The following is a 72,089-nucleotide window of genomic DNA, read 5'->3' on the forward strand; positions in this document are numbered from 1 at the left end:
AATGATACAGCTAGGCCTTAGTTATATTTTGGGCCATTGTATATCGTGATAACTTTGCAGTATACCGTGGTACATGGCAATGATAAGCCAGTATATAATTGGGTAATTAAATGTATATATATTTTTATATAGCCACGTACCTCGATATTTTCACAAAACTTTGCAAAATTCTACGAAAGTATCACAGTGACAGATATAATGAAGTTTAAATGCCTTATAACTTAAAACATACTTACCCTACTTAACTTCAGTACCCAAAAACTATCATCAATGTACAATAATGTATAATCTTGCCAAGTTCCATGTAAAGTCATTGAGCTGTTTTCACGCTAATTTGAATACAATAGGGTATGAAAAATGCATTGGTAAAAACCATGTTTTGTGATCCCCTTTTATCTTTCCACCCCCTTAACGATTCACCACAAATATTGACATTGTCTCAAAATGTAGAAAATGCTATAGGTCTGTAAAATTATGTGGTGATTCATCAAACGGGTGGAAAGTTATTAGGTAGCTAATATCCAGGGAATTTCTATCTTTGGGAATACTAAGTATAACTACGGAGTGGCAATCAGATTTAACGTGATTTCTTTCTTTTTATCTATTGTATGTGTTATGTATTTGTTTATTGGTTGACATAATCCTGTGACCATAAATGTGTCTTTTAGTTTTTTCATGTAGTAATTCAGAAACTTTACATATGCAATCTAGTTTATGTTTTGGGCTTCATTGCTACTTTTAGAAGCATTGTGCTACATATGAAGCACAAAGCAAAGTAAAGCCAATCACTGTTATAAAAATTACGATTTTGTTTTCCTATTGGCCAATTATCATGTCCTCCATATAGTAGTTTTTGTGCTTCACTGCTAGGTCACTTTTCCATTTGGTATGCGACGTTTACAACGCAAGCGTTACAACGCCGTACCATTACGACGCGGTCATAACAACGAAAGTTGTTACAACGAATTGCGCTGGGTGGCGCTCAAGGATAGCAAATCAGTTAATTTACTATCCCAACACCTTCCCTACTATCCACGGGGACTGGTGTTGGAATAGTAAATTACATTTTTTTAATTTGCGCCCCCCCCAACGCAAGTCGTTGTAACGACTTGCGTTGTTCAAACCGCGTTGTAATGGAACGCGTTGTAAAAGTGTGCGTGGTAATGACGTACATCCTTTCCATTTTGTTGCTCAGAAATAAATAAGCAAGATGGATTTTTTTGACTTGTTAGTCACAGTTTTATTCTGTGAGCCAGAGAGCATGCAAAGAAAACGTATATATATTAGGGTGTATTGTATTCGTTATGCATTTGTTTGTTTTTAGTTTTCCATTAGCATGTGACCATGAATTGGTCTTCCTGTTGTTCATGTAGTAAATCTGAAACTTTACATATACAGTCTAATGTATTTTTTGGCCTTCCTTGCTACTTTTAGTAGGATTGTGCTACGTATAAAGAAGAAAGTGAATGAAAGGCAATTATTGTTATTGTTAAAAAAATTGAGATCATGATTTTTTCCCTAGTGGCCAAATATCATGTCCACCAAATAATAATAGTGTGGCTCACAGCCAGGTAAATTTTTCATTTTGTTGCACAAGGCTGCATTAGAAAGGTGGTTTTTGTTTGAATTGCTTGGCCAATGTTATTTTGTGAGCCAGAGAGCAAGAACTAATGTAGATTAAGATGTATTCTGTTCATCATGGATTTCTTTATCTATTTACGTTAGCATGTGACCATAAATGAGTCTTTCAGTTGCTCGTGTAGTAAATTTGAAACTTTACCTATGCAGTCTAGTCTGTTTTGTGGGCTTCCTTGCTGCTTTTAGTACTATTGTGCTACAATATATCACTTAGTTGAAAAACCTTATGACTTACAAAAATATTTACTCTACTTACCTACAGTACCCAAAAGAATCATCTGCGCACTCTAATATCTAATGCTGCCAAATTTCAACAAAATCCGACTGGCCATTTTTGCAGTACGCAAAATCAAAAGTCTATGAAAAAGAAATTAAATGAAAAAGAAATGTATAAAGCGCAAACATTCACTCGAGGGTGTCAAGGCGCTAGCTCATCAGACCAAAAGATACCAGACAGATTGTTTTCTTCCTTTAGCCTTAAAATGCATTGGATTTCAAGCCCCTTCTTTTTTCTTTTCACCCCCTAAACTAAACGCCACAAAAATTTCAATCCTCTGACTATGAAAGGGGTGCAACAGGTCTGCACAGTTTCGCGGATATTCGTCAAACGGGTGCAAAGTTAGGAAAAAAAAATCAAAAAATCTCTGTCTCTGATAATCCTAACTAAACAGAATTTTTATATATATATATATATATATATATATAGATAGATAGATAGATAGATAGATAGATAGATAGATAGATAGATAGATAGATAGATAGATAGATAGATAGATATATAGATAGATATTTTTGGCACAATATTTTTTTACCTCAATATTGTGTCAGAGATCCCTTGGATATATTTTTTGCATTGTCACATTAGTTGTGGCTACACTTCTGATTGGCATATTTATCTTACCTATCAGTCCCTAGTATATGATACAAAAGTGTATCCAGGGCCTGTTAATCAAATGTCACTAGTGGACTGCAGCACTTATTGTGCCACCAGCAAAGTGACAATGTAAAGCATTATAACCCGTTTGAATGCGTAACTTCAGTTTGGGAATAACTAAAAAATAACTGAATGACTCATGTCAATAGTAATTTAAAATCAAACTTAATGGTCAAGTTGTATTTTATATTACTATTTTGAAAATACAGTCTTATCAAGTTGTAATTTTTCTGCCTAAATGTGGCTTTTTGTGAGTGTTCAGTGTCACCCAACTGTCGATGGCTTCCTTGTGGTGAAATGTGTATTGCTGTGAGACAGTGGACAAAGGGCTTCGATGTGGGCAGATGTTTTCCTTTCCTGAGCAGGGTGACCTGGGGCTTGTGTCAAGCCCCTTCATGAGCTCCAAAGGATGCCTACCCTGTCACTGGAACATGTAGCTCACACCTAGCTTCCTTATCTTCCTAGCTAGCTTGTCTCCAAACCCAGTGGGAAGGCAGCCTTCCCCAAAACGGGTTTGGAGTGACCACAAGGTAGGGTTTGCCCATTATCACAGAGACACTTCAGGGTGGGCACAGGGAGCTCTGCACAGGAGAAGAAAGGTGTGTCAAGTTAGTTTTAGGTACAGAGGGCCACTATAGGATAGTTTACAGTGAATCACACAAGCAGTTCTGCAAAAGGGGTACCCCATTGGCGAGAGAGTGGCCAAGAGTGTTCCCTACCCACAGGCATAAATGTGGCACTCCCAGCACCCTCTACCTTCAAACCTGTGCTAGACAGAAAAATGACTTCATGTGCTGCTGTAACTTGTGAGGAGAACCCCAAGGGCTAGACCTACTTCCACTTGTACCCAGGACTGAAAGTGGACCCCAAAGGTCATTTGTACGACCTCCTGTTTAGCTACAGGCAGTGCTTAATTTGAGCCTGTGATTTTGGGTGCTCAGCACCGGCACTTAATTGTCAACATCAGCACTTATTACAGGCTGCTACATGTTAGCGCTGTTTATCTAATTTAGAGATGAGCACAATAGCAGTTGTTTATCAGTTCAATATTCATTACAAATTCTAATACCTGCCGTCTAAGCCATTCTTATAACTTTAGAGGCCTGGAATAGTGTGAATTGTTTCACTTGTAGGAGTGGGATGGTTAGTAGTTGTGTTTGTGGTATCAATGGTAGTACTAGGAGGTGCAATGGGTAGAGCAAGCTGCAGTGGCCTCCTGACGAGGGCCCTGACACTTATTTTTGTTTTACAAATTGAGCACTGGCTACAGAGACATAAAAGCTGCAAGTACACTTTCTTGAAGAGTCCAGTTCACCAGCTTCAACTGGTACTGCCCTTGACACTACTGGTGGCTTCTACTGGAGCACGTCCTGACCTCTAAGTGGCGTCATTAAGGTCCTGTAGCCCTTAGATGAGTGCCAGACTGTACTCTTTCTGCCTAACAGTAATACCTGGGACTTTGAAACTTTTTCAAGTATTCTGGACAACTGGCAGAAGGCATAGACCAACCTGTCAAGCCCTTCTGCAGAGGGTGGATCGCAGGTGGGGTATGTGGGCTGCTGGGACTTCGCTGCAGCTCCCCTACTTTCTTCACCGCAGCAGCAAATCTGAATCAACAGACCCGGCGTCAAGCAGCATCTGATGATGTTGAGCCCACTCTGGCTACAGGCTGCAGACTTTATCTCCTGAAGGAATCTCACTTTCAGAAAAGAAAAGTCTAAAGGTAAAAATCTTCACCAAAGTCAATGCTTAGCCGTATCTGATCAGAGTCGACGGCTTCCTGGGCATGAACTCGAACTTTCCCCACGTCTGTAGATGGTTTTATAGAGATCTTATCGTTCGTCAACCCGTTGTCGCCGAGCCCATCTCCGGATCCCGTCTGCTTTCTTGCCTCATTGAGAACTCCCTCAGAGGACTCTACCTTTTAAAAAATCTTCTAAGTCAGAAAGTAACTTTTTGACTGCAACCCGCCTGGGCCTTGTATCCAATCTGTGCTTTATCGCGGTTGGCCTCCTACCTTTACTTTGTCCTCCTCTCACGCTACCAGTTGCCCGGGGTTGTAGCTTTGCCCTTTTTAGGTACTAACATTTAAATCAAAATTTAGAAATTCATTTCTCTGTACTCCCTGAAATGGATGTTGTTGTTTTGGTCTTGTTTTATTCATTAAAATATTCTATATTTTTATAAATTGGAGTGAGATTTTTATTTTGTTGTGTTTCTGACTTTTTAACTGTTTGGCACTTCTAAATGCTTTACACAATGTTTTAAGTTAAGTCTATCTGCTTTGTGCCAAAACTACCAGGGTTTGAGATCAAGTTTAAATTACGGAAACTTTCACTGGTCCTATGAAGAATAATTACTTGTGGTGGACAACCATCCATCCCAAACAATATTCCACTTTAACACTGTAACACATAATGGAAAAACTATACTGTATGAGCTATCAGATTACACCAAGATACATACAAATCAACCTTAACTCTGTTCCAGTAGAAGCAGCTCAACCCAACTGCCAAGCTAGGTCCTCTCTGAACCGGAACACAAGCAACCCAAGACCAGTTTGGCTATGATTGGAACTCTTCAGAGGGGCGTAGCTTGGTTCCTGAGGCACCCACATCTGAGCATACCCATCCCATTTAGTACCGAAATGTACAAAAAAGTGATGTGTGGATTGCTTGAATTAATCTCAGCCACTGGAAATTTCTCCATGCCACATCTCAGTCCATCATTGTTTTGCACACCTTTCAACTTGAGTTCCCAGCGTTATGCAAATCAGTCTTGACCTTTTTCCAATAGGGACAGTCCAGCCCGAAATGCCAGGCCAGATCTTCCCTGACCTGAAACACAGGCAACCCAGGACAGGTTTCGCCCTGGTTGCGGTTCTTCAGTTGGGTGGAGCTTGGTTTCAGTGGTATAGTGCACACGGGACACACGTCTGGGCCTACCCATCCTACTTAGGTTGCAGTACTGAAATATACAAAAAAGTGATGGGTGGCATACTTGAATTAATCAAAGCCACTGGTAATTACTCAAGCCACATCCCAGCTCATCGCTATTTTGCACACCATGCCACCTCAGTTTTGACTCAACCATATGCAAATCTTGACCCTGCTCCAATAAGAACTGTTATGCCTAAATTGTGAGGCCAGGTCTTCATTTAACTGGAACACAAGCAACCAATCACTGGTTTTATCCTGATTGGGGTTTAGGGGAAGGTAGTGGTAGAGGTAAAGGAGGTAATGTTTTATTAGGTTGCAGCATAGGGTAGAAGTAAAAGAAGATAAGGGTTTTTAGAGTTGAGAGGCAGGTAGAGGTAAAGGGAGGTAAGACGTTTTTAGGATCCAGAACAACTCTTGCAATGTGGTTCACATTCATGGTGATGTGGTAAGCATTGGATAGCTCCTTAAGTGATGGTGGTGCAGTGAGAAACCACACACCTTGGCAATTATTGGCACATGTAGTACCTTTGGCGATCGACTACAGGTGCACCGGAAATCGAAGAGAATGTTTTTCAGCTTCTATGAATTTATCACAGGTCAACTTCAGATTGATTGTGGTGTGTCCGTGGAGCAAACAGGACATTGAATAAGTATTCACAAACTGGTAAGTGGCCAGAGACCTAGAAATATGGTCTAATATTTTTATATGAGATGTAAATGGACTGACGATTTCTTCTGCGTTTCTGTCTCCAATTATATGCAGGTGCTAAGTCAGATGACTTAAGCCTGAAGAGAACCATTCATTTATTCAGAGTTAAAACGTTGCCATACCTACCCCCTTGGTTCCCAGATTCAGTGTAAGCAATAGGGACTGTGGATTGATCCACAGGATCCTAACATGGATATCTAAAAATCATGTATGGAACCAGGGGCATTGAATAGTGTATTTTGTATATGTTATCTATGGCCATTCTCCTACTTGAACTCTGTGCCGTTTGCACTTTTCTACACTGTTGTACTGACCACTGGATACACACTACTGGATACACACTGTGTAATACATACCAGTAAAGTAAATGTAGGAGGCTGTCTTAGTATATGGTGCACTGCACACTTATTCAAGTGGTGCACCCTGCACTAATCCAGACAATCCTTGTGGTGATTTTAGTAGTGTTTGATAACCATAGAAATCTCACAAAGTAGTAGCTGTGGACTGCAGCCATCAGGCTTATCTTGAAGCAGCAGACCGGCCAGGTTTGTTGCGGTGCCTGCAGATGCAGGGGAGTGACTCCTTCACTCCTAAGTAAATTACTTCAGATGTCCTTGATGCACACAGGTCTTCTGGAGAACCTGGATAATGCAGAGACGAGGCAGAAGACTTGAAGAACAGCAAGACCAGGAGCTGCAGGAGTCTTCCATGATGCTGTATCAGTTCCAGTCAAAGTCCAATGAAGTCCAACTGTCCAGGCGGTCAAAGAGGTTTCAGACGTGGGTCTTGTTCAACAATGAATCTGATGACCAACCCACAGGTGAGCCCTTAAGTTCCCTAGGGAAAGAGTTAGAACGACTGAGGGGTCCCTTCCAGGGGAGAGGCTGCCCAGTTTCATGCCAGATCGAGAACCAAGGGTTACTGAACTGGCTCAAGTTGGAGTATGCAAGGAGGACACCAATTCTGCCCTTCAAAGCATTCTGGTGGCGCTGGCAAGCACCCACACCCCAGCCCAATACACTAAGTCCTGTCTGGGAGGAGAGCACACCTCCATGTGACAGGCAATCTATTTTTCTATATTCCCCTGCTCGAGCTCAGCTCAGCAGCCGGAGGGCAGAATCGTGTCTGTGGTTGGCAGCAGCACCAGCTTGCTGGCAGACCCTGAAAGGCTGTTACTGGGAGTTCAGGGGAATGCCCTTAGTAGCCTCCTGTGATCAAACTTCCAGCACTGGAATCAGTGTTTGGGTATGATTCCAACATGTTTGTTATCAAGCTTGATCAGGTGCAGTGCAGACATTATATAATTAGACATCTCGTAATGACTGATGTCCACTATATATCTTAAAATGGCTGACCGCACTTACAAAGCCTGGAGAATCAACTCCGGGCTTTGTAGGGGTGTCCTGTACATGCAGGGGCACCCTCACACTTTTTACCCTCCCCTCAGAGCCTGCCACAGGGGTGACTTATTGGTTGTAAATTGCAGTGACCTCCGATATAAGGAGACGTATCCGTTGTGAGAGGTGCAAGCACCAACTTACACAGTCTGCAATGGCAGGCTTGTAGACACAGTTTAAGTTGGCTCCCATGGGTGGCACAAGACATGCTGCAGCCCATGGGAGAGCCCTGGTGTACATATGCCCTGGGTACCTCAGTACCATGTAGTAGGGACTTATAAGTATACACCAGTAGCCAATTGTGGAGGTACCAAAGTACTTACTGAAGCCAATTTAGGAGAGAAAGCACAGATTCTGGGGTCCTGATTTGCAGGAACCCAGCAAACTAAGTCAAAAACATACTGACACCAGGCAAAAAGTGGGGGTAAACATGCAAAAAGATCCTACCTTCCTACACTAACCCTTTCAGTCCTGTGTTTTCTTTTTGTATAATTTGAGTAATATGTCATTACTGGGTTGTTATAATAGTGCATTGATTGGTGGACTCTTGGAACTAGTTCAAGACTATATATATAAAAACGAAAGTATGTCTGTTTATCCTTTATGCATTACTACACCATTCATCCGATCGGCATGAAACTTTGGGAAGTAATTGAGTACACTCCTGCGAAGGTTTCTGGCAAAAAAAAAACAACAACAAAAAAAAATACCAAATTTGTTAAATATCGTCCCCCCGGTCCCCCAGGGCCCTCATAATCTTTCCAATACTGAACGTTTACAGTTTCCAGTGCGACGCGCTTTTGCAATAACCATCAACAAAGCACAATGACAATCGCTGCAAGTGTGTGGACTAGATTTGGAGAATCTGTGCTTCTCATATGGACAACTGTATGTGGCCAGCTCACGCGTCGGAAAATCTTTTGATTTATTTGTGTACGCACCAGACGGAAAAACAAAAAATACTGTGTATCCACAAGCACTCGAATAAATAAGCAGAATTAAAACAACACTTTAAAATGTTTTCCATATTAAAATGAATACATTTCAATAAAAATGACACAATGTAAATTAAATGTTATCATAACAAGTTTCCTTTCTTCTGAGATCGCAGCAACGCGCAATGGGTAAGCTAGTTACAGATAAAATGCACTTCGCCTGTTTACACCACGGCGCTCCTTAAAGCAGGTGCAACAAGTGCAATCAAATGAAGTGCACCCTGTTCACGAGAAAAACTGAGCAGCTGTTTAAAAGCTGCAAGGGGATGTCTGGGGGGTCCATGGGACCCAATTTCCCCCCTCCAGGGGGCTGCCTCTAAAAGACACACTGAAAGTACGCCACCATTTTGTGACGCCCTTTCAGTAGATGATTTTAAAGGCATGTTTGCCTCTGCCCCCTCATAGGTAATACACCACCGGCTAAGAGTTAAAGAAATTCCCTCATTTGCATGGGGCCATGCCACTATGTAAATGAGGGGACACACTCTCTTGATATCGTTGGCTCTATATGTACACCAGCACTATCTATGTTGCAGAAGGAGCCGCACAAGCGACTGCGACCCCTTCTGTAATACCAAAGTGCCCCAGGGCGCACCAAGTGGGCGCAAACGCCTATTGCGCCCCAGGGGCACTTCCGTAATATGGGCCTAGGTGTCTCCTTTGATATTTACCCTCCTTCCCTTGTCTGCACAAGGCCTACCACTAAGGGGAAATGAGCAAAGCAGCATCGACTATTCCATGCTCTACGCCCTGACCCTGTTTGTACATGCCTTGGAGTGTGTGATTGTCTTTGCAGGCGCAAATGGTGATAAACAGCCAGCGAAGAAGAGGCTGCAAAACAAGCACATGGGTGCAGTGTGAGGAAAGTAGAGCAGGATTACAGAGCTGCATACTGCTCTACTCCTCCACGGAATGAAGTGTCATAAAGAGTAATATTTGTGCTAGAGGGCTTGCATTGTTGCTCTCTGTGCTTTATCTTGTGCCTGTGTGGGAAACTTGCATTGATTCTGCTGAAATCTACCCAGTACCTATTTTTTTTGTTAGGGAAATTTGCACTGCTGAGGCCATGCTGTACTTGCTCTGTGAGAGAAAGCTACCTGCACTTGTGATGTGCATGTTCTACATATTCTGGAAGGGATGAAGCTTGCACTGAGGATGCCTATGCCACCTCTGTTCTGAGAGCAAGGAAAGATTACTATATTGATGCCCATGTGGTACCCATTTGAGAAAAGAGATAAGCTTGGACTTGTGATGCCCATTCTCCACCTGTTTGGAGAGGGAGCGAGACTCTCACAACTGACACACCACCCTGTGCCTGTTCTGAGAGGAAGAATTCTTTGTACTGCTGACGGCTATGCCCTTCTTCCTCTTCGTGTGCTTGGGAATGTTGCAGTGCTGATGTATCTGTTCTAAGGGAATGAAGCTTCCATTTATGATGGCATACTGTAACTGTTCTGGCAGGGTAGCGGGACGGCTCCTCCATTGGAGCAGAGGAGCGTTGCCCACCTTAAACTACCCCTAAAGCCCCAGAGACTAAAATTCATTACCATTTTATTTTTCATCCACCGTCCCAACCAGAGCGTCAGGACAGGGCGGGGTCTGCTGAGTGACATCAGCCGGGAGGAGGGTGGGCTGTTATGCACTGTTTAAAAAGTGCATGTCTTTTTGGCCGCCGTCTTGCTACGGCCAGCCACACATGCACACTTTAAACATCTCTAAGCCAGCTTTCTTAAGACAGCTGGGTTAGACAAAGTGCAGGCCTACAGAGTGCTGTGGAGTGCTGAGTGGCGCCAATTCCTCCAATCAGGGTGCTGCTCTTATGCTGCATGAGAGCAGTGCCAGGACGGGTAAGGGTGTTTCCTGGTGGGCGGGCTGCAGCCAAAGAAAGAGTACATCCGGTTGCAGAGGAAATCGTCTTTGTCTTCAGGTAAATCTATTTTTTTTAATATATTATTTAAGCATGCGCCCAAGCCTCCATCCCCCGTAGATGCCAGCCGCCACTGCTGGCAAGATCCCTTTTGTGTGAGTGCAAGTAAGTTGCAATTTTCATGCCCAGGTGGCACAAATTCTTAGTGTGCATGGGAAGTTTGCACTACTGATACCTATGGACATTCCTGTTCCAGGAGGAAGGAAAGTTGCCACTGGTGCTATGCTGTGCCTGTTCTGTGATGAAAAGGAACTTGCACTAGTGATGCCATGTGGAACATATTAAAAGTATGCAACAAAAGCTAACTCTGTTCACGCCCACATTGTAGGTGTTCTTTGAGGTAGGCACTCATTTAGCTGAATCTCATACAGTATCAGTTTGTGAGGGAGGGGCGGACATGTTTGTAGGCGATGCCCTTGTTGTACATGTTCAGTGAGAGAGAGCAAGTTACACCATGTGGTACCTTTCTGTATGTGAGAGGGATGTCTGTATTGTTGACGCCCTTTCAATAGCTGATACTCATGTTGTACTTGTTCTGAGTGGAGGAAGTGTACTCTGTGAATGGTCATATTGTACCAGGTGCATCTGTAAGAGAAACTTGAAGAGCAGATGTCCATGGTGAACCTTTTCTGTGAAGGAGGACACTTTGCACTACTTATGCCATGTTGTGGACATAACACGATATCTTAATCAAGAGTGCTAGACTTATCATCACCCCCTCTGGACCATATTAATCAACACATTACTATCACAAGGGGCAAACTAAGTTTCACCCCTACTCAAACAACCTAGAGCTGAACCAGAAGATATGCATAACTTCTGCCCGATGACCAACCTTCCATTCCTGGCCAAAGTCCTTAAAAGACGTGTGCTATCCCAAGTCAACCAACATATCATTGACTACAACCTCTAAGTCAATTTCCAGATCAGACTAAGAGCTGACTGCAGTACTGAGATGGCCATCATCATCATCATCATGGATAATGCCCTCTCCATTTTGGCTAAAGGATAACCATGCTTTAATATACTTCTCGACCTTTCCTCGGTCATTGATTCAGTCAATCACAACATTTTTCTATACACCCTAAAGTTGCGACTGGAGTGAGTGGTACAGTCCTGAAATGGTCTTCCTCATATCTTAACAACAGCATATAAACAAAAATCCAATTAAAGGACTTCCTATCTCATCCTGCCCTTGCCAATCAATGGGTTCCTTAGGGCTTGATTCTGGCTGCAATTTTCTTCAATCTCTACATGGAACCCTAACTTGATATTACACCAGGCTAATATTGCATACTCTCTTTACACAGATGACACACAGGCTTACCTCAAAATGTCTTCTCTAGAGGGTGCACTTCACCTTACTCAAACGCTGATCAATGTACAAGTTTGGGTCTCAACACCCCCTCCCCCAAAACTCAACCCACTGAAGATGGACTTCCTTCTTATTTCTCCTCCTCCCAACTAACCTCCAGTGCACAGTTGGCTAAACTACCTAAACGCTCTTGACTGCACTCTGAAAATCGTTGACTGTATCTAATCTCTTGAATCTCTCTAGACAAACTCCTGAACATGTTTGCCCACATCAACTTCACTACCAAAGGCACGTTAGGGCTTATTTATGAGCCCTTGTGTTACTTTTACCCTGCCGGTGCATCACTTTTTGTGACGCACCAGCAGGGTAAAAAATGCCCCATGTTGCATCATATTTACAAAGTGACGCAACTAGGTAGAGGTGTCACTTTGTAAACCCTGTGCCACATTATACCTGTGCCAGGTATAATGTATGCAGGGTGGGCTTTCTGGCGCAAGTAGGCCTCGTAGAAGTGATGCAGTGAAATCTATCACTTCTAGGACGCAAATGCATCAATATCTTACGGCTGCCTCACAGCAGGCGTAAGTTTGATGCAGGCACATTTGAAATGGGACCAGCCCATGTGAAATGACCCATTGATGAAGTTGCGTCACTTTCGTGACACACCCCAGCAATGTGTCATTTTTGCGCCTACAGATACATCAGAAATACTGACGTATCTGTAACTCCTTGCAACATGATCCATCATACTGTAAATATGACGCATCCAGCATGCCGCAAGGAGGGAGCAATGAAAAGTGACGCATCGCTGTTTTCACACAGTGATACGTTACTTTTCAGAAATGAGGCTCTTTGTATCAACTCAGGCTACTTAAAAAATTAAGCCTTTTATTCCTGTACCTGACCTCCAAAATATGGTCAAGCACTTGTAATCTATAGACTACACTGCGGTAATGCTGTGCTAACCAACACACTAAAATCGCATCTGGCTCCACTAAAGGCCACACTCAATGCATCTGCCAGACGGGTATCTGTAGCCAGTCGCTCTGAACACAGCAACCCCATCTCTAAAGTAGCTCACTTTCGAAGCACGCTGCATCCTAAAGATAGCTTGTAGAAAGTGGAACACCATGGAACCTCGAAAAATCTGGCCCAGATCTCAGCATCTCCGGAGGCAGCTCTCACTTGAAAGCGCAAGCTCTCTACTCCAAAAGCGACCTAGGTTCAGGAAAGAAAGGGGCAGATTTACAAGGAACTGATGCATCTGCATAGATGCGTCAGTTTCTTGCGCCAGTGCCAAATGTCCTTGCGCCATCATGGTTGTGCTGTATTTACAATACAGTGCTCCATGGCGCAAGGATTAACAGATGCATTAGAAATACAGACACGTCTGTTGGCATAAAAGTGACACATTCCTGGAGTTGCTCATGAAAGTGACTCCAGCACTGTGCCACAACAGATAGGTGAGTCCCATACAAAAAGCCCTGTGTCATTCCTTACGTCTTGTCTGTGCAAGCGTACGGATTTTGACGCAGTGAAGGAGTAGAGTGATGCAGTGAAATGTTGTAAATTTCACAGCGTTAGTTTTACATGGCTTTTTGAATGGGAATACCCACCCTGCATACATTATAATTGGCACAGGTATAATGTGACGCAAGGCTTTACAACGTGGCGCATCTACCTAGATGCGTCACGTTGTAAATTGGCTGCATTGTTTGTGCCACTGTTGCGTCAAAAAAAAGTGACGCAATGGCGGGGAAAGGGGCTTGTATATCTGCCCCATAGATCCTATCTCTTGCTCATCACTGGTAACGTGCTCCGGATATGGAACTCTCTGCCACCAGAAATACACATAAACCCCTCCTATCTGTTTTTCAAGAAGACTGTAAAAGCACTACTGCTCGAAAGGTACTTCATGACCTGACTGTCCTGACTACAGAAAGAGAAAAACTATGCCCTACCATTACAATTCTGAATCTGCTTTAACAACTGCATTCGTGCCACTGTAACTTATTTTGGTGTGCTGGTTTTCTCCAGGTCCAACTACCCTCCTGGTAGCACGTTGTTTATGTATGAATGCGTTATCTTATACAGCACTCCGATGCCTTCAGGTCATGTTCGTACTTTATAAACACAGTAAATGAATACATGTAAATAAATGTTTGTTGTACCTGTTCTTTGTAGGGAAAAACTAACGCTGCTGATGAGGATATGGTACCTGTTCCATGGAGGATGGAAGCTCGAGGATTGCTGCCCACGTGATGCCACCCCGCAGTGGAGGTGCCTTCTATCCCTGAATGCTGCATTGTGCATGTGAGGGAATCCAGCACTAATGGTCCAGGAGGCGTGTCTGTTCAGGTAGGGATGGCAGCTTGCCCAGCTGGTGTTTTTTCTGAGTGTGAGTAAAAACATCCACAGCTGATACTTTGCTGTAACTACTCTCGCAAGTAGTGGCAATGGCGCTTCCACTGCTGAAGTCGGACTCTACTTTTCAAACTGGTGATGCTGGAGCCGTTCCTTGAGAGAGGGCATGTTACACCTCTATATCCATCTGTTTGTGTGAGGGATGTTTGCACTGCAGATGCCTACAGTATGACGACCCTTTTGGGAAGGTTGGACGCTTAAACTGCTGGCATCATGCAGGCATTCAGTGCCGAATTAAACCCCCTGGGCAGTCGAAATTTCCGCCCCCCGCCCCCGCTAATAATCTTCTAATACGTTTTTAATTTTATCAACCAACAATTTTTATAAACCACTACATTACATTAATACAGTATTTTCTATATCGAGTCTTTTAAGCAAAGTTTTCATTTCTTTGAGATGATCCATTTTTTTATTTTTTTTATTTCAAATGATTTTATTAAAGAAAATAGTTTTATATACAGAGTACAGTATAGGTAACCTGCGGGCAAAAATTGGTAACTTTGCAAGCCAGTTGGGTTACAGAAGGCATCTCAATCTTTTGGAAACAATTTAGGAAAGCTTGTTTGTGATTTTCTTTGAAGATAAAATCAATATTATTTTGATCCGTTTTCGCTAGGCCCCAAAAAGGAGTGGGGTCCATAGGCCGGGGCCTAGTTTGCCTATTTGGTCATCTGCAACTGGCGTCATTCTAGCACTGGGTATGGTGTGCTGCGCTCATTCTGTGAGGGAGGGCACCTTGCACTGCCGATGTGGTACCCGTTGTGTCAGAGAGGGAAAGTTACACTGCTAATGTCCATATAGTACCGGTCTGTATCAAGGATGTTTGCGCGGGTGATGCCCATGTTGTGATGACTCTGGGAAGGAGGGACACTTGAACTGCTGGCATCATGGAGGCCTTCTAGCATTGCTGCACCAAATCTGTGAGGGAGGGCAACTTACTCTGCTAATGTCCATATAGTACCTATCTGTGTGAAGGGTGTTTGTGAGGGTGATGCCCATGTTGTGACTACTCTAGGAAGGAGGGGCACTTGAACTGCTGATGTCAGGGAGGTACTCTAGCACTGCTTATGGTGAGCTGCACCAAATCTGTGAGGGAGGGCAGCTACACTGGTGATGGGCAATCTTCACCTGTTCTGAGAGGGAAGAAGCCTTGCACGGCTGATGCCCATGCTGTGATTGGTGTGCGAGGGAAGGAAGCTTGCACCACTGACCTCCACCTGGTCTCCTAACTGTGCTTTGCTGAAGCTCGAGGAAGTCTATTCAGTGTACCAATGCCTATTGTCAGAACTTTTGCTGCACATTCATTTGGGACCTTTCTTGTAGTTACATGTGCAACATCACAGAACGCATTCTACAAGACGAAAGCTTCACACGGATCTGTGCCGTCATCCTTCAGTGAAGCTGGGGCATTTTTGGGGTTCTCGAGATTCAATTTAGGAGGGCAGCAGTGACACATACACTGAATGCAAACCTTGTAGGCGGTCAGACCCGGAGGACATCCAGACTCCCAAGTGAACACTCTAAAGCAGGGGTCTCCAACGTTTTCTGTAATAAGAGCTACTCATGCCCAATAAAAATCTTCGAGAGCTGCTAAGGTATGTAGTGTTGTAATAAAGACCGCACGAGCCAATATTACACTTGTGGCCACCCTATGCAAGATTACTGGCAGTGGCCACCTCAGCACAGGGCTGCCAGCAATGATCACTTCAATGCATCATATCAGACAGGGTTGCCAAAGCAACATAAAAAGGTTTTGTCAGTTCGGAATACCTTTATCAGGTAATAGATAGCAGCCATAGCAGCAACCCCTGGTACAAAAGTAATAACATAAATAATAGATTTCCCCCAGTTTCGCATGATTTATCTGTTAAATGTTAGCATCATATATATTTTGGAAAATCAAACAATTTTCTGCAAACATGCTTAAACGATATACACTTTTTTGTCTCAGATGAACACATTTCAGTTTTGGAATACAGATATTAATTCAGCCAAGCAAAAGCTTAAAATGTAGTAAACTGGACTGCCCCCAGGAGAGCTACTTTTAGGTAGCTGGAGAGCTACCAGTAGCTCATGAGCTACTCGTTAGAGAAGCATGCCCTAGAGCACTTCCTGTTAAAGAAAGGAGCCGGAAGTCAGTGCCCTGTAGAGGAGGCACGTGCAGGACTAGCAAAGTGGGAAACAGGCTTCCTTGAAATAGAAAACCAGTGTAAGTGAAGGTCTGTCTGTAACGTCAGTAAACTAAGGTCAGAGGTGTAGCCGGGTCTTTAGCCTTTAGTATTCATTGCACTACCGTGGAACTTCATATCAGAAAAGTAATCAGCATGGCTACAGCATCCTAGAGAGCACGTTCATTGGCCCATGTGCATCATTTCCTAACCTAGAGGTTAATTATTATAAAATGGAAACATTTCAAATTCCAAATAAATAAATATATTTTTGGGGAAAAGAGCATTTGCTCCAAGTACATTTATTAAAGAAGCAAGCATACAAGACAACGCATATTGTTGTCTTCGTCATGTAACATTTCGCATCATTTCATAATTACATTATGCACATTACAGCTGCAACCTGCTAAGCATACACACAGCTTCTGTAGACGCACCTCTAAGTCCAGGTGCTGTTCATTTTTTGACTTTCTTCTTCGTATATTTTGCTGTAAAGTACTCAGACATGAGTCCCTTTCTCACTGCTCCATCAGGATTCAAGCAAGCCGGGCCGAAGAGGCTGAAATGCCAGAAACCGGTCCCCGGTAGCTTGGCTCCTTTCTGGTAAAGAATTGGCTTGGTAGTTTAGTCTGCCCTGTTCCCATGATGCACTGGGCCAGGGACAGACTGATTTGCATATAGCCAGGTTCTGAGCTGGGATGGGGCAGTGAGATAAATAACGGTGATGGATCAAGCCCTGATCTTTGGACTGGGTAAGAGTGGTCTGCTCAATTCAGACACTCTGTTCATCACCACCCCCTTTTGTAAATCGATTTTGGCCACTATAGGTGTGGCAGGGTATACTCAGACATGAGTCCCTTTCTCACTGCTCCATCAGGATTCAAGCAAGCCGGGCCGAAGAGGCTGAAATGCCAGAAACCGGTCCCCGGTAGCTTGGCTCCTTTCTGGTAAAGAATTGGCTTGGTAGTTTAGTCTGCCCTGTTCCCATGATGCACTGGGCCAGGGACAGACTGATTTGCATATAGCCAGGTTCTGAGCTGGGATGGGGCAGTGAGATAAATAACGGTGATGGATCAAGCCCTGATCTTTGGACTGGGTAAGAGTGGTCTGCTCAATTCAGACACTCTGTTCATCACCACCCCCTTTTGTAAATCGTAAAGTAGAATACAGGCGTTGAACGCCTAGCTGCACTTGCCTTATGCATACCTCTTTTCAGGAGCATGACATATAACCTAGACATGTATCCAATGCAGATGAAAGTACTGAAAAGACAAACTAGTACAGTTCCACTGAAACATAAACAAATAAACAAAAAACCCAAGTGTTCATAGGCAGTGTTGGTAGGTAGAGCATGTTTCAAATGTCTCTTTTACCCCTATCCGATGCCAGAGCATCACTGCATCTGAAGCATCCCTGCATCTGAAGCATCCCTGCATCTGAGCCTTCACCCCAATTGAATGCAGGTTTTGGATAGGAGAGTTCGCTAGGTCAAGCAGGCGGTCTGAATCCAAATGTTGAAGGCTGACGGATAAGAAAGGGTGCTAGGCATGTCGGAGTCTAGACCGGAACACTATGGATTTCCGAGAACTTTACCAAATGGAATGTAGAGGAATTTTATATCACACAGTTCTCAACTAAGAGTTTCACCTTCCACTACTGACTGAGCACATAAGCGCAATCAGCAAACTTAGTTAAAGCGCACTTTTCATCGCACACAGTCTGTTGACATTCACTGGGAAGGGCAATAAATTCTCTGCGTGGAGCTGTTATAACGCTACTTTGACTTTACTTATCGATGGAAACCATCCTTCGAGACCATCTGTAGCGTCATGAGTGTGCCTAGATATTTGTCGAAGTTGAGTCTTCCGTGAATACAGGAGTAAGCAAATCGCTGTTCCCCTCACATACTTTATCGATCATGATGCATTTATAGTTCCAAAGAAGCAGCAGGACCATCAGGGTAATGGAGGCTAAGACCACAAGAGCCACTACTGTCTTGCTGTAAGAGCTTTTGGACTCCATTACTCGATTTTCCACATCACATTGTCCATACTCGAGGTCGTTGTGACGCTGGAAGGTGTCCATCCATGGGAGACGCACAAAGGACTTCAGTCTGGAGAGGACAATATGGTTGCAGCGTCGCGTGTCACTTCTGTCCTGCTGGTCTGGACAAAGGCTGCTGTAATCCTCGTTGGAGATGGCAGCGCTCTTCATAATTGACCTCTGCTATGCAACCTGAGGTTTTGGCAGGAAATCAGTGGGAAACCTCTTACGGCTTATTTCTTCACCATCTGTTGCTAATGCTCTGTGGCATGAATTTGTGGCTGTATCATGTGTGCCTCCACTCCAGATACCTTTATGAAAGACAAAAAAAGTGAGGATCAATGACTGCTTTCATTGTTATTCTGCCCTCATTATGACTTAGCAAACAGTGTAAACATTACCAGATCCATGACAAAAAAACACCTTATAGGTTACTCAGTAAATTTGTATGTGCTACATTAACAAATCACCAAGAAGAGCATAGCTACCTATAATGAATAGTTTACTAGTTAACGGGGCAATTTAAAATCAGTTTAAAATCTGGGAGGGTTGGTAACTATCCTGGCAATATTTTGGGCTTGTTTGTAGCAAATAAAAGTATGTGATTCTCGTGTTATAGGTCTAAACACAAAATGAAGATGCTGAGAGTATTAACACAAAGGACACTCACTGGACCTATCAAAATGAGGAGACGAGTAAACACATTTCGGTATTCACAGTGGTCATTTAGGAGTCCTAAAGTTAAGACTCCTAACTTTACTAATCCTAAACTGAGAAAAATCCTAACTTTAAGCATTTTGGTATTCACAGAAGGCATTTAGGAGTCCTAAAGTTAGGAGTCCTAACTTTACCACTACTAAACTGAGAAAAATCCTGGGCCCGATTCACAGAACTAACTTAAGACAAACTTTTAAAAATGGTTACTATAAATATAAATATATTGTCAGTGGGACAGTTATGTGTTCATGCCTCTTTTATGGCATACCAGCGGAATAAAGATTATTTGACTTGACTTCACTTAACAAAAGATTTTGGGGCTTCTACATAGACCAGCTTGACACACATGAAATTTATAAGCAATGCTTTTGTCTTTGCTAAAGGAAGAAATTGTGTTTAATATATCACTGAAGTCCCTGCCTTCTAATACCAAGGCAACATAAGTAGCTTCAACTTCTTTTCTGGCACTCCTGTGTAAGGTCTGTGAGACCAGGGTTGGCCTAGCCCCTTTCGGATTATATCCTTGCTGAGCCACTTGACACAGCTACTGCATCATGATCTGGCCTGGTGTCATAACACCTCACAAAATAGTATGGCAAATGATCAATTCATTGAGGAAATGAATAAGTGCATCAAGAAAAAGGAGCCGCATTGACACAATACCCAACGGTCATCGGTCCCCATCAATCACCAAGGCAGGAATCAAAAGGGGGTGTAGGGTTGGGATGGGATGAGAAAAAAGAACACAGAACAATGTACAACAACTGGTCACTTACCACTGCTGGCACAAGCACTGCCAGGTGGTCTGCTAAATGTTGCCTTGCTACTGGTATCACACTGCTGCAAGTTGGCAGACAGATGCAGGCTCTCTCCGAGGGACTCACCCAGACTGCTGCATAGGGCAAAAATCGATGACCGGCATCCTGGTGGAAATGTGCTCAGGCATAACACTCTTCTGCCCTGATGATGTGAAACTGTGGCCTGTGATGCTAGCCTGCTGGCAGCGGCACGCTGACTCTGGGCTGGCAGAGACTCTCCATGGGCTCAGTATGTTGCATTATATTGCACGTTGGTTGATTTGGAGCAGAGCGACTGTCATGTCCCTTGGTGAAGAAAGCGCCCATCTACAAGTGTTGTCAGAGTACATGATGATGACCCGGCCCTGGACCCTTGTCCCCGAATACATGTGCATGTCTGAACTGGAGGGTAAGGGTTTCTGGATGCAGGTACACTAGGCTTTGGGGGCCGGGCCAGTCAGAAGACTTAAAAAAATCCTGCCTGGCAGTGAGCGCAACCTTCTCGATGATCGCCGCTCGCGCTGTGGATCAAGGGCACTTCTCTCACTGTGGTGTTGGAGGGTCGGTGTGAGACAAGGAAAAGTAAGCATCTGACTGCTGCCTGAGATGTGCTCAGGTGTCTGGGCCAATCCCACCTGAGAGATCACAGACTGGGGGGCAGGCACTTTTCTGGGAAACAACAATACAGGCAAGGCGCTGCTCCCCGATTCATGTGGACACACTCACTGCCAGGTTTATTTAAGAGGCACATAGGCAAAGAACCACGTGCTACACTGAGACCCGGGCTCTGCCCCACCTCTTTCATTCATGATTGGGACAGTCGCTGTGGTGCCTCAACTCTCATTTTGTTGAAAATCCTTCCCCAGTAGTGACCAATGATTGTTAAAATTAAAACAATAGACTCCAGCACAGTATACTCCCAGCACTATAGTACCAGCGTCCGGGATGTTCTAGGGAGCCTTAAACTGATGACTAATGCATGCTAGTGCGGAGAAACAAACACAGCGCTGAAATGCGTTAGTCTAACCCCTAATGTGTGGTACTTGACAGGACGGATTAATCAGCGAAGGAAACATCAATAAACTAACACAATGCCGTTCCTTTGAAATGCACGGGCATTCAGAGTCCACACATTAAACTGGAAGCACTACAGGTGCACACGATCACCAATGAAATAGCTCCAAGCCAGTGAAGAAGAAATTCTTCTCTTGGTTGATGAGAATGATATTTTTCTACCAGCATAAGGTGAATGATGCTCACCCAAGCAACAAATGGCTGAAGTGTGCTGACCCAATGCTCCTCTCTGTATAGTTATTTGTTTTGAATGGTGTTAGCGCTGGTAAACATCTGGAGCTGACCGAATATTTCAAGTCAAAATTTACCTGAAAAACCTGTGGGCACTCATAACCAGGGCAAGGGCTTTGGCTCCACCCAAATGTTGGCGTCAGATTTACAGAATTTAATTGGACAGACATTGTGGGCTTCCTTTGTAAGAATGCTTATGTTACAATTGAAGGTGTCTCGTAGCCAGTTGCATAGAATATAAGTTACATGTTTATTGAAGAAGTTGTAGTTAGGTAACAGGTTATAAGTTAGATGGTAAATACCCCACCAGAAGCAGCATCCCTACTGCTCCGCCCACTCTCTCGAACTGACACTCTCACAGCACAGGCACTCACCAACATTCCTTAACATCACACACTCTGGCTGAGAAGCTGTGAACTGAGTAACTAAGGAGAGGATGCGTTGTAACAACCTCAGGCTACAACAGCTTATTTTGCAAATATGTTTTCCGTTGTGTCCCCCAGGTGCACTGACCATGTGGTATCAAACCATCCTTCTTTGAATAGTCCTCGTTTAGTCCCCCAGAGGTTAGGAAGTCCTTGTTGTCCTTCTTTCCTGTTTACATAGCCCTCCCTGCTCATCTGCTATTTTTGTGTCAGTCATTTAGTTTCATTATTCTGTACTTGGACTGTTTGTCTCGCACTCTTTTGCAGTATATATTGGTATTTGGTTAACACAGTATTTCGCGGTGTTGGGGGTGCGGTAGTGTTGGATAGTGATTGTGGGGCATATTTCCAACAACTTACAAATTATCACTATGTTGGTTTAGCGGGGATATTTTTATCGCCGAGCTGCGGCGATTTTTATCGCTTAGGAACCTTGCTATTATCAAGGTTTATCTCCTAAGCGATAAAAATCGGCCGAAATGCATGAATATCGCTGAAAAGTCAGCGATATTCATGCATTACCGAGCTAATGCTCTTAGCCATGTTATCCACCTCCCATTGGATAACATGGCTAAGAACTGCTATGGGGCAGGTGTTAGCTTTTGGAGATATTCGCGCTTAGCGCGAATATCTCCAAAAGTTGGTAATAGGAGATAGCGATGTTAGCGACTGTTTCCAGTCGCTAACATCTTGGCACGCCCACTTTGCATGTCATTAGTGATAAATATCACTGACATGCAAAGTGGGGCCCGAGATGGTCGCTATCTCCTACTAGCTGTCGCTAACTGGTGTTAGCGACAGCTAGGTAATAGGGAGATCATTTTATCTTCGCTGTCTTGGCTTTTAAAGCCAAAAAAGCGGAGATAAACCCCCTTGATAATATGCCCCACAGTGTTCTTAAGGCAAGCCCTTCTCTGTTTTCTTCTCCTCACTGGTAGCCGTACGGGGGACGCTGCTTGTTGTTCGTGTTTGTAAGGAAAGGAGCCGGGGTTTGCCTGGTCTTTCTGCGGGCTCATCATTGCACTCCTCAGCTTAGAATGTTGGGGCTTCCTATGGAATGTTGCACTCGTGCGCCTAGAATGCTGCAAGCGCTGTACTCTGCCTGGAGACGGCGCAGCCGCAGTAAGCTGCTCTGTGGTAAACATGGCTGCGTGCGAAGGACCTCGGGCCCCACTGCATGGAACCTCTCAATTAAAACCCTTCTCAGAAATGCAAAAGCAATGCAGAAAAACCGGGTGTATGGCAGCATTACTGGTAAGTAAAACAGGAGAAGCCTAACAACACGGCGGGCCGTCCTGTTTAGTGAGTCCTCCCTTTCCATGGTTCTGTTTTTAGCTGGGAGGCAACTTTGTGAAAGGAATATTCAGGTAATTTAATAATATGAATGCTTGTATACCTGGAGGAAGCCCGCAACAGTAAAGCTACGTTTTACTGTTTCCATCTTCACACACGTGTGTGGCGCGGCTGCAGTAATGGAAATAACTACACAGGTGATTTATTTAGTCCCAAGGGCTTGCCACTGGCATAAACGCGTTTAGCTGTCCACAAGTACTGTTTCTCCAGCACGGAAAATAATGACACAGTATGTGTGTCTGTGGAACCACTGGCATAGCAAAGATTCCATAGGACCTAATGCAAGCAAGAAAAAAGGCGATTTTTACCCCACTGATTTTGAAATAAAAAAACTGCTACATTTGGGACAAGGTGGACCTCTATTATCCCTGACGCAGGGTGCCATTGCACCTGCAGCCCTCCTGATATCTACACCCCTGCGTAGGGTTACTAGCCGTTTTCTGTCACTGTAAATGCCAGGACCCTCTAAACCCATCTGAATGAGAGCCAGTTCTCCCAGTGTGGAACGGGGGACATGCCGCGCCCTGCCAGGCCATAGCATTTGATGCATGGACCAACTACCAATAACTTCTCTTGTTTTATAAAGTGAGGGATCTATCTAACCCGAGCGAGTAATACCTCCTATCATTCCTTCACAGAAATTGTGGGATGATCTTAATTTCTCCTTTCTAGACAAAATAAAGAAAATACAAGAATCCATTCTCCCCAGCCTACAGGACATGCAAAACATATAAGAAAACAGTAACCCTACTACTATTTCTACCTTCCCCTGCATTAATAAGGAACGGTTTGCAGAATTATTAAAACAAAGTAAAATCACATTCTCCTAAAGATGTATGCCCCTACATATATAAAAGTTTATTCTTACCTCCTTTCCAGAAAGTATTCTTTCCCTATTGAGCCTATCCCTTATGCAAGGAGATGTCCCACTAGCCTTTAAAGAAGCAGTGATCATCCCGCTTCAAAAAAGCCTGGCGAGAACACTCAGCGATTAAGACAGTTACAGACCCGTCTCTCTCCTGCGAAAGTTCTAGAGGCGCATGTAGCTAAACATCTTTGGTCCTTTCTAGAAGAGACCGGTTTTCTTGATCCCCGCCAGGCAGGTTTTAGGCCCTCTCTCTCTCCACAGAATCAGTCATCCATTCTGTGATGGAGGACCTAAAAGGCAGGGCTGATGAGGGATGCACACAGGCACTGGTCCTATTGGATCTGTCTGCAGCATTCAATACTGTTGACCATGGGATCTTAGTGAATCGAACTGCTGCTGCAGGTCTCAGGGGAACTGCTTTAAATTTGATGAAATCCTTTCTAAAAGATCGAACCCAATCCGTCTGCCTCTCACCTTATAGTTCTGCTATAGTCAGTACGAACTGTGGGGTACCCAAGGGGTCCTCCCTTTTCCCCCTTCTTTTCAACCTCTACATTCGTCCTCTGATATACACCTTACAACAAATGAAGGTAACAATCTATAATTATGCAGACGATATGCAGTTGATGTGTACAACTGATGAGACATCTGACTTCCAGGAGTTCTTCCAGAATACCATGCTGTTCATCAGAGACTGGATGAACAGCAACCAGTTAAAACTTAATTCTAACAAAACAGAGATTGTTATCTCCAATAATACATTAAACTATTTGACTCCTGCCTACTGGACAACAAGGTTACATACACAACCTAATCCCGAGAGCACAGTAAAATGTCTTGTCATTTAAATTGATGTGGACCTATCCATGAAACCCCAGATAAGCACAGTTATGTCCTCCTGTTTTCTCCAACTCATTAAGTTCAGAAAAATTAGAACATTCTTCACCAAAGAAGCTAGCACTCAAATCCTCATCGCCCTGATTTTGTCCACAATTGATAATGCGAATGCCCTTTACTTGGGTCTTCCTGCTAACCAAAACCACAAAATCAAGCGTCTAGAATTATCTTTCAACAACCAAGACACTGCCACACAAAGCCGCTGATGAAGGAGCTTCATTGGCTACCGATGGCGTAGCTCTCCATGTTTATAACGGGATGCATTATTTTCAAAGCAATCCACGCAAAAGTCCTAAATACTTATCAACAAGGATCCACAGATATTCTCCAAAACGCAATATTAGATCTGCGTAAATGAACTTCCTGGTGGTCCTGAGATCAAGACGCAAAAGGATGGGAGGGTCACGGTTCTCCACGCTAGGAGCTCATCTCCGGAACTCTATGCCCAACGAATTCAGACAAGTAGCAAACTACATGTGTTTTAGAAAAATGATGAAAACATGGCTCTAGTCTTTACTCAAGCTTATAGCTAGGTGTGGATTTAGATAACTGTGGTTGACTAACTCAGCGCCAAGAGATCTTTGGTGTATGTGCGCTATATAAATCTCCCTTAACATAACATAACATAAATTATTTTACTAAACTCAGCCATTAAGTTATAGTAGCCCATGATAATGGGCTTTTATCTACATCAGTTAGGGCAGTGATGTGTCTTTTGTCTTGGTAAGTAAGGGTGGTGACTGGGCTATCGTTAGGGACGTTCAGCAGTGACTTGATTTTTCCAAAGCCTGGGCTTTGACTACGTAGGATGGGGAGGTGATGGGGTTTGTTTACAGAGAGGTACCGCCGGGAAGTGAGGTATATTATTTTTAGATAGATTAGGGCGATCCCTGCGATTTGTTTAGGTAGGATAGGGAGGTGAAGGGTTTTTTATAAAGAGGGGTACCATGGGGAAGTGAGGGGCACTTTGTGTGAGTAGATTAGGGTGGTCCCTGGGCTTTGTTTAGGTAGAACAGTGAGGTGATGGGTTTTTAGTAAAGGGGAGTACTACTGAGAAGTGAGGTGTATTTTTTCTGGGTAGATTAGGGCATTGTCTGAACTTTGTCTACTTAGGATGGGGAGGTGATGTGCCTTTTGTAAAGAGGGGTACCACCGAGAAGGTGTTTTCTGTATAGGTAGATTAGGGTGATGCCTCAGCTTTTTTGATGTCGGTTAGGGTAGTGACTTAACGTTTGCTTAGGTAGACTACGACATTGACTGTCCTTTTTTCTAGGGAGTTTAGGTCTTTGATTGAAATTTCATCCATACATGTTAATGTATTGACTAAACTTTTGTGTATCTAGGTAAAGTTGGATATCTAGCCTCTTTGTAGGTAGTTTAGTGCAGAAACTTGATTTTTATCTACTTAAGTTAGGGTGCTGACTAGTTTTTGTAATGATGGTTTCTGTTGTTGACTCGACCTTTATATAAGTAGGTTAGGCTGGTCCTTTGTTTTGTGCTTATTGCAGTTGAAGAGGTTTCTCGACTTTTGTATGTGTAAGCTAGGGCAGTGACTGAGCTTTTCCAAAGGTATGTCTGTGTAGATTAGGGTAATGACTTCCTACTTAGGAAAGCCTCATAAAAATGATGCAGTGAAATCTACAAGATTTCACTGGGTCACTATTACCACGCCACTGCGTCAAAGCCTTACGCAGACGTAAGGAGTGGCGCAGCATGTTAGGAATAGGCATTCTTAACTATTGCTGGAGTTGTGTCGTGCTTGCGACACGACTCCAGCAATGCTCTGCCTTTACGCCAGAAGAAGTGTGAGCATCTTACCATCCTTGCGTCACGGTGCGCCACATTGTAAATGCAGGGCATCCATGGTGGCGCAAGGCTACTTTTCCGTGGTGCAAATAACTGGCGCATCTCTCTAATATGCAGAGATGTGCCAGTTATTGTAAATCTGCCCCACAGTGTTTTATGGGATATCCTTTGCTGGAAGTGGTGGTGAAAGCACAACTTGGGATCTCTAAAGTCAGTGTAACGTTCGCTAGTGTTAACACTAAGTGAAAAACAACATTTTGGGTCTGTAGCCTTTTTAAATAGTATTAAAATGATTCCATTAGCTGCACCCCTACTAGTTATGCATACTTTAGCCGATGTGGCGTTAAACCAGTTGTTCGCAGAGTTCATGACATATTAGTGAATCTTAGAGAAGAGAGTGTTTGCGCATAAGCACGCGTTTGTGAGCAATGTGCTAGAAGAGATTAGGGTTATGCAAGGCTTGTGCTAAAAATGTCACTCATGTAAAAACTCTTCTCCCTGCTCAACTCCCATCCCATCACTAAACATGTTTACCTCGGTAAAGGTACTCAAAAATAAAACATCTCATATACAGCATTGTTCTCGATAACACGAGCCTTCACCAGTCTTTGTGCAACACTGAATCCACCAACCTCCAAAATCATTGACTTTGCTTGTTTTTAGTACCACTAAGAATACTGCCTTCATATCTTTTCAGGGCATGTAGAGACCCATTTTCTGTGCATCCTAGGCCTCAGGTTGAGACCTGTCTCCTTGCCTTTTGTGGCCTATCAGCATCTTCAACCCCACTGTCCTCCTATCCATAGTGAATAGCTTGTCTATTTAAGCCAAAAGTCCTGGATGGAATTGTATTCACCTCTCAAACACGTGCCCATCCTTTCTAACGGAAACATCTAGGTACAGCCCTGCCAGTAACAGGACTGAAACTGACCCCACTCCCCCTGGCTCCCACCCTGCTTCAGAGGAGTCGGCCATGGCAGTCACCAAGGTGCTTTACAGCAGTGCAATCTGTGGAGCGGCGTCCTGGTGAAATACCTACCCTGGGTGAGCACTGCACAAGATGTGTACAGGGTGCATACAAATGGGGATCGCAAATTTGAACTACTGCAAAGAAGCCATAATGCCAAAATGTTACTTCTATAATGTCTAGTCATCTAGGTGCCTCAGTGCCGGTGGCGCTGGGATCCTCAAGTTTGGCACAGTGTTGCCAGGGCACCTGGGATCCACAAGTTTGGCGCAGTGTCGCCAGCATTCCTGGGACCCACAAGTTTGGCGCAGTGTCGCCAGGGCACCTGGGATCCACAAGTTTGGTGCAGTGTCGCCAGTGCACTTAGGATGTACATGTTTGGCGCAGTGTTGACATTGCACCTGGGACGGACAAGTGCGCAGTGTCGTCAGGCAATCTGGGACCTACAAGTTTGGCGCAGTGTTGCCATGGTGCCTGAGATGGACAAGTGCGCAGTGTTGTCAGGCAACCTGGGACCCACAAGTTTGGCGCAGTGTTGCAGGGGCACCTGGTACCTACAAGTTTGGCACAGTTTCGCCAGTGCACCTGGGACCCACAAGTTTGCTGCAGTGTCGCCAGTATGCCTGGGACCCACAAGTTTGGCACAGTGTCGCCAGGTTACCTGGGACCCACAACTTTGGTACAGTGTCGCCAGGGTGCCTGGGGCCCACAACTTTGGTGCAATGTCGCGAGGGGGCCTGGGACCCACAACTTTGGTGCAGTGTCGCCAGGGGGCCTGGGACCCACAACTTTGGTGCAGTGTCGCCAGGATACCTGGGACCCACAACTTTGGTACAGTGTCGCCAGGGTGCCTGGGGCCCACAACTTTGGTGCAGTGTCGCCAGGGGGCCTGGGACCCACAACTTTGGCGCAGTGTCGCCAGGGAGCCTGGGGCCCACCAGTTTGGCGTAGTGTCGCCAGGAGGCCAGGGACCCACAAGTTTGGTGCAGTGTCACCAGGGTGCCCGGGGCTCACAAGTTTGGCATAGTGTTGTCAGAGCGCCTGAGACCCAAAAGTTTGCCGCAGTGTCAGCAGGGCACTTTGATCTATAAGTTTGGCTCAGTGTCGCCAGGGCACCTAGGACCCACAAGTTTTTCCGCAGTGTCGCCAGGGCACCTGGGATTCACAAGTTTGGTGCAGTATCGCCTGTGCACTTGGGATCCACATGTTTGGCACAGTGTCACCATCATGCCTGGGACAGACAAGTTTGGTGCAGTGTTGCCATGGTGCCTAGGACGGGCAAGTGCGCAGTGTCGCCATGCAACCTGGGACCCACAAGTTTGGCGCTGTGTCAACAGGATGCCTGAGACCCACAAGTTTGGCGCAGTGTTGTCAGGGCACCTGGTACCTACCAGTTTGGCGCAGTGTCGCCAGGATGCCTGGGACCCAAAAGTTTGGGACAGTGTCGCAAGGGCACCTGGGACCCACAAGTTTGGTGCAGTGTTGCCATGATACCTGGGACGCACAGGTGTGGTGCAGTGTCGCTGGTGTGCCTTGGGCCCACATGTTTGGTGCAGCGTCGCCAGGGTGCCTGGGACCCACAAGTTTGGCGCAGTGTCGCCAGGATGCTTGGGACCCACAAGTTTGGCACAGTGTCGCCAGGGTGCTTGGGGCCCACACGTTTGGTACAGTGTCACTAGCATACCTGGGACCCACAAGTTTGGTGCAGTGTCACCAGCATACCTGGGGCCCACACGTTTGGTGTAGTGTCGCCAGGGTGCCTGGGGCCCACAAGTTTGGACCAGTGTCACCAGCAAACTGACTCCATATGCAGAGGCACAATTAATCTTAGTGGACTATCCAGTGGCAAGATGTAAATAATTTCAACTGGATCCAGCTGCAGCATATGTGTTTTTTTGTACATTGGAGTGTTTATGTCAAACCTAAACACACAGAGGGGTGCTGCTCTGGTGTCTAATGACACTTTAAGGTGTCAATATTAAGTTCAAAGGTGTGACCTCGAGGCACGTGGCGCCGTCAAACGTAGGTACTAGCAGGTGTTTCCATCAGAAACCACGTGCTGCTAATGAACAGGTATTTCAAGCAGGGAAATAAGCAGCTGAGCATGGGCGGAGCCGCTGAGCAGGACGGAGCGATAATTACTGACGGCATGTTTTGTCTTCAGTAAACCAAATGACTCCGAGCAGCAACACAGCAAAGAGTAACATGCGTGGACACCGCAGAGGAATAACAAAAATAGAAACTGTTTTAAGTCTTTATATGATGCATGATTGACAGGGTGTGGCGTTTTTCTGCTTTTAATCGGAAAAGCAACCATGGCTGAGGTGCTGGTGCACAGAACGTAGGGCACCAGTGTCTCAGTGGCATAAAGCAAAATGATGCCCCCCCCCCTGCAGAATATGACGAGGGACCCCTGTATCTCCCATATCTCACATATATTAATTGGCCGTGGGCTGAAAGGGGGCTCCTGAAGCGTTGGGCACCTCCACGCCGCAGGGGCTGTAGGGGGCTGCGTTACGCACCTGATGTTTGCAGGTGGTTGGAACCAGAGCTCATTTTTGGAGACCAGGGCGTATTTTTCATCATCACTCTTTGACCTCACACAAGCGACAGGAAGGCAGAAAAAGGAGAACGAAAAATAAAGAGAAAATAAAACAAAGGATGGACTGAGCTAAAGAAACAGGAAGTACTGGGTGAGGGAAGAAAGAGGCAGCTATACTTGCTGCTATTCGGAGCCCTGGCTCTTTGCAGTGCTGGCGGCGGCCTCTGAAGTAAACATTGGCTGCTTGGGCTTTATCTGGTGGTGTTTTGCTTTTCCAAGTTATGCACTGAGACACACATGTTCAGCTTATGTATATGAACAATTTAATATAGAATATGAGCTACTAAGCTGAATGTGTTTTGCGCACACCTTACTAGAAAAATGGAAAGAGACATTTTGGGGCATATTTACAAGGAGTTAACGCCACCAGAACATCAATTTTTCCGACTTTCTGGTGGTGTTAACCCCTTCGCCTTATTTACAAGGCTCTGTTAAGCCACTTAGAGTGACTTAACGCCTCTATTCATGCATCACTTAACATGAAAGGGGCGTGCAATGGGTATTGCTGTGGGCGTTCTGCCGCAACACCCATTGCTTTTTGATGCTGCCACATATTTACAAGGTAAGAGGCAGGGCCAAAAATATCGCCAGGTAATACCTGGTCTTAAGCAGGCGATACGAGGAGAAATGTGTTCCACTTCTCCTTGTACTGTGATCTTTAGAAACAGCAAATCACCTGTACCTTCCACATAAACAATCACCCCTGCAGTGCAGACATCCTTGCAACATGGTGCAAGGGTGCCTGCGCTGGTGCTTGGCAGCTTCTTTAGTGCCCTCGCTAGGGGAAAACGCAGGGGTGTGCCCCTTTCTTTGGTGCATCCCTACGTTTTGAAACTGACGGAGCACAACGTTACCAATTTTGGCGTAACACCGCACTCCGCCAGTTTCTAGCAAATATGCCACTTGTAGTCAATGTCCAGAGGCATTTAAAGGCCAGAAAAAAACATTGCTGGCTCTATAGTCCAAGACCAGCCTACTAGGCTTCTAGCCGTCCACTGAAAGCACTTTGGCGCCAAGTCAGGGTATGAAGTGCTACATAACTGGAACTATAAAACAATGCAATCGCTGTCCCCAAGAAAACGGTGAGCTGGAAACTTTTGAACTAGGACACATATGTCTGCCTCTAGCTTGGCTCGAGGCTGTATGGGAGTCCTGGGACAAAGGAAGCCAAACGCAAGCAGGGCTGCGAAGTTGTCGCCTCTGCTCTGCCTCCCCTGCACCCCTGCGTGCACTTGCACATCATTCTCCTAGCCCCCCTGGATGTAGCAGTGGGCCTGGTCACTGCTGCCGTCTATTTCCACTGCCCAGTAGAGTGGCACAGGCCGTGACACTGGCGGGCACCTCTGGTGGCCCTGGGGTCTCTGGCAGTGATGTGATAGTGCGCAGAGGAAGGGAGGCAGAAAGGAAGGACTTCGTGCAAGAGGGCTAATTATTGAGATTTTAGTAGCGAGAGAGAAAGTGAGAGCAAGAAAGACAAACAAAGAGATTGGGAGAAAGGCAGAGAATAAAAGAGGTAGAGGAGCATAGGAAGTAAGGACCAAAGAGAGTAAAAGAGTGCAGAAGAGAAAGAGATACAGGGAAAGATGGTAAAAAAAAGAGACGGCCAGAGAAACAGAGTGAGGTATTCCAAAAGAAAGAGAAAGACGAAGCAGAATGCGTGATGAAGGGAGAGAGACAGAATATTTGATTGCAATTATGTTGCTGACCTGGCTCGTGTTTCGGCTCTTAGAGCCGAGCCGGACTCCTTCCTCGGCTGTGGCTCGGCTCTTCTCCTCAGTTCTCTGGCTTGCCAACCTCTGTCACCACCGTCTTCACCCGCAGTTAAGTCTGAAGTCCTTCAGAACTCATTATATGGCCGGGGTCACGTCAGAAATGTATTTCTGGGCACATGGTGCCGCCCCGACTGCCCGATGTCTGCGCACAGGAAGAGCCAGTCCTTGATGTGTGCGCTGTGATTAAAAAGTGCCCTGCTGATAAGATAAAGCCGCACGCTGTTCCCGTTCCAGCCGCGCACGTCCTGTTCCCACCACTCCTGTCTGCAACCGCAATGAACAGATGTGTAATGCCCGTCTTAAAGCAGGCCCTGGCAGCCGCGACCAGGCTGTGCCGCTCCCCCGCACATCCCTCCCTCCCACCACGACAGTGGCACCAGCAAATCTAGGAATGCACGGGGCACCCTGCCCAAAAACCACCATCACTGTGACATGCACAGAAGGGGGAAGCGCTCGATGACATGGGAAGGTGGGAAGGGTGTGTCCCTTCTGCCACGAATATGATCGTGTGAAAGGGGCACACACAGTTGTGGAAATGTGTGGTGTGGGCGCCTGGGGCGCTGTGTCAATAAACCAGCATCCCCGTGGCATGAGGGTAAGGACACTGTGTTGGGTGCCATCCTCCTGGCATTAGAGAGCATGTCATATCCGCGGGCCAAGAAGCCATCTCTCCAGTGACATATGGCTGGTATTCTTGTAAATGATTACTTCTGAATATAACGTTTACATGCAATCGCTAATTAGTTTTGAATTGTATGGAAGTTGTTTCTATTTTTGATGTTCTACCAGGTATTTAATGCCTGCCCCACTGCTTATTTTTTTCATGAAAAACATCACATTTTCATCAAAAAATAATTTCTAAATTTCTACCTATTGCTAATTTACAAAGACTGGTGATTCAAAACCCCCTCCTCCACCACCCCCACCCTCACCTGGGTCCCTCCCTAGACTGGTATTCTCGTTTTTGCCTTTTAAACAAACCTTATCTTATGGCTCTTGTGCAAACAGCTCAATTAAAAGCTCCTGGCAGGGTTTGCATGGGCTTTGCCCACACCAGTACAGAAACTGTAGTTGAACTGCAAAAAACAAGAGGAGAAATAGCCACAATGCAATGGACAGTTGTGAGAGGGAGTTGATGCAAAACATGCTAAGAGTATTCTCATGAAACATACATCAACTGCTTAAACATCGCCTCAAATTGCAAATTACTGTGCAACAAAAACACATTTATTAAAATGGAGAAAAAGGCAAATGAGAAAAATAAAATGAACAAGGCTCAGTGAGCACACCTTGGCCCATATGTAATTACTTTTCACACAACGTAGGGCAGGACCTACATTTGCTGGGCTGCATTAGCGAGGGGAAAACACCACGCAGAGCCCCATCTACTGGGGTTGGCCTGCTGCTGCGGTCATCCCCTGCGCTGGCACTCTAAAAGGCTGGCTTGCGTGACACACATCCTCGCAGACTTCAGACTAGCATAGGCTTGGTATTAGAAGCATACAATCTAGTACAACTTACTATTTCTAGTTTTGATTCAAAGCCTGGCCTGGCTGTATTAGTAGGTAGATCTTTGCGTCAAAATCTGTGGGTGTTTGCGCTGATCTGCAAAAGTATCACTCCAGTGGGACCCCTTGACTCAAACTGATGCACAGCAGCGCAAACTGCTTTTTGTGCTTAGAAAAGGGCACCTATGCAGTGCAAAATGCCTTTTATACTGGAAAGTAAACATCCTGCACCACTTTGTGTCGCTTAGCAGTGGCGCAGGGCATTAGTAAATACGGGCCGGGGTTTCTTACAACTACTTTACTTAATTCAATTATATATACACCCAAGGAGGTTTCATTGATCTGTTGAACGACAAGGTGAAAGCAGAACAATTAATTCACCAGTTGCAGAATCAGGGTTTGGGTGACATTTGTCGGTTTCAAATTTTGTGCTTCCAAATGGTGGCTCACAGGTAGAAAGGTTCAAGGGTGGCTACCTGGTTTTGGAAAGCCCAACCCCTGATTCTGGCTTGCTGTATCAAAGCATGACCTTTAGCGCCCTTGGAGCAGCATCACGCCAGTCCAGCTTTCACCTGATGACAGATCCTGTCCCTCCCTTAAAATCAGAGTCCTTCCAACAGCAACATAAAATTTGATTGGGACCGTATATATAGATCCACATTCCTAAATAAGAAATCTCCGATGCTCCCTCAAACTAAGAAGATAAGGATTCATAGATGCTACTGGACCTCAGAAACACTCCATAAACTTAATCTCAAACAAGACCCCAAGTATTAGAACTGTAATGACCAAATATGCGACCTCGCACATACGCTCTTTGACTGTCTCATCCTCCAGTTTTACTGTGGGATTGTGTCTTTGCATTAATTAAAAACACTTTACATATTACGCCTACGCGCCAATTCTTTTATATACTTCTCTGACTAGTAGACCCTCAAATAAAAAATGAGGCAGATAGGGACCTACTAGACCTGATGTTAACTCTTCCCTAGAAGCTCATTCTTACCAATTGGAAGAACTTCGGCTTAGTTGCGGACGTCTCTCTACAGTGCTTCCAATGGCGTCCATCATACAGAACAACCAAACAGCAGAATAACTATGGGTCAAAGAATAGAATGTGTCTTTTCAGAAGTGTGTCTGAGTGAGTGTGTGTTGAAACAGAGGTATGAACAGCACACAACAAAGTATCACACTTGATGAGAAGATGTCCATCAGTTTATCGTTATTTACCGCCCTGTCATCATTTGGAGCCTTTCCCAAGATGTGGAAGCAAAGTTGTTGCTATTTTGACACGGGACCCATCTTTTTGTATTTTCTAGTCCATCATACAGACCCATGTGGAATCACTTGATGACTCCACAAGCCACTTCGAACCTCCCTAAACCAGTACACCTCTTACTGATGACTGACATATATTCTCTGAGAAACACAAACCTGGCTGCCCCTTACTTTTGACCTCCACTAGCCAAATGAAATTAAAATCAATACCAGATCCACACCTGATCCCTCCCCACTCGCCACCACTGGTAATGACCTCACTTATCAGTCCCGGTGCTGACTTTTAATTCTGCTGTGCATATAAATAACATAAAGATGGTTCCCTAAGTGAAATCAATGGATATCATGTTTTTTAATTTTTAATTTTTAATTGAGCAGAGTAAAAATGGATACTTATACACACAATAGATTTCAAAATTCTACAATCAATGCCATTATAGCAAACATTATGACATTATCAAGACTTTTCTTAAATAATATCTTAAAGTGCAGGTGCAGCGTGCAAAATCTCTGAGATTTCCATACTTCCTCTCTAATGCATTGTGAATACATTGATCTAATTCATTGACTTATCTTCTACCAGGTACTTTTCAAAGTGCACACGTGCCTAAATAAGTTACTAAGAAGCTAGTTAGGTGTTTCACCCTTGGAGATTTTTTCCATCTTGTCCATATTCTTCCGTACTGAGATATATCTTTTACTAGCTCCAACTCTTTTCGCATAAACCTCTTCAAACTTTCTTACTTGACTCATTTTTGTATACCATTCTAGAAGTGTTGGTACTTTGGTTGTCTTTCAGTTCTGAAGGATCAGAGAGCGTGCAACCAAGGAAGTGATTGCTAAAAACATTTCCTTCCCTCTAGTTATGGGCTGGGGTTGTCTCTGTTTTAATAGACCAAATAGTGCTTACTCAGCCTCCGGTTCCACCCTTCTTTGCAGGCCATGGCTAAGCTCAACACAAAATTTCTCCCAGAACTGTCTTACCATTGTACATATAAAACAGACATCCAACCAGCACCCCTCTTCCACCTGCTGACTCTGAAAACATTTATTCTCCAACTCAGTATACATCTTATGGAGCGCTTTGGGAGTGTAGTAAGCCATCCAACGAGATATTAAAGCCATTTTTTTTTATTTGACGCTCTTAATGCCGTACTACCATTTTGCGAAATAACTTGCCACTCCCCAACTGAAAAATTACATTGTGTTTCCTGTTTAGTCTTTTCAAGAAAATTAGTAACCAAAAGGGGCTCCCCTTGATTCCGTAGTACTCAATACCAGTTCTCTACAGCACTTAATTTAGTTCTAAACGAGGCAGCTAAAACAAGAAAGGTACCTGTATTACCTGGATGTGCGTATTTATTCAGAAGTTGTATAATCTGAAGATAGCCGAAAAAGAAAAGCTTGCTCCGATTTCCTCATCTAGCTTGAATTTCCTGCCAGTTAATACATCTCCCTCCAATTAAAAAGTGGCCCAGTTCTTTAAATCCCTTAGTTTCCCAAAATCTTAAATGGCTATTCTGGATTTGAAGGCCCAAACTTCTACATTCTGTGAGCTGCAAATTTCCGTACCCTGCAAAATGAGCCTTTAAAGAATAAAAAACCTGAAGTCTATTACTAAACTCCTGGAACGTCTTATATCTTGTTTTTTAGGAGGTTTTGCTGTTTTGATAAAAAGCAGAATCTGTGACATGGCTTCCTGAACCATCTTATAAAAAAAAAGCTATCCAAGGATCCCTACCTGTCGATTAAGCAATCAATTATATCTAAGAATGATGCCAAATAATAAGTACGGATATGAGGAAGTGCAAGGCCACCCCAATTAGTGTCAAGTTGAAGTATAGATAATTTTACCTTGGCGCTTTCATTTTCAAAATAAACAGGTGAATTTTTTTCCCAACTCTTTAAAATATATTGTATTGATTTTAATCGGAATATTAGAAAAAAGAAAAATTAGCAATGGTAAAATCGACATTTTTATAAGTGCTATGCGACCAGTCAATGTAAGGCAGAAAAGTATCCAGTTATCCAATAGATCTTTGATTTTTTTCAGCAAAGCTTCATAATTTAATCTGTAGATATCTGCATATTGATTTGAAACGTTTATCCCCAGATATCTTATCGGATCAAGAGAGAGAGCTTGTTGTTTTAAATTGTCTGTAAAGAAGTTGCTAAGAGCATTTAGGACGAAGAATTCTGTTTTTTTATTGTTAAATTTGTACCCCTCGATTGATTCAAACTCTGCAAATTCTCTTAAGATTGTCCCGATATTTTGTCTTTCTGGTTTAAGGTACAATATTACGTCATCTGCGAATAGTTTTAGTTTTGACATTCCCGTTATTGGAGTTTTTATCTCAGTATTACCACGAACCCTAACGGCCAGGGGTTCAATTAAAAAAGTAAATAATGCAGGGGATAGGGGCACCCCTGCCGGGTACCCTGTTTTATATCTATTGTGCCTGCAAGATTAGAGTTTATTCTAACCTGTGCCTCAGCCCCTTGATATATATTCTGAAGCATGGAGATAGTCTGGGGGTACCCACATCTTTCAAGACCATAAAAAAGAGCACCCCAGTTTACCAAATCAAACGCCTTCTCTTTATCGACCATCATTATCAGAGCTGGTGTTAGATTGGTATTGAAAAGGTGAAGCACTTGCACTAAAAAACGGTGTTAGAAGACATAGATCTGCCTGCTACGAACCTTGTTTGGTCTGAGTGAATCACATGCTGGGCCATTGGAATAAATCGATTGGCCCAAATTTTCATCAGGATTTTATAATCTGCGTTTAGCAGACTAAATGGCCTGTATGAACTAAAGTCCCAGGGGTTTTTCCCCTTCTTTACAAAGCTAACTATGAAGGATTCTTTAAAAGCTGCTGGAACCTCGCCTCCCGCCTTGACATGATTAAAAAGCTCAAGCAAGAATGGTACTAGCTCTTACAAAAATGCCTAATAAAATTCAGTTGGAAGGCCATCGTTACTGTAGGCCTTTCCTACTGGCATTGAAGCTAAGGTCTGGAGAATTTCAGCTGCAGAAAAATCTGCAATCAATGCTTCTTTCTGCCCGCTAAGGATCTGAGGCAGTTTTATATCATGGAAGTATTGCTGAATTTCTTGCTTCGATACTTTATAATCAGTTGCATATAATTCATTATAATGATCTAAAAACATTTTAGCAATTGTCTCTTTTTCGGACACTAAGATCTGTGTCCTAGGTACCACAAATTCATTGAATACTGCCGCTTCTTGTTTTACTTTAGTTGTCCACGCTAAAATGTTCTGATCATTTGGCTTTCCTCATAGACTCTCTGCTGGTATTATTGTGAATTATTTCTTTCTTTAATGTTGAAAAACTCCCTTAACTCCTGTTGTGCTTCACTTAATTGTTCCCTAGCTAAATGTCCTCCCCCCCGAAGAGCTACTTGTTCTTAACAAGGCTGTATCAACTGCCTGCTGGTGTTCAGCTATTTGAGACTTTCGAATTCTTGTTTGCGTAGACATATAGACAATCATTTGCCCACATACTTAGGCCTTAAAGGCCCCCCAGACAGAGAAGAGTGTTGCAGTAATCTTATTAACCGGTAAAAACTCTATGACCCATTCTCTCATGCTATCCATCCATTGTGGGTTAGTTAAAAGAAGTCTATCCTTCTGCCACCTGGATCTTTCCCTCTTTCCTACCTCTACATCAGTTTCAATCTTGACCAACGAGTGGTCTGAAAAAGAGTTAGCCCATATCTCTGTATTCAGACAAATCAAAGAACAGGATATTTAAAAAATATCAGTACGAGAGGCAGACTGGTACTGGCGGGAACAGTAAGTATAGTGCAGTGTTTCCCTATGACCTTTACGCCATGGATCAATTCATTGAAAATATTGTTTTATCACGTCTATTTCTCTTTTAGTCTTTGGCTTCAGTTGTTTCTTGGTTTTATTTGACGTATCCTTTGCCAGATCTTGTAAAATCGCCACCCAAAATTATGGGACCCACCGCCCCTCTAGCTATTTCATTGAGCTTCATAATACCTGTGGGGTCATCTACAACTGGTGCATAATAATTCACAAAATTCAATGTATAGCTGTTTACCTTAGCTGTAACCCATATCCATCTAGAGTCTCTCTGAATTTGAACAATTTCCCAGCCTATCCCATGTCCAAAGTAAATTGGATAACATTTACTTATCCAATCGCATCGAATACTATCCAAATGTGTTAATTCATGTTCCATGTGTTTTCCATTTGAAAATATGTGTTATTACTAGCATAAACATTATGCACAATCTCTACTCCCTTCCTTCTTGCTTTCTGTACCCATTTTCACTGTGCCTGATGGACTGTACCAATGATATGCCATTAATAACGCCAAGCACCATCTTTGCCTTTTATTGCATTTCCAAACTGTCCTTCTGTTTGTATTATGCATATAAAACTCAATAAAAACTATTTAAAATCAAAGCCCCTGAGCTCTAGTAAGATCTTTACACTTAGTGGAAGGATTAAATTGTGCACATTTGTGCGGAGAGGCACTGCAAAGAATGTAAAGCTGGGAAGAACGGAGCGGCCATTTCACAACGCATTTCAAGTCGGTAGTGGTTTAGTTTACAAAGATGGTGGTCAGAGGTGTCAGTAAACGATGCCTCCAAGTGTATGCCAGTTAGGTGCCCGTTTAGGTTGTTATAAGATGTGACAGAGAGCTGTATAGTGGCAGTGGTTACTGCCAAAAGGAGGATAGCTGTACTTTGAATGAGCCAGAGGCCTCCCATGATCAGATTCAGGATAGTCCACAAATGTTAAAGCCACTGGGGATCTAACAAAATGGAATGCATACATGGAAAAAAAATTGTGTAAACTTAGGGCCAAATTTATACTTTGGTAGATGGATTAAGTGCCCTTGCCACGAAGGAGTATGTTACTCCCACCATGGTGAACGTACTCAACCAACCAAAGTTAGAGATGTCTGCGGCCCAGTGGACATCTCTTGCATTTACAGGAACCGCTGTCAAACGACAAAGACCCACTCCCATGGCGTGGGGGACATTTTGCAGTTTTCACTGGTGACGGACAGTGAAAACTGGCCAGGTGTGCGCCCGCTCTAATCAGAGTGGGTGAACCCATGGCCAGACCGCTGAACAGAAATCAGGAATTCAGATGAAATCAAAGTATGTCCTCTAGGAGCAACGTGAGAGATGGAACATGCTCTTATTGGGCTGACCTGAAAAGTAAGCCATCCCAGAAATGTCTGAACTGTGTCACAATACTTGCAAATGTTATGTGTGTTGCAGTGCTAAACCTTGTCACTGTCTGCATAAATGATGATATACCCAGGTGTGGCAGGTACAGGTAAGAGCGGTGTGGCGGGGCAAGGGAGGAAAGTTGACATACGACGGGGTAGGGAAAATAAATAAATAAATAAAGCCATTTACCATGGGCTTGCTGTATAGCCGATTCAGCAATGTGGCGAGCGCAAGGTAAGTGGTTTTATTTATTTAGTTTATTTTCCCTATCACGTCATATGTCAACTTCTCCCCTAGCCTGCCCCACCACCATACCACTCTTACCTGTACCGGCCATGCCTGGATATACCAAAACGGAAACAAAGATAAAACTGGTGTACCACTTCAATATGATGGGTGTTTATGCAGCCACAGCCCATGCAGGTAAGAGCGGTGGGGCGGTGGGGCAGGGTGGGGGGATATTGACAGACGACAATGAGGGAAAACGATTTATTTATTTATTTTCCCCTCGTCGTCTTTCAAAATCCCCCGCTACTCGGCCCCACCGCTCTTACTTACATGTTATTTTATGTAAATTAGCATGTTTATAGTTGATGAAAATTGATTTGAATGTTATATGTTATTGAAAACAATAAAATAATTTTAAAATAACCTGAACATTTCTCTATTCTAGGAAAATGAGTAATTCCTTTTGCCCAAGGTGTGACTTGGTTGAAAGCATTTAGAACTTATATAGAGTCCAGCAGGACGCTCACAGCGTAATGTCATATTCAGTAGCACATCAAGGGCAATAAAGATATGCTCAGCCCGTCACTACACTTGTTGCCAAATGATAAACTAGGATTTGAAAGTGTTTTTGACTTTCTCAAGCTGTGTGATGTAGTTATATGTGTGCTTTGTTGACCAGTCAGGCAGATATGCACTGACAAGGCCAATAGGTCTGGCATCTGACTGAAAGGGCCTGAAGGAATCTAAGATCCGTCCATCCGTGCATTGAAATATTCATGGACCATGCACTCAGATGGTGGCGGCTCCTCTGCTAAGGTGGAGGAGCGTCGCCCCACTGCTTCTGGAGCAGTGTAAAGGAAAAAATAAAATTATAATAACTGAAGTCATTATCATTTTATTTTTCGTATGGTCAGTGTTGGACTTGGCCCTTGAGGCAGGTTCACCCCTAATCTTTTTTAGGGATGAATGGGGAATGTCTGTGTCCCTAGTAATTCCTGATGTGTGGGGAGTGCATGCTCGAATTTGGTATGTGCGTGTTCGTGGGAATGAATGCTTCGAAATGGTGTATGTGGCATGTGTGTGTCATGTGTAGAAATGCCATTTCGAGTACTTGGCATATTACTGTAAAATATGCCTGCAGTGTGATTGGCTGGAGCTGGCTGGTGAGCCTGGCTCCAGGAAGGCTGGATGGGTCTGCCCGGTGGTGAGTGTGAGATCAGCATGCTTGATGGCTTGGGAGGAGTGCACCTGGTCCCTGATGGGCCTGGACTTTCCCCAGACAATGCTGGCTCCACCCCCTGTAGTGCGACTGATGGCCCTAGCCCTGCCAGTGAATAGAGAGGGTGGTTGAGGTAAACAGAGTACTTCAGAACCAGCTGCGACTGGTTTTCCCCCCACCCTGCACCCTGAGACAAAGGGGTTTTTCTGTATAAGAAGGGGCTGTGTCCCCATACAATTTGGCCTGTCTTTGGCTTCCTTCCAGGATCTTGCCAGAGGGGGCTACTGCTGCTGCAGGGGCCAAGAGGACCGCCACTTGGCTGTCTCCCTGCCTGGAGACCCAGTGTGCTGGCTCTGGCCCTGCCTTGCCCCTCTGCCTGCCTCCAGACCCTGCTGGAGCTTTCCTGTGCCTGGAGGCGCCCTGATCTTGATTTGTAGCGCTAGGAGCGCTTTCCTTGTGCCCCAGCGCTCAATAGCGCTTTTCTGATATTTTTAGCGCTGAACGCGCTTCCTGTAGTCCCTAAGCGCTTGGGAGCGCTTTGTGTGCAGCCGGTGCCCACCCGGCATCTGCCCGTCTGATTTTGCCGATTTGCGGCATTAGCGAGTGCCCACCTCGCTTTATCTTTTAATCGAAGGCCGGTGCCACCCGGCATTGCCCCTTACTTGGATTCTGTAATTAACACGAGGGAGCCCACTCCTCGGGTACTGAGAGCCCGCCTGCCTGCCTGGAACGGGCCGCCGCGCTGCCCGCGACGACCCGGAAGTGCTTTGACCGGCAACCAATCGCTGCGCGGCCCGGGAGAGGCGAACCGGAAGTCCCACCCCCGGAGCCGAGCAGCGAGGAGGAGGGCTGCCGGCCGTGTCCCCGGGGCGCCTGACGAGTGAGGAGGAGAGCCGGCAGTGTTCCTGCCCCCGCAGCACCAGCGAGATACCGGTGAGTGCGGGGACAGGGTCCTTTGTTCTTCGAGCGGCCCAGATTGGCAGAGGGCCGCTCCAACGCTGCTGTATTCTTGGTGGAGCCCCGAGGCTCCTGGGAGCATTTCTTTGAGCCCGTGGCTCGTGAGGGGCATATTTTGTTTATTGAGCCACAAGAGGCTCCACCTGCCCAGTTGTGTTTGCGAGTCTGCAAGGCTCTGAGGGGCCATTCTGTTCTTCGAGCCCGGCGAGGCTCATTGGCCACAGTTAATCCACGAGCCCAGCAAGGCTCAACGCCCACATCGTATTGAGAGCCCTGAGAGAGGCTCTGGGGCATTTTCCATTATTTTAAGAGTGCTGAAGCTCTATATCTGCACATTTGCTTTGTGAGACCCTGAGAGGCTCCTTGCCCACTTTGTTCTTGAGCCCTCCTGGCTCCAACGTTGTGCATCTGTATTTAACAACTGTCCAGCACTTAGTGGACAGTTGCCACGTTTAGGCTTTGTGTTCTGTGCTGCCTGCGCAGACCCCCTGACACTGAGACTCAGGGCATTCCGCCCCTTTCGAGGCCAGTTGGCCTGAGGGACATTGTGAGTGTTGTGCTACGTGCACCCCCCGCATTGTAATTTCTGTGTATGTGATTCTTGCGCAAAATGTTCTAACCTGCACCTCTGTGTTTAATGCCTCATGTGCAATTGTTTATGTCCGCTTACCTTTTATAAAAGTGACCTGATTAGATATTTCACGTTTATCCCCTTTGCTAAGAGTGACCTGCATAGAGGATTGTTGATGTCCCATTTTATGTTATCCCCTTTGCTAAGAGTGACCTGCATAGAGGATTGTTGATGTCCCATTTTATGTTATCCACTTTGCTAAATGTGACCTGCATAGAGGATTGTTTAGGTTTATCCACTCTGCTAAATGTGACCTGCATAGAGGATTGCTGATGTTTCATTTTATGTTTAGGTTTCCTTACCTTTGCTAAGAGTGAACTGCTTAGGTGTTGGTATTCCTTCCTTAGGTCCTGCTGAGAAGGTCCTAGTTACCTGCGTGATTGCCTACAGTGTTTTAGGGTTGCGTAGGAGGTCCTTCCGTTTCCAGTGATTACTGGATGTGTGTTGCATTTATAATTTTGGTGCTACTCATTCTATGTTTACGACATAAGTGTATACCTACCAGTATTATTTTCTAACAAGTGCCTACCCCTGACAGTGGTCCATGTGGCCCTGTCCTGTACATAATTCCCCTTGTAAATTCTGCCCGTGCCCCTGGCACATTGTACAGTTTGCGTGTGTTATCTAATGTGTTGTTTATTATAATACAAAGGCTATTTTTTATATATATCCTTGTGTGGAGTCTTTCTTTGTGGTGGGCCTTGGGTGTTGTTGCTGGGGTGCGTGCGCAAATACTTAACTCATACCGCCTCCAAGTTTAGCCTAGACTGCTCGCGCCACGTTACCTAGAGGGCGAGTGGGGGTTGCCTTGGTGTGTGACTCCCTTGCCCTGACCTTAGAAATGGTGATCCCTGACTGACCTCGACGCGAGTCTTGGCCGGCCAGGGTCCCGTTTCTAACAGTCAGGCTAGGGCGGGGCTTGGCTCCCGACGTCGGAAGGAGGAGTGGCTGTGCACTCTGTAAAGTGCGCAGGAATGTTTGACTAGCCCTCTCGGGCCGGTCAAACATTCATGCGCACTTCCGCATGTTCTCCATGCAGGCTGCAATACTGCCTGCATGGAGAACATGCCCAGGCCCCCATTCCCTGGTTGAGCGCCTAACCACGGTGCTCAGACCAATCACCGCTGCATTGCAACGTTGAAATTGGCTGTGGAGAACCTGGGTGCTTTCCGGTCACCAGAAGAGACTCACTCTATGTGGGAGAGGCGCAGCGATGGAGAGACGCTGGTGAGATAGGTAAGTGATTTATTTATTTATTATTTTAAAACTGCCCGCCACCCCCTTATCTTACCAGCCGCCACTGCACTCAGTATGTCACCCTTGTAACTGACTCCTTCTTACATTCACTCATTCACCCATCACAATGCCACACATGCAATAAAGAATCAACAGGTACATTCAGTTACAAACCAGAATTGCTGACTCTGTTGCCAGTCTACGAGAGGTGTGTGAGAGAGCTGCTGCTAATGTCTTATGACCTGCCTGTGTGAGTGCTAGCCTATGTGGGGAGTGAAAGGGCTGCCAGTGTTCTGTTACTACTAGCTTCCAAGAGGAGGTCTCTTTCTCTCTCAAGTTTCCCCTCAAGTTTGGTAACGCTACCGCGTGAACGGTACAGTCTGTTCTCTGATCGCTGCAGTCATGAAGGCTTTACTTATGTGGTTAATACTCTGTGGTCTAGGTTGTCCTGAAAAGACAGTACGTGGTTAATACCATGAGCTCTCTGTAGCCCCTTAGAGGCTTGGGATTGCAACCTGAGGCCCGTGCTGTTCTGACAGGCACAGTATGAGGTCCATACTCCACAACCTGGGCACTCCTGACAGGTCACATATGGGACTTACAAACAGAGATCTCTGCAACCCTGGCCGAGGCCAGTTGATGATTTCTGCAGCTCTGACAGGTGCTAGGTGCTGGCAATGCCCTGATATCCCTGCAGCGGTGATAATTGTAATATGCTGGCAATACCCTGATATCCCTGCAGCTGTGATAGGTGTAATATCCTGGGAATTTCCTGATATCCCTGCAGCTGTGATAGGTGTAATATCCTGGGAATATCCTGATATATCTGGAGCTGTGATAGGTGTAATGCCCTGATATCCCTGCAGCGGAGCTATGTGTAATATGCCGGTAATACCCTGATATCCCTACAGCTGTGATAGGTGTAATATGCTGGTAATACCCTGATATCCCTGCAGCTGTGATATGTGTAATATGCTGGTAATACTCTGATATATCTGCAGCTATGATAGGTGTAATACCCTGATATCCCTACAGCTGTGATAGGTGTAATATGCCGGTAATATCCTGATATCCCTACAGCTGTGTAATATGCTAGTAATACCCTGATATATCTGCAGCTGTGATCGGTGTAATGCCCTGATATCCCTGCAGCTGTGATAGGTGTAATATGCTGGTAATACCCTGAAATCCCTGCAGCTGTGATATGTGTAATATGCTGGTAATACTCTGATATATCAGCAGCTGTGATAGGTGTAATGCCCTGATATCCCTGCAGCTGAGCAATGTGTAATATGCCGGTAATACCCTGATATCCCTACAGCTGTGATAGGTGTAATATGCTGGTAATACCCTGATATCCCTACAACTGTGATAGGTGTAATAATATATGGTAATACCCTGATATCCCTACAGCTGTGATAGGTGTAATATGCTAGTAATACCCTGATATATCTGCAGCTGTGATCGGTGTAATGCCCTGATATCCCTGCAGCTGTGATAGTTGTAATATGCTGGCAATACCCTGATATATCTGCAGCTGTGATAGGTGTAATGCCCTGATATCCCCGCAGCTGTGATAGGTTTAATATGCTGGTAATACCCTGATATATCTGCAGCAGCAGGTGTGATAGGTGTAATGCCCTGACATCACTGCAGCTGTGATAGGTGTAATATGCTGGTAATACCCTGATATCCCTGCAGCTGAGATAGGTGTAATATGCTGGTAATAACCTGATATTCCTACAGCTGTGATAGGTGTAATATCCTGGTAATACCCTGATATCCCTACAGCTGTGATAAGTGTAATATGCTGGTAATACCCTGCTATCCCTGCAGCTGTGATAGGTGTAATGGCCTGATATCACTGCAGCTGTGATAGGTGTAATCTGCTGGTAATGCCCTGATATTCCTGCAGCTGGGACAGGTGTAATATGCTGGCAATAACCTGATATCCTTGCAGCTGTGATAGGTGTAAAATGCTGATAATACCCTGATTTCCCTGCAGCTGTGATAGGTGTAATATGCTGGGAATACCGAAATATCTCCAGCTGTGATAGGTGTAATGCCCTGATATCCCCGAAGCTGAGATAGGTGTAATATCCTCGGAATACCCTGATGTATCTGGGGCTGTGATGGGTGTAATGCCCTGATATCCCTGCAGCTGAGCTAGGTGTAATATGCTGGTAATACCCTGATATCCCTGCAGCTGTGATAGGTGTAATATGCTGGTAATACCCTGATATCCCCACAGCTGTGATAGGTGTATTATCCTGGACTATCCTGATATATCTGGAGCTGTGATAGGTGTAGTGCCCTGATATCCCTGCAGCTGAGATGGGTGTAATATGCTGGTAATACCATGATATCCCTGCAGCTGTGATAGGTGTATTATCCTAAAATACCCTGATATATCTTCAACTGTGATAGGTGTAATGCCCTGATATCGCTGCAGCTGAGATAGGTGTGATATGCTGGGAATACCCTGATATCCTGACTCTGTGATAGGTGTAATATGTTGTGAATACCCTGATAAATCTGCAGCTGTGATAGTTGGTCCGCTCTGAAATCCCTGCAGCTGAGATATGACAATATGCTGGTAATACCCTGATATTCCTACAGCTGTGATAGATATAATATGCTGGTAATACCCTGATACCCCTGCAGCTGTGATCGGTGTAATATCCTGGAACTACCCTGATATATCTTCAGCTGTGATAGGTGTAATACCCTGATATCCCTGCAGCTGTGATAGGTGTAATATCCTGGGAATACCCTGATATATCTTCAGCTGTGATAGGTGTAATGCCCTGATATCCCTGCAGCTGAGATAGGCGTAATATGCTGGGAATACCCTGATTTCCTTGCATCTGTGATAGGTGTAATATGCTGGGAATACCTTGATATATCTGCAGCTATGATAGGTGTAATATGCTAGGAATACCCTTATATATCTGCAGCTGTGATTGGTGTAATGCCATGATATTCCTGCAGCTGAGATAGTTGTAATATGCTGGTAATACCCTGCTATCCCTGCAGCTGTGATAGGTGTAATATGCTGGTAATACCCTGATATATCTGCACCACTGGTTGAAATTCCTAATCTTTATTTTTTTTACTACATTTTCTGGCACACCTCTATAGCACAGAGGGCTAGACGGCTCTGAAGAATGCCCATACATCTCCATTGAGCATGCCAGCGGGGCTGAAACTTGTTGACCTTCTTTGTGGGTAGAACTAATCCCCACTGCCTTTTATTCTTACCATTGGGGATCAAATACAATTGTAGTTCTCCACTGCTACATAATTGTAACACTTACCCATTACCCTTTGCAACATAGTTTAACCAATATCCACTCATCAGACAGTATGCATCCTGTTATCAACCTTGAAAACAACTCACAAGCTCCCCTACATAAGGGTAGAAGTTGGCACCAGGATCAGTAAGACTGGTGCCAGGAAGACCCCAATCTTGAAGTACCTTTTGGGTGAGTCAGGGCTTTTCGTCCTGAAAACAACAGTACTAATGCGCATGTCCTGTAGCTAAGCCCCTAGTGCCATCAGAGCGTCCCTTTTTTTGACCCATATTCACATGGCCACGCAGTGCCACTGTGCTTGGCTTTACACGGCCTTGTAAATATGGCCCTCTTTCACACAATAGTCTTCGTCAAAGGAACGTGTCATGGGTGTTGCTGTGGGCATTAATGATTGTTTTTGTGCGGGAAGGTGTCCCTTCCTGCACAATCACAATCATCCCTGCAGTGCAGGCACCGTTGCACGATGGTGCAAGTGTGCCTGGGTTGGCGCACAGCTGCTGTTTGTGCGCAGGGGAGAGAACGGGAACACCCTATTCTTATATATAACGCGCATCCCTGCGTTTTTTTAATTACACAGCTTGGTGCAGCAAATTATCTTGAGGCGCCACACCATATTATTGTAAATATGCCCCATAATGTCTACATTCTAGCAAGAAATATTTTTGTGTTCAGGTGAATGAGAGGGCGCATATTCTTGCTTTCTCTCCTCCCCTTCGCTACATTGTGGCATGGAGCATTGTGGAAACTGGAATAATAATGTATAATGCAATGCCATACAATATTCCACAATGCCCCTGTATGTAAAGCATACATTTCAGTTGCACTCCCTGCTATGGCCTTTCTATGTAAAGCATACATTGCCATGATAGTTTTCTGAAGGATCCTGCATGTAAAGCATACACTGTAAAGCTGGATTCACTAATTCCTCTGCATGTGAAGAATAGATTTTAATGAGTTTTTAAATTGTTCCCATATGTAAAGGGATCATTGCCAGGACAACTTCCTGAAAGACCCTATCATATAAGCATACATATCCATCACATTTTCTTCAATGACACCTGTAAGTACAGCACACGAGAAGCACATGCAGTGGTCATTAGAGAAACTGTCATCCTAATGTATCCTTTACATAGGGATATGGAACTGTCATATTTACACCCGGGGTCATTGGGGAAAATGCCATTTCTGTTTAGGATATAGGGCCATATGTATCATCATGACCATTTGCGATTTCTAAATAGCAATTTTTAAGGAATCGCTATTTAGAAATCGCAAAATGGTATGTATGTAGGAAATCGCTTCTTTTTAGCGATTCCTTAACATTCCTAAATTGCGATTAGCAAATTGCTAATCGCAAATTTCCCATTCATTTTAATAGGCCAGGAGGCCCATAGGAATGAAGGGGAAATTTGCGATTAGCAATTTGCTAATCGCAATTTAGGAATATTTTCAAGGGTGCAGGGGTGTCACAAGAACACCCTGCTGCACCCCTGTAAATGACATGTTTGGGCATATGGCGCACATACATGCCCTAAGGCACAGCTTTCCAAACTTTTCATGTTGGTGACACACCTTTTTGTGAAAAAAAATTCAGGGACACGGTAACGCGAGGAAGCGCAGCGAGCGAGCTCGAACCACCTATGGTGGGTTCAGGCCCCACACACACATACCCCACTCCACACACACCCCACACACAACCCCACACACACCACCCCACAGACACACCACCCCACACACACCCCACACAACCCCAAACACACCCCCACACAAACCCACCCACACACACCCCACACACACACCCCACACACATACCCCACCCCCCACCCCCCACCCACACACACACACCCACCCCCCACACACACCACCCCACAGACACACCACCCCACACACACCCCACACAACCCCAAACACACCCCCACACAAACCCACCCACACACACCCCACACACACCCCCCACACACAACCCCACACACACCACCCCACAGACACACCACCCCACACACCCCACACAACCCCAAACACACCCCCCACACAAACCCACCCACACACACCATACACACATATCCCACCCCCCACACCCCACCCACACACACCCCCCCACCCCCCACCCCCACACACCCCCACACACCCCCCACACACACACACCCCACACATACAACCCACACACACCCACAACCCCCACACACCCCACACACACCCCAACACACACCACCCCACAGACACACACCCCACTCCACACACACACACACACACCCCACACACACACACCCCACACACACACACACACCCCACACACACACAACCCCCCACACACAACCCCTCACATACAACCCCACACACACACCCTACACACCCCACCCCACAGACACACCATCCCCCCACACACACACAACCCACACACACACCTCACACAACACCCCACACAACACCCCCCACACACACACCCGCACCCCCCCCCGGATGTACCATGTTACTCCGCATACTATTACAACTACCTACCGTTACAACGCGACCATTACAACGCATACCATTACAACGCATAGCGCTTTGAGGTGCTGGATAGTGGTAAGTATAATTTACTATTCTAACTCCAGTCCCCGTGGACCCTAGGGAAGGTGTTGGATAGTAAATTATACTTATTCCCTATCCTAGAGCGCCCCCCAGCGCAATGCGTTGTAATGGTATGCGTTGTAAAAGTCGCGTTGTAACGGTAGTGCGTTGTAACAAATGCGTTGTAACAGGTGTATACCACCCCCCCCACACACACCCCACACACACCACCCCACACACACCACCCCACAGACACACCACCCCACCCCACACACACACCCCCCACACACCCCACACCCCCCCCCCCCACACACACACCACCCCACAGACACACCACCCCACCCCCTCCACACACACACCCCACACAACCCCCCCAAACACACAACCCCACCCCCACCCCACCCCCAAACACACACAACTCCACACGCACACGCACACACACACAAAAATGCAAGTGTCTGTCTGTAACACAACTGATGCTCATGTAAAGCGCTCTGATACCTTTGGCTCTAGTTTGCTCAACAAAAAAAGTTTGGCAAAAGCTGCCTGGTAAAGCGTAAAGGATGTTTTCTACCATTATTTATCAACTTAGTTGCTTTCTTAGAAGAGCTCCTGCTCAAATTAAGCACTGCCCTACTTCCTTTACTTCTCATCCGTTTTCCATGGCCGGCGCCGGACAATGATTGAAGTGTTCCACTTGTAGTCATAAACTTAACTCCGTCTGCTGCTTAAAAACTGCAATAGACGTGGAACCAAAACACGGTGCAGTCGGGTGGTGCGAGTCCATTCTAAAACCTCTGTATTCAGTGAGGCCACGGACAAACTCTATATGGGTTGTTATCTGTTTTCAGCTCAGTTGTCTGCCTTCAGCCGCCCTTGGTTGACATTCAGATGACTTCCAAATTGCATACCAGGGGCAGCATGCTACCTCTGCAACTGCAAGCTGACATTTGGGATAGGGAGGTCCCATTTTAGGCGTTTGATGTCGGTGTTCCTAAAAGATAAACTCCAGAAGGTGGCGTGGTGTTGCCAAAGGCTCTTTGATGACCCCATGCAGTAGTCACGCTTAATTGGCACCTCTCAATCAGAAGCTCTTTAGCAGCAAGCAGCGCCTGACACATTCACCAAAAGCACTTAAATCAGCGCGTGATGAGTTCCAGATTAGTGCACGGTTTAGCATTCTTCAGCATTTAAAGGCAGCAGAACTTTCGCTTCCAGGGGCTATCTGAAGTACGGTGTGTATATTACATCCGGACAGTTTCATGTGTGCTTATTTTATGTGCGGCAGATAATGTTATCGCATAAGGTAGTCCAGGCTATAGGATGCAGAGGAGTTACTGTTATGCGTGTTGAAAGTGCTGTGCTACACCTTTTCTGCTTGAATGAAGCTCTGTCTGCTCCGTGACACATTTGTACTTCCTATGTCTACGTGAGATAAACAAGCAGCCATTCTGTACTCGTATTACCTGAATTGCGCCTCGTTTTTGTATTTTATAATCTTGAATATACCAGTAACTTGTTAAAATTTAACTTTCACCACGAGTACAGTTTTATCTATTTCTATGCGAGTCTCATTCCTTATGTAATTTATTTCGCTCTATTGTAAAGCGCTCTGACACCTCTGGATAAAAATGCATAAATAAAAATAAGCCCCCACTTAATTCCCCCCCCCCCTCTCCCCCCGTCGTGTGTGGCATCCCGGGACCGCTCACAGCGGCACCCGAGCACTTCACAGGTCATTAAAGACTGTGTGCAAGTTAATTGGGCATTGTTGTTATTTCAGCCCTTCTAAGAGCCCCTGCAGCCCGATTCTGACAATTGCCAGCAGAAGTCATCTCTTCCCGCGACACACCTACGGCTGGGGCGCGACACAGTAATGTGTCGCGCCACACAGTTTGGAAAGCTGTGCCCTAAGGGCATGTATGAGCGTCATATGGCACTTTTGGATTTTAAATAAATTGCTTTTTAACAAGAATTCGCAATTTACCACCAACTAGAAGTTGGTGGTAATTTGCGAATCCTTATGGGCATTTTTGCATTAATTTTTCTTTGATACATTGCATTTCAGGAATCGCACAATTTGCGATTCCTTAAGTGCAATCGCAAAATAAGGAATGGCAAATTTTGCAATTCCTTATTTTGCTCCCAAAAGGTTTCATACATACCATTTAGCAAATTAGCATTCGCAAAGGCCGAATTTCGGCCTTTGCGAATGCTAATTTGCTTTATACATATGGCCCATAATTACAAGAGTTGTGTGTGGTCCAGTTCAGGAAACATCAGGCCTGGCAGTTAGGGCTGGGCTATTGGAGCAGGGTTAAGACTGCTTTGCATATGTCTGAGTCCAAACACAATGTATATTTCATACATTGTGCATGCGCTCTGCTAAAAACATGCAGATGGCACCACCATGTGGTAGACTGTCATAGATAAGTACTGCTGGCAAACAGAGGCTCACATTAGGAACTGTATCAATAGAGTGTGTGTAACAGAGAAATGGAAAGAGATGTAAAAAGAAACAAAGAAAGGAGTAAAGAGAGCAAGACTGCAGATAGAAATGTATTCATTGGTCCCACAAGAGACCCGCTCATTCCTCTCGGCAACCTTGCATTATCCGCGTATTTCTAGTAATGTGCAACATAGGACGAGAGAAAGAGAGAGAAGGAGTGGGAGAGACTGAGACACAAAGAGAACAAAATAGATTTGTACATGTAGAGCATCATAAATTTAGAAAGAACATTAGAGAAAATGTAAAGTAATGAAGAGGGAGTGGAAGAAAGAAAATTGGAGCGGTCCGGGGAGAATAAAAAGAGAAAGGGAAAGAAAGAGATTCGGAGGGACAGGGCGGTGGGGGAACAGAAAGAGGTAGAGAGAATGAGGTACGAAGAGAATAGGAAGGGAGTGCAGAGTTACAGAGAAAGAGAGCAACATAGATAAAGGACGAGACAGGTGAAACGATCATGACACAGATGGAAGAATGGAGAAAGCCTAAGAAAACTGAAGGGATTGAGGAAATGGAAAAAGTTACGGAGATGAGCAAGTAGTGCAAATTAGAGAGGAAGGCATGAGTGTAAGAAAGGGGAGGAGAGTGATACTTAGGAAAGAAATAAGAGCTGCGAAAGGTAGAGAAGGGCACAGACTAGAGAGAACGAAAAACGAGAGATCTTGATCGGACGTGCTTTGATTAAAGCAGGGCAAACTTAGAGGTGCAGATCAGAAGACAGGTGGTGGGCGCATCGTACCATCCACGTATCCCCATCCTCCTGCCCCACCCCACTGCCCCGTGCCCGGGCAGCCTGCAAATGTGGCAATACGTTACCATCCGCAGAGAAAATGTCATAAATCAATGCGACCCTAGGCTTACCTGCACACAGGTGAGACGCGTCCAACTCGGTGACGTGAGGTGGAAGGAAAGCGAGAGCACGGCACGACTGTCCCTTTCAGCGGCCAAAGCGCGACTCTTTATTTACACTAAACAGGTGCCTCGCTTCTCCCACGCGACATCCGCGCAGGACACGCCCATCCCGCCGTGAAATAGACAGCGTGCTGCATCAGGTTACAGAAGGTAAACAGTGGCCCTGCAGCGATGCGGGCGTTTGGCAGGCGGCCCAGTGTGCAGGGGTTCAAGACGAGTCGAGATCTTGCTGGGGCAGACGTGGACGCATAGCTGCACCCAAGGTTTGGGACAAAACAACTTCACGGCCGCGCAAAGGTGCCGCGTGCACCGGTGCGCCTGTGCACGCCTGGCGCAGAGCAAAATGAGCCAATGACAGAGCAGTACGTCGGGCCACATAATTTTTTCAAGCAGTTTTCTAGAAAATTATGACTAGTTTGGGGGCACTCATGGTCCTTTATTAAGCATTTGCCCAGTTATAGCAGTCTTAGCTTTCTCACGATGCCCCTCTTTCCTGGCCTGTTCCATGACCTGATATCCAAATCCTGGGATCTCCCCCTCGGCTCTCACAATGAGCCTCTATTGGGACTAAAACTGATGTACATATGGTTGCCGGCTGGTCTCTGTTTAGAGTAGCGTAGTGCTGGATAATAATGCCCTGTGTTGGTCTCGAGCGCTCGCCCGTGGTTTAGATTAATTTACACATTCCTTCCATCACCTTGTTGTGTGTCGTGCTTTTTAACAGTAGCAAAATCAATGCTCACATTTTGTAAATACACAATTTATGTAAACTATTTTTTCTTTCCACATAACAATATTGATTGCTAGTGCATACAATCTTTATCTAATTCGGCCACGTGTAACAGGTGCTTATGTCACTTTGCAGATTTTCGTATAAATAAGTTATCATAAGTTATCAGCCTTATATGGTGTTTTTGTGTGCCATATAGAAGCCTAAACTATGCCCAATGAATAGGTTGGTGAGCTTAAGCACACGGTGCAGTGATGCATGTACATCGACTCCAGTCCCTATAACTTGGCTCAGAGGGATGCACTGTTATTATTTTGACCTGTGTGTAACCTACAGCACAACTTTCTCAATCCACTGAAGAGCAGTATAAATGCCAGAACAAAATTCTAGTGGTGGGCACCACCAATTGCCGGTGCCCTTAGCATTCTAAAATAACCACTATTATGCCAATAAATGCCACCATACAGCAATGGCCAGCACTAAGACAGAAGAGAGTAGCATCAAATCCGAGGTGTTTACAGTATTCAAATAATTGTCAGCATTATTTCGTGGCCAGGACTATGCATTATCATGTAACAGATGGCCACATTGTGCCAAGAATAGCCAAAACAATGACAACAAGCATTGGCATAGCCAATAGGCCTCGCCTTTGGGACCTTATAAGTGTTTAGCCATGCAACAGTTGAAGTTGTTGCACCAAGGATATTGTGTTGGATAACTAAACACTTATAAGGTCCCAAAGGCGAGACCTATTGGCTATGCCAAAGCTTGTTTACTATCCTGCTTGTGTTGCATGTGATTGTAGGCACTTAGGAAATAAAAATGCTTGAAAAAAATCTAGCGACCTTTATGTTTATTTTGCTCGTATATAGCAAACTCTGAATCTAAGTTTCTTTACTATTCGCTGATGACACTATTCTGATTTCCCAAACTAAGAAAGGTCTCAAGGCACTACTGAATTCTTTTAGCGAATACTGTAGTAAGAAAGGACTGGAGATAAATGGGAAAAAGACTAAGTGTATGGCCCTAAATCCAACAAAAACCGACAAAGGCTGTTTATTATTGGAAGGAGTAAAACTAGATTCGGTCTCCCAATTCTCATATTTAGGGGTTACATTAGATTCCAAATTTTCATGGAGAGCACAAATGGAAAAAAGCAAAGTGGCATTCGCTCAGAATGCAAAGCCAATCCTTAGGGAGCAAAGTCTGAGCACCAGCAAAGCTGTGTCTCCGGCGATTGAACTCTTCAAATTTAAGGTACAACCAGCAGTGCTATATGGCGCAGAAATATGGGGACCAGGGTCTAAGGATACCTATAGTGTCCTGGACAATAATTTTATGAGAAGCCTGGTAAGGGTCCCAAGAGGCACTCCTCTAGTGCCCCTTCAATTAGACCTAAACATCAAAAGAACCGACCACCACACTATAATTCGGCCACTAATGTTATGGATTAGACTATGGCGGGTGCCCGAATTACACGACTACAGGGACGGGCTAAAAGAAATCATGGAGTTAGATAATTCAAAAACTATCCCATGGCTAAAGCACGTTAAAAACTGGCTTAGTAAAATAGGCCTAAAACACTTTTGGGAGAGTCCAGAGCAATTGCCGCCCAACTCGAAACTAATTCTAAAAAGGGCTTTCTGGAGCTTTATTGTTAATATGACATCAAGTTCCTCAACTGCCGGGACCCTAGTAACAAATTTTCTTAGCTTTAAGGATGAGCCATTTTTTGAGACCTTTATGGATTGGATAGAGCCCCCTCTTGCCAAAACTCTATTCCTAAAATTAAGGTATGGGAACCTTTTACTAAAAACAACTTTGGCACGTTGGGCTGAGGCCTAATGACCCATCCTTAGTGACCGATGAAATCTGCTCTATGTGCGAAGGCCACCAGATTGAAAATCTGTCTCATATTTTCTTCTTTTGTCCTGCTTATGTATTGGCCAGGAAAAGATGGATAAAACCACTATGTCTATTGTTGGGTGTGAGATCATGTACACAGGCTTTGAGAATTCTTACAACCAACACAAGCCAAACAATAATATTCAGTGTCAGTAGATTCTTACATTCAATCTTTTTCCTTAGGAAAAAAAAGGGACAACAGTTGTAAACCAAACTCATCCATGGAAACATGAATAATCTAGTAATTAGTGGGGGTTTCTTTTTCCTTTTTTAGTACCACATTGATGTTTGTGCTTCGATTTAAGCTTACTATGAAATGTATTTTAGCCAATGGTTTTTATGTAATAATGTTCTTAATGTAAGTATGTGTTGTGACTCTTTTATGGCAACTATGCCGAAATAAAGAACTTTGAATTGAATTGAATTGAATCTAAGTTTCTTCTAAGCCCAAATGGCTTTTAATATGTACTTTATCAACCTCAGGCAAAAGCAAAGACGGTTTCGATGTAACATAGTCCACCCTTCTTAACCTTATACCAGCCCTTTTAGAGGGGTGAACATGTTTCGATGTCCCTCAGTTAGATACACGCTTCACACGTACCAATGCCATACAATGCTGCAACAGTAAGCTATACACCACCCAATCACGTGACTCCTACTCGGGAAAAGAGGAGAGAGCAGGAGCAAAGCATACCATCTCCTGAACAGAAAATAACCACAAGTCTGGGTATCGGTAGTCACAACGGTGTACCAAGTCTCACAGTCGTGGGGAGACCTGGCCTAAAGGTTAGAGTTGCCAATTTTGAAAATTGGGAAGCACGTTTGAACCCCGGCTTCGGCTCCACCCCTGCGATTCTGGGTAAAACACTTCATGTACTGCAAAATAAAATATATAACCTCTTGCAAGGAATGCTGGTGCTTATGTAACACGTTCTGAGGCCTGTAGGCCACGTTCGACCATATTAAACTGCAAAACAATGTGTCCCCGGGTGGAGAAGGAAATGGCAAAGCAATGTAAGCCTGGAAGATTGCAAGTTTCTGCTAAGAACAGACCCTACAGTCTGCCGACACTTTGTTGTTCTCCAGTTCAGGGCAATATCAAATACAGAAGAGGCCATACGAATGGGGATACGTTATCAGAAGCCCTCGCACTGCAGTACTAAGATGTATCTAATGATATCTACTTTGGTAACCCAACTGCCTGTTAACTCATCTTGCAAACAAACATAACACGCTGTAATGGTGGGATGGAAAACGGTTGAATTGACAATGTGAGGAAGCAAACCGAGATAATGTTTGTAAAAGGCAACCCGTGTTTCCTATTTTGCAAAGCCTTACACAAGTGTTTTAGAGTTTGTGGCGCTGGGTGTGGTATAGAGTACCCAAAACATCAGATTAAAGTAAGGAACTACCACCACCCTCTTTGCACCCCACACTCCTGGTGGGAGGGAGCAGGCTCGTGAAGAGAACTTTAACCTTTGTTCACACAAAGGCCCGCAGCAGACTGGGAGAGGGGAGGGGGGATGACTCAACAACCCCGAACCCCCTTGTTTTCTGGATGAAGACAGAAAAGAGGTCGGCACAAGAGTGGAATGTAGGCCTGTGCGGCTTGGTTGGTTCACCAGAAGTGGACAGAAAGAAACAACTTTCATAGCCTGCTTCCCTCCTTATCTCGACCCTTCCCTCCTCCACCCTTCACCCCCCTTTCCATTTTTCAAGGACTCTCCCGCCTGCTGCTGCCAACCACCAAGTGTATACAATAGTCACATTAAACCCTGTTAAACACAACTAAACAAAAAAGTATACAGAATAAATAAAAATAATAAGTCCTGCATGAGGCCCTTTCCCTTTTTTCCACAAAATGGATGCTGCCACCGAGGCGATTGGATAGAACCTGCACCAGGACTCTCAGAAGCCTAATGCATGTCAGCCAGGAATCTCCAGGCAAGAGTGACCAAAGTAGCGCTTATTTGCTAATCGCGTGAAATGGCTTTGGGGATTAAATCACCCCGTCGGCTGATCACCCCCAGACATTGGCGCTTTTTGCAATTTAGCGATGTAAACAAAATGAGCGATGCCACAGGATATGGGTGAAGTCCGCTGCCAACCTCGGGAGGAGGAGCCTGGCTTAGTTACAGCCGCGCGCTACAGTTTGCCTGACCTTGGAGTGGAGCTGAGCAATGCCTCCGGGTCCTGAAAAAATTAAATATTCCATTCTGCAGCAGAGCCATTTTTCATATTTACGGGGGACTTAAAAATTTAAATAAAATTGCTCAGCACCAAATGTGTACGTGAAGGTCACATTTTTTCTGCAAAAACTGGAAACGCAATTTGGACACACTGGTAGTTCACTCGACAATAACGTGTTCCATTGGGTTTCCATAATATTAATTTGAAAAGTTTTATGAGGCGCAATTTGTGTGTCCATCTCCGCGTTTCCGAGTAGGTTAGCGGATATAAATCTAGCCGGAAGAATTATCGACGTGAGATTTCTTCATGGTTAGGAAACCTTGAATACACTTTCCGGAAATGCCACGCACAGCTTGTACCCTTTATGGAGCGGTGAAGAAAAACTTATGGAATTTCAGCATTTAAAGAAAAAAACAAGGACCATGAAAGACTTCGGCTTGATGTGCTCTGTATTGCACTTACACCTTTAACATACATGGCTTTTCTTGTTGGCAAAGGACAAACAAGCGCGCGCGCCATGTGCTGCAAGTTTAAAAAACAGAAGGCACGTCTGTTGGCGAGTGGTGTGCGATGTGCGTGCACCATCACTAGAGAGGAAAGCCAGATGGCGCCTCTGCTCGTCATTGTGTGCGTAACCGCATGCTCTATGCCGGCCATAAAGCTGTGGTCGTACTTTTTAAAGCCTGTTTACTAAATGTCTTTCAGCGCATGCGCTGGCTCAGGCAAGACCTAAAAAACAATGACAAAAAACAGTGGCATGTATTTAATTAGTTTCACATTCCTATGAAAAACAAAATTTTGCCCTATTATGGCATATTTGAACCATGTCAGGATGGGTCATCGGATGTCATGGTGGCCTGATGTAGGAACCAGATGAGTTACAATTGCAAGGCTGTAAGGGGCACATGCAGGTTTCACGCAGACACACACACACACACGCACACACACACACACACACACCCACCTACCTATCCCCCCCACACACACACCAATCCCCCCACACACACTCAAACACAAATACACACACACACACACACACCCACCTACCCACCCACAAATACACACACACCAACCCCCCCCCACACACACACGCAAACACACACACCCCCCTCTGTCCTTCTGCACTAATTACATAAAAAAAAAAAACAACAACCTTCTCTTCTACATCGTGTTCCTTGGCTGTGCTCCCACTGCTTCTCACGGAGCACATAGAAACACGCAGGGTAGAGTGGTGCACCAAGAGCCAGTTTATAAAAATTGTTGACCTCAGCATAACAAAATGCAGTTTCTTCTTGGAACTATTCATTGCCCAGTCCAGTTCTTAGTGCTGCAAACCATTCTTCCTATGAAAAAGGAACGCCACAGGCACAAATAGGACAAGCAGTCCCTAGCAGGTCCAACTGCACGGAGCCACAGCACGATTCATGTCTGGGATTAATGCCTCTCTTTCACCTTAGCTACACAGCATGATGAAACAAGCATGGCAAAGGCAACAGGTCTGGCATCGGCAAGCATGAGATGTTTGTTGTTTATTTACTTCAAACATGTTAAAATAAATGAGCAAACATACAAGTAATCAAAAAGGATTAGCACAGGCCATGGCACTGAAGTGCCCTTTTCAGGTGGCTGTGCACAGGTGATCAGGCAGAATGCTGTCACTCACAGTGCAAGGTAGCTAATGGCTGAAGAAGGCTGCAACACTTGCCCATGCTTTATGCAGTGGTGGGTGGAAGCAAAATGTCAATGATAGTTGAACAGACCAGTGGATGAAGAAGGGTGACCAAAAGCCCCTGTGTGTGTGTGTATGTATTTGTAGTATGAATTCTTTAAGAAACTTGAGGCGGGCGAGACAGCTAGGCCAGACCTAAAATGAGTGCACCTTCTCCATTGAGAATCATACAACTTCCAAACCAATAAAATTACAGTAAAAAAACTCTCCATATGTCATGGCTGAGAGTCACAATTACCACTGGCAGTAACATGGTCCAATAAAGACGTGAATGATGCTTTGAACGAGTAAGGATGAAAGGATGAGAGGTGCTAGCCTATTGCCCCTCTCTTTACGTATTACCGTACTGATGGTAAGAGCCCTGCAAGATAGCTAAAATTGCCATCCACTACACCTAAAATGAGTGGCAGAGTTTTTAATCTAATTGATGACAACCTCATGGCCCCTCTCAGTTAGTACAGTTCAAAGTCTTGGGCATAAATGGCCACAGCAAATGACACTGGGAGTCTGCACACTGCCTGAGTGAGTAGCTGCCCATGCCTTCACTTGGAAAACAGAATAATAGATTCTTACTTGGAGACCACACCATGACTGATTTCTGCAGGCTGATGGGGGACTTATTTGTCCTGGGTTGGGGAGATTCAAACTCAATGCGAAGAGGCTCCACCAATTGAGTCGGGTCCACCTCCGGGTCCTGCAGAGAAGCCGACATGGATTTCTGTTGTTACCAGCAGAGTCTAGAAGGCATGAAAGAGGAACAGGATCCACCTGACAATGATCAGTTAGAGTGAAAGGCAGTAACATTGGCTCTCTAGAGCCCCAGTGCAGCAGGAGAGAACTGTTATGGATTGACTGGAGCACCACGCTGCTTCAGCTTTGGGGAAACCCAGGGAAAGACGGGACAGAGGTCCAACTTAGAGGAGCCCCCGGAAAAACTGCGGCGAGCTGGCTGCGTCAGCCGCACCTTTGCGGGCTACAACTTTGGATATCAGAAGAGATGGGCTTGTTATTTTCTCATGCACTATAAGACTGTTTCATGCCAGGCGCTCATCTATTTTCCACAAAAACATTCTCTTTTTCACAATGACAAATAGATACCATTTAAATAGCTTATCAGTTAAATACTGAAGATTCCATGTCAGTAAATACGCTGAGAACATTTAACTGAGCTGATAGTTTGTGCCTTGAAAACGGTGCCTAAAAAAATGCTGATTGATAAAACTGATGCCAGTGATCCTGGAAGAAGCTTGGTTTCCAAACAAAACCCAGTTCCTGGTGGTCTGCATAAGAGAAGCACAGAAGAGAAGAGACAAATGACTCATTCTGCACTAGGACCATCCACTTTAATCAATAATAATGTCCACAATATGAGAAAGACTTCTGGATTGGCTACCTTTAGGTGAGATACGAATGCTGGAAATGGTTGTACAAAGAAAAACAATATTGCTTTACTCTCTGTTTTAAAAAAATCAGCCAGAGCTGAGCATTTCCCGGAATTATTGTACAACACTTTAAAAAAAGAGGACTTTCCAAGAAACTCAGGCGGTAATACATCCACGAAATATGCTAGCCATGGGCAAAACATGATCAGTGCCAAGAGACATACCAAAGAGCTAAAGGAACAGTGAAGAAACCAGTAAGTATAGAAAACTCTACGCACGCTTAAGAAACCACAGAAACTCAAAAGCTGTTAGAAAAATAAAATTGGAATAAACAACATGACTATCAAATGAAGGAACAACGCTATAGGGAAATCCTCTTAAATCGGCGAGAGATGACAGGTCTCCCTACAGAGACTAAACAATGATTTTAGCAGATCATTCTTGACAGACCACAGCAAAGGACTCTAATCAAATCAAGGTAACTTCACAACCATGCTCAGAATCCCAGCCATCATTTACTTAAAGCAGGTGGAGGATAGCACAGACGAGAATCTTAAGTATCAGAGAGAGAAAACCCGACAGCCCCAGAAGAGTTTTTAAGTGCCAGTATTAAAGAGAGAACCATGACTCAGATTGATGAACCGACAAGGAACAACAAGTGGATGAGGTCAACAGAGACGTAATCCATTTACAAAGATACACAAGTGAAGACATCAAAAAACATCGAAAATCTCAAATAATTTATATATTCCTGCTCCCCAAAAGAGAGTTGTGCTTCCAAAAATGACCTATTTTGTCAGAACGTACCCTTACTCTCACATCATGCTACAATGCCAGAAAATCATCAGGTAACATAGAAAGACTGGACCATCTATCAAAAACAAATAAAGCATTGCCAATTGCAGAAACTCAAGAAATGGCATATATTGCAAGAAGAACATTGATAAAGAAAGATTACTCTATGGACTATACCATGTATGCCTTGCCTGAAGAGTGTAGCTGTAGAGTATTGCACAAATCCACTTGTATTTTAACAAGTGACCTCATAGGCTCCACAGTACAAATGTGTACTGAAACTCTAACTAAGTTATTCACAAAGATAACTTACAGTTGTGAGTAATTTACACATGTAATGTACTCTTACAATTTTGAGTAACTTTACCACTTTTGGTTATTCCCAAAATCCAAGGGTAAAATTACTCAAAGGGTAGGCTTACATGTCTCCACAACCTTAAAAAAGGTGTGGAGCAAAATTTATGAGTGTAAGTTGCCACCGCCAAAAAGAAACAGTCGGAAGTCTAGCACCATACATAGCCAAACACTGGTAGTGTAACACCCTCTTACTAAAAATAATGGTAAATTCCTCCCATAAGAAATAACGTTAAATGACAGTAAATTATTTAAACTAGTTGAATATATAAATAAATATAGGTTAATGTTCAAAAAAGGAAATATATTCATGATTTACCCTTAAAATTTTTTAACAACATTTTTCAAATTGGATATGCACTCGTATTGTTGTGAATAGCATTTTGAAGTATTTTAGTACTATTAAATGAACTATAAAAGGTAGTTTGTGAAGAGGGCTTTGGGAGAGGTGGCCGACCGGAGGGAGGCCTGTGCCTCCCAGGGGGTTTTGGGGCCCGGGAGGGAGGGGGGTAACAGCCAGCACCGTAAGTAGGCTGGTTTTGGGCTGGGAGTTGTCTTTGGGCTGGTTTGGGCTGGGTGTTGGGCGGTATTTGGGATAGGGGAAATAAAACCGGACATCTTAGGTCACTGTCCACCATTTCGGTGGCAGTGACACAGCAGACGGCTTGGGGACTGTGGGGGCGTGTTTTCAAATTCAAGTTGGGCGCCTTTGTAAAATTTGTGGCGTTTTTCGGAAATTTTAGTCGTGTGTAGGGGTTTCTGTGGTTGCCTTCGTGGTGAGCGTCTTGTGGGGCTTGGCGCACTGGCCAAGGCCTAGCACGGGGCAGAATGGTGCCGTTTTTGTGGTCTCTCGGTGCGATGAGCTTGGGGCGGGTGAATGGAGCTTCCGGGACACGTGGCGGTGCAGTTGGAGCAGGGCTGTGTGGCTTGAAGGAGTGCAGGAGACGATGCGGTGATCCGCGCCTACCTGGGAATGGCACGTCCAGAGGATCCCTGGGTCGTTGAGGCTTTCCGCCTCTTAGAGGACGCCGGCTGCCTGGACCTGGTGCGGCCAAAAGTTAAGGTGGCGGCAGTACTGGCATCCGAACCGCCTTGTGTGCAGCAGCGAATGGAGGCAGAGGGAGGGGGGTGTGGCAAGAGGCATGGGGAAGGGGCCAGGAGAGGACGAGCTATGGGGGTAACTTGAAGGGGAAAGAAGCGCGCTGGGGGTACCGGGGTGGGGTCAGGCAGAGGTGCGGGCAGAAAAGGTTCAGCAAAGCACGCAAAATGGCAGGAGCAGCAAAGAGAGTTGGAGGAGGGCAGGGGAGGGGCCACCTCGACGGGGCCTGAGGGGGGGTGTCCCCAGTCTTAGTTGAGGAATCTGAGCTGGAAGAGGGTGTGAGCTGGGGGGCGGGGGACAGTGGTGCTGGGGGGAGAAGTTTCTTCAGAGAGCGAGGGGAGTGTGGTGCCGCCTAGTAGACCGCAGTCCTGGGGGGGCACGGACTGTCGCTCGAGAAAGGGGTAGGGGGGTAGGGAGGGGTGGGTAGGGAGAGCGGAGGGGGGTGGCTGGGACCAAGGGAGGAAGAGCCCGTGGGGGGGTTCTTGACTGCAGACTGGCGGTGCCACTTGGGGGGGGGTGGGGTTGGGCACGGCCGGAGGGTGGGAAGGGCGACGGGGAGTGTTTAGGAGTCGGACAAGGGTGCGGGGTGTGTGGGGGGGATGACGGCGGGTGGCGGCAGAGTGGGGTGTTGGGAAGGAGGAGGCCTGCGGCTGGGAAGGTAGGTAAAGAGGGTGGCCGGGTGTCGGGGTGTGGAGAGGGTTGGAGAGACAGGACTGGGTGGTGGGGGGGCATTCGGCGGGACGGGGAGTTGTGTTTACCCCGGCATGCTGGACTCCACCTCTTTTTTTCCGATAGGATCGCTGGTATAGGTGCTTGGGAGAGCAGCATGCGGTTCCGCTCCACCGAGGGGATGGGCTGGTTCTGCCTGGTACAGGTGGTCGCGCTCCAATTAGGGACCTGACGGCGGCGCATGCAGGGAGGTGGGGTGATAGGACCCCGCCAGCCCAACTGCGAAGGATCGAAACGGCCGCCGGGGGACGGGGGCGCAGATCAGGAGCTGCGGATTCTGACTTGGAGGAATATCAAGGGGATGAGAGGAGAAGGAGTGTGGATTTGGAGGATTTGCTGCATCAGTGCAGGAGAAAGATGGGGCTGAGCAGGATGGAGCCCAGGAACATGGGGTGCAGGGGTATAGAAGCTGGGGTGCAGGACATGGATCAGGGTGAGATGTTGCGGTTGGATTATGAGGAGGAGATGGAGATTCAGGAGGGGGGCTGAAGGGGGGTTGGGGGGAGTGAAGCGTAATGATGTTCGTAGTGTTTTGCAGGAAGGCCCTCGACAAGGAGCTGCGAGAGTGACGGCCCCCCTGCTCCACTGGTTAGGCGGCGGGATCCAGTTCAGACCCCGGCCTTGACGCCAGGTAAGGATGGTACAGGGAGCGGGTTAAGCTCAGCCAGGCGTGTGGATGTGTCGGTGGGGACGGAGGTACGGGGGGAGATGGGGGTGAGGCTTAGTAAAGGCCGGTATGTGGTGGATGCGGGGGTTGGCCAAGACAAGGCGAGCGTTGGTGGGTTGGGGTGGAGAAGGCAGAGGGGCGAGGCGTCGGAGGGGCCGGGGCGGCAAAGGCGACCAAGGGCACCGCCGGCGGGCAAGGGGAGAAGGAGAGCTGTGATGTCCCAGTGCGTAAACTTCCATACACGGGCGTCACTAAACCGCTGGGGGCACATCTGTCTCTGGCGACGAAAGAAAAGATTTGGAAAGGGGAGCATGTGGAGATCTTGAAGCTCCTTCATAGGGAGCTGACAGCAAAGGAAGGGTCAAAGGAGGAGGAGCAGGAGTTGGCACGGCGTCCTAAGGTGCCCATGACCATTGACAACTGGTCGGCGGCCTTTCTGATTTTCGCTAGCGTGCACTGCGAAAAGTACCCGGAACGGGCGGTGGCGCTTTTCAAATATATGGATGTGGTGCGGCGGACGCAAATCACGTACGGGGGTACTACTGGTCGCATTACGATGAGGAGTTCCGCGTGCGCTTGGCGTCCGACACCGGGGCAAACTGGGGCGAGATCGATTCGGACCTGTACCACCAAACTATGGGTGGAGCGAAGTTCGGACGGACGATTTATACGGCTAGCGGCCTACCACTGACGCCGTCCCCCTTTTCAGCGCGTCCCACCCGTGGGGGGGGGGCATAGAGACAGGTCCGCTACCACCACTGTGGGCGCCTGTTAGGACTTCAACAAAGGCTCCTGTGGCAGTCAGTATTGCTGTATCCGGCATGAGTGCTCGAAGTGCGGGAAGAGACACCCAGTGGTGCACTGCTGGGGGCTCGGGGGCAATACCCAAGGACAACAGCTCGTAGCGGCCGTTACCCAGGCAGGGGGGAGAGGGGAGGCAGGGGGGGTCAGGGGCTTTGGGAAAAGGCTCATACACCAGTTAAGTTGGAACGGCTGGAGCCCTTCCTGGCAGCTTACCCGCAGGCGGACGATGCGGACATATTGCGGCGGGGTTTCCAGGAAGGTTTCCGGCTGAGCTATGAGGGCCCGCGGATCACCAGGTGGGCGGAGAATCTTAAGTCTATGAATGCACACAAAGCAGTGGTATGGGAGAAGTTGTTTAAGGAGGTACGAGAAGGGTGGATGGCAGGGACCTTTGGAGAGGAGCTAATGCAGGACTTGATCATTTCACCTATTGGAGTGGTGCCTAAGAAGGAGGCGGGGCAGTTTTGTCGATACAGCACTTGTCGTGGCCGGAAGGGTCGTCGGTGAATGACTACATATCATCGGAGCTGACGTCGGTGTTGTACGCATCAGTGGATGTGGCACGGAGGATAGTGGTGGCGGTAGGGACAGGGGCCCTCATGGCAAAATGCGATATCAAGTCAGCATTCAGGCTGCTTCCGGTGCATCAGAGGATCACCAGTTGTTGGGAATCCAGTTCGACAGGGACATTTTTGTGGGTAAGGCGTTGCCCATGGGGTGCTCCACGTCGTGCGCGCTGTTTGAGCATTTTAGTTCTTTTCTGCAGTGGGCTTTTTCCTGGGACTCAGGCTCACGGTGACACACTATCTGGATGACTTCTTCCTGGTGGGACGGCCTGTTTTGACGGACTGCCAGCAGCAGCTGGACGGTTTCATCAAACTCATGGGCTACCTCAGGGTAGCCCTTAGCGCCAGAGAAGATGCACGGTCCCAGTACGGTGCTGTCGTATTTGGGGATTGAGCTCGACTCAGTGGCCATGGAAGCACGCCTGCCGGAGGAGAAGGGAGCGAAGATGTTGGCATTAGTGGATGGCATGTTGGGCAAGCAGAAAGTGATGATGCGGGACGTAAAGGTGCTGCTGGGATACTTGAACTTCGCATGTCGAGTTGTGAGAGCGGGGCGTACTTTCTGCAGAAGGCTGGGACTGGCGCTCTCGGGTTTAACTCTGCCGCATCATCATGTGCGCTTGTCGGCGGGGATGAAGGAGGACTTGCATATGTGGCGGGCGTTTTTGCGGCGTTTCAATGGTGTGCCCATGGCACCCCCGGAAGACTGGGTATGGGACGTCACCATGTCGTCGGATGCGGCGGGGGTAGGCGGATTTGGATTGTGTGGGGGGGGCAGGTGGTGTGCGGAACAATGGCCACGGCACTGGCAGGGCGAGGGCGGAGCATCACTTTCTTGGAGCTCTTTCCGCTGGTGGTGGCAGTCTCCGTCTGGGCGCAGGAGTTGACACACAAGAGGGTGCTGTTCAAGGTGGCCATATGGCGGTGGTGCAGGTGGTAAATAGGCAGTCGGCCAGGGACTCACAGGTGTTGAAATTGATGAGAGTCTTTGTGATGCGCTGTTTGGAGCATGACATATTGTTTCAAGCTTGGCATGTGCCAGGGGTGGACAATGATATTGCGGATGCTTTGTCTCGTTCACAGTGGCGGAGGTTCCATGGGCTAGCCACAGAGGCGGACGACGCCAGTATTGGTGGAATTGTAGGCGGTAGGAGAAGCTGGGTCATACAGCTGGTAAGAGCGTCAGTGGCCTCATCTACTTGGAGGGCGTATGAGCAGGCATGGGGTGAGTTTTTGGAAAGAGGAGCCGGGCCACAGAGGGGGCGTTGGCATCGGCAGGAGCAAGTGGTACAATTTATGCTGAGCATGATGGATAAAGGTTTGTCGAAGGTGACAATTGCGGGGAAATTGTCGGCGGTGGCTTTCATGGGCAAGTTGTGGTGGGGGTACCCAACGTCTGCGGGCAAGCTGGGGGCACAGCTTTTGGAAGGATGGGCAAGGGAGAAAGGGGCCAAGGTCAACCAGTGTAGGCCAGTTACGGAGGGCATGCTCGAGGGTCTGTTGCAGACGTTGCCGGCGGTTTGTCGTGACCAGGGTGAGACTTTGTTGTTTTCCACACTCATGTCGTGGATGTTTTTTGGAGCTTTCAGGGTTTCAGAGCTGCTGGGGGGGAAAGGTAGGCCGGGGATCCTGTGGGGGGAGGTGGACCTGAGGGCGACGGAGGTGGCGGTGCATTTGCGGTGTTCGAAAACGGATCAGCGCGGTGTTGGAACATGGGTGGTGATGGGTCCGGTGGTGTCACAGGCGGTCTGTCCGGCAGCGTGGGGACGGTTGTTGGTGTTGGAGAGGCGGTTGAGGTCGGGGGAAGTGTTCGCACGGATGGAAAAGGGCAAGGTGACGGCGGCTCAGTTGTTGTGGGTGCTGCGGCACGCCCTACGGGTCATGGGTGAGGACCCAGCGGTTTTTGGAACACACTCGTTCCGGATCGGAGCCGCAACAGAGGCGGCAAGGCTTGGTAGGGGAAGGGCTGACCTGAAGCTTTGGCGGTCTGCTTGCTACAAGAAGTATGTCAAGCTGAGGGGGGTAGGGGAGGAACAATGACCGACATGCCTTTTTGCTATCTTACATCTGTCTCTTTACAGGTGCGGTGGCGGGCCGTCTGCGGCAGTCATGGAGATTTGCATAATAGGACATTCTTTTGTGAAGGGTGCTGAGAGGGCTGAGTGGGAGAAACAACACAATTTGAACTTTGAGTTGGACCCGAGAATGTTTCACTGTAATTGGCAAGGAAAAGGGGGCATGAGGTTGCACGAACTGTTGCCGGAATTGAACAAAGTGGTAAAAGGGGGGTGTGCCCAGACGTAGTCGTTATCCATTTGGGAGAAAATGATATGGTCCAGTGCAAGGGGATCAGCCTAGTGAAACAAATGAAGAGGGATCTTTTGGAGATAAGGCACAAGTAGTCAGGCTGTCATGTGATTTGGTCCGAGTTGGTTCCGCAAAGGTTTTGGAGGGGGGCGGAGAGGCCGGGAGCCATAGATAGGACCTGTAGGAAGATCAATAGGGAAATGTGGGGGTTTTATGAAAAGGAGAGGATGGTCACGATGGAACATCCAGAGTTGAGGTATGGGGCAGTATATTTTTTTAGGGAGGACGGGGTTCACCTTTCCCGGTACGGGATGGAATTCTACATAGTTCAGCTAAAAGAAGCTTTGGATAGAGCGCTAGGAGTGCGCAGGTATCCTAGGGTTCAGGCGTACTAGGGGGGGGGGGTCGAAAGCCGGCAGCCGTCTTTTGAGTGGCGGTTTTTCCCTAGGGCCTGGGAGAATTGAGGCGGTCTGTTTTCTGAAGGGAGGGGGGATAAGTGCTACAGGTTATTTAGTTAGGTAGGGAGGCAAGGTGACGTTGGGTAATGGTGCATGTTTTAGTTTTGGGGAACCATGTTTAGGGGAGGGGGTGGGGGGACATGTCAGGAAGTTGTTATATAGCGAGGCATAGTTTTGTACAGCACAGGCCAAGGGTTTAAATTTGTGAGGTGCACCTGCTTCCAATAAAGCGGCCTTTATCACACCTTAATCTGAGTCTGTGTCGGTGCTGTCCCCCTCCCTGGTGGGCCCCAAGAGGGCTTTGGGAGGTGCCGCCGAATGGATGTAGGTCTGTGCCTCCCGGGGGGGTTTTGGGGCCCATGTGGGTGGGGGGGTAACAGCCAGCACCGTAAGTGGGCTGGTTTTGGGCTGGGAGTTGTCTTTGGGCTGGTTTGGGCTGGGTGTTGGGCGATATTTGGGCTAGGGGAAATAAAACCAGACATTTTAGGTCACTGTCCACCATTTCGGTGGCTTGGGGACTGTGGGGGCGTGTTTTCAAGTTTCGCACCGCCCACCCTTTATGGGTGGCAAAATGGGGGCTAAGGGATTTTGGTTAAGGGGTTCGGTTGGTAGGACAGGTGGACGGTTTTTGAGAGCTATTGCATCAAAGGGGGGTTTTTATGTATGGGGTTTGTCGCTGGAACAGGTGCTGGTGTGTTGTTCAGCCTTCAGTTGTGCTGTTTTTCCCTAAGGGCTGGGAGAATTGAGGAGGTCTGTTTTCTGAAGGGAGGGGGAATAAGTGCTACAGGTTATTTAGTTAGGTAGGGAGGCAAGGTGACGTTAGTTAATGGTGCATTGCTTGGTTTTGGGGAACCATGTTTAGGGGAGGGGGTGGGGGGTCATGTTAGGAAGTTGTTATTTAGTGAGGCCTAGTTTTGTACGGCACAGGCCAAGGGTTTAAATTTGTGAGGTGCACCTGCTTCCAATAAAGCGGTCTTTGTCACACCTTAATCTGAGTCTGTGTCGGTGCTGTCCCCCCCCCCCCATAATCAGTCACAAATAGATACCTCTGCAAAAACGTCACAAAATATAATTTTTAAAGAAGTTAAAGAAAATAAATCAACCCAAATATTCAGCATAACATAACTATAAATAACCTTAATGAAATAGTTAAGAAGCTTTCAGAAATAATAGACTTCCTCCCTAAAATAAACAGAACAACCAAAGAGGGCAAAACTAAATTAGAGGAGACTGTACAATCAGAATTGACCCAACAAGCCATATGACTAAAAAAATGATAACATGTGAAGATCTAGAAAATCAATACAGAAGAACACATAATATAATTTTGGTTATCCTGGAAAGTATGTTAGGGCCCCAGAGAGGGGCAAGAAATGCAAAGGCTCTTCCTTTTTGGGTTGCAGAACTCCTAAAAGAAAAGGTATTAGGAGGGAAAAAACGAACACTCCCTGCAAACTTACTATTGCCGAGCACATTGATAATTTAACTCTGCACTCAAAAATGGAGACCTCCCTAGGACCTTTATAGTCTTCTTTTTTTTAAGATTATTTAATGATGGAAAAATACTTTCTAGATCAAGAGAAAAAGACACTTCACAAAAGCTTGAGGATGCTCTCTTTCAATTTTCTAGGACTTGTCCTACAACTTCGCTAAAAGGCAAAAATAAATTAAATGTCTTTCAATCTTAATTTAAAAGCCAAGTCCCCCTGCATCAATTGCTGCTTTCCTAAACTAAAGGTGATAAGGAAAAGATCTTATAAAATCTTAAATAAAGCAGAAGAAGCGTGCAGCTTACTGGCGACTGACTATTCAAGAATTATGACCCATACTGGCCCTATGACTGGTCTATGAACTGTTAATGTGTAAGATAGCATATAGAATTAAGTAACACTTTTTCTAAGCCCAATGTAATTAATCAGGAGAAGAATTTTTGATATAGGAAAATTATAAATATGTGTTTTTCATTTCTTTTCCATCCCCAAAGTGAAAAATGGGCAGGTGGCATGGAACAAGAGGAGTTATTCTTCCTGAAAGAATGACTTACAGTGCATTCTAAATAGGAGAGGTATGTGTGGGATTACACTAGGGCATTTGGCCCAGCCCTAATCACCTATCTTAAAGAGAATAGGAAGGGGGGGTAAATAGAAGGAGAAAGATAGAAAAATATTTTTTTGACAGTAAGGGTTTTCAAAGGTCCTTATGTGGCGAGCTAAAGGTACTCTCTTATAATGTTACTGAAGCAAATAATGTGCAAAAATGTTGCACACTTCTAGACTATCTGGAAAAGGAAAAAAAGATGTATCCGTATTGCAGGAGCCTCTTACTAGAGGGATTGAAAACCACTGTCAGATTTTATATGGGTGCAGTTAGTCTTTTTGTTGAATGCTGATTCTGCTTGTAGGGAAGTGGCAATATTGGTCAAGGCTGAAAGTGAAGTTTATGTAGGTAAGTATGACACAGATTTAGGATTATTGAGCTAATGAGTAAAAATCAAGACCTATTGCTTACTATTGCCACATTCCATGCTCCCATCTTTGATGATTCAACAGCCCTACAGGAGCTTTCACTGAACGCTATCTCAGTATTCATGGTAGTGATTCAGTAGTGATTATTCTAGCAGGGTAATTTTATTTAGCACACCGGAAGATAGGAAAATGTTGACAGGTGACTTAGAGAAATATAGTACAACTTGTAAATCCAGAACTCGTAAATGTTTAATAGAAGCTATAAAGAGACTGTCCTTAACTGAAGTATGGAGAAGCCTTAACAGTGGAAGCCAGAATGTACATATTAGTGTGCTTGCT

At 45.7% G+C, this 72,089-nt stretch overlaps 1 long non-coding RNA gene across 1 annotated transcript; it reads right to left on the minus strand.

Moving 5' to 3' along the window:
• Positions 1–14,717: 14,717 nt before the first annotated feature.
• On the minus strand, positions 14,718–53,644 carry LOC147710578 (uncharacterized). The gene is made up of 2 exons (XR_015295866.1): positions 53,520–53,644; positions 14,718–18,800 (listed from the first exon to the last, which is right to left on the minus strand). It is a non-coding gene; the product is annotated as an uncharacterized LOC147710578 (long non-coding RNA).
• Positions 53,645–72,089: the final 18,445 nt, after the last annotated feature.

Source organism: Lissotriton vulgaris, chromosome 5 (genome assembly GCF_964263255.1).
Source record: "Lissotriton vulgaris chromosome 5, aLisVul1.2, whole genome shotgun sequence".
Taxonomy (NCBI): domain Eukaryota; kingdom Metazoa; phylum Chordata; class Amphibia; order Caudata; family Salamandridae; genus Lissotriton; species Lissotriton vulgaris.